This window comes from Serinus canaria, chromosome 13, assembly GCF_022539315.1.
Source record: "Serinus canaria isolate serCan28SL12 chromosome 13, serCan2020, whole genome shotgun sequence".
NCBI classification, from domain to species: domain Eukaryota; kingdom Metazoa; phylum Chordata; class Aves; order Passeriformes; family Fringillidae; genus Serinus; species Serinus canaria.
Genome location: NC_066327.1, coordinates 9,421,607 through 9,490,824, shown reverse-complemented (window position 1 = coordinate 9,490,824; position 69,218 = coordinate 9,421,607). Strand labels below are relative to the sequence as shown.

General features: G+C 43.5%; 3 protein-coding genes across 4 annotated transcripts in view; 1 reads left to right on the top strand and 2 right to left on the bottom strand.

The window, feature by feature from the left end:
* Positions 1–11,452: 11,452 nt before the first annotated feature.
* Positions 11,453–15,648, top strand: LECT2 (leukocyte cell derived chemotaxin 2). The gene is made up of 7 exons (XM_009091391.4): positions 11,453–11,567; positions 12,112–12,244; positions 13,086–13,237; positions 13,751–13,921; positions 14,253–14,367; positions 14,862–15,013; positions 15,418–15,648. Exons 1-7 carry the CDS (start codon positions 11,522–11,524, stop codon positions 15,606–15,608), a joined length of 960 nt encoding a protein of 319 aa, XP_009089639.2. The 5' UTR covers positions 11,453–11,521; the 3' UTR covers positions 15,609–15,648.
* A 793-nt stretch (positions 15,649–16,441) lies between these two features.
* FBXL21P (F-box and leucine rich repeat protein 21) lies at positions 16,442–29,800 on the bottom strand. Of its 2 annotated transcripts, none has more exons than XM_030229299.2 (7): positions 29,666–29,800; positions 26,317–26,412; positions 24,764–24,904; positions 21,875–22,324; positions 21,054–21,176; positions 20,401–20,572; positions 16,442–19,250 (listed from the first exon to the last, which is right to left on the bottom strand). In XM_030229299.2, the coding sequence occupies exons 4-7, from the start codon at positions 22,244–22,246 to the stop codon at positions 18,607–18,609; spliced, it is 1,311 nt and encodes a 436-aa protein (XP_030085159.1). In that variant the 5' UTR covers positions 22,247–22,324; positions 24,764–24,904; positions 26,317–26,412; positions 29,666–29,800; the 3' UTR covers positions 16,442–18,606. The 2 variants fall into 2 exon arrangements, with proteins under 2 accessions (XP_030085159.1, XP_030085160.1); XM_030229300.2 differs by having other exon boundaries at positions 26,317–26,438; positions 29,666–29,775.
* A 25,279-nt stretch (positions 29,801–55,079) lies between these two features.
* The window catches only part of SLC25A48 (solute carrier family 25 member 48), a 14,263-nt gene continuing 124 nt past the window's right edge, over positions 55,080–69,218 (bottom strand). Inside the window, exons 2-8 of the mRNA XM_030229094.2 lie at positions 67,317–67,360; positions 63,589–63,660; positions 62,679–62,931; positions 61,260–61,508; positions 59,929–60,062; positions 57,468–57,597; positions 55,080–56,889 (exon numbers count right to left, since the gene is read on the bottom strand). Coding sequence (XP_030084954.1) covers positions 57,475–57,597; positions 59,929–60,062; positions 61,260–61,508; positions 62,679–62,931; positions 63,589–63,660; positions 67,317–67,360 — 875 coding nt within the window. The 3' untranslated portion in view covers positions 55,080–56,889; positions 57,468–57,474. The remainder of the gene's footprint in view (positions 56,890–57,467; positions 57,598–59,928; positions 60,063–61,259; positions 61,509–62,678; positions 62,932–63,588; positions 63,661–67,316; positions 67,361–69,218) is intronic.

Genomic DNA, 69,218 nt, shown 5'->3' with positions numbered 1-69,218 from the left:
CTGCCTTTGCCTATCAGCAAAACCAGCCCCACTGCAGCACCACATTTCTGTCTGCAGCTTTTCTAAATCCATCAACAGCTCCTCTTAAAGGCTAAAAGAAATCTGCTGAACACAAAAGAGCAGCAGCCACCACAATAACTGCATGGCTTATTTTTATAGTCTGCTTTATGTGTTTTCATAATGAGATATCCAGTGTATTGCAGCTCTCCACCCTGTTAATGCCAAAGCACTGAGAAGTTGTTTGTGGACTGATCCCAGAAGCTGAGGCACCCAGAGAGGGAGATTTGGGATCCTGGGCAACACAAGACCTGTTTGAGGATTGTGATTTAAACTACTCCAGGTGAGATAAATATCTCTTCCTTCTTCCAGATGAAAGCAAAGGTGCCAGAGCACAACCTTGGATGCCAGGAGCAGGGATAAACAGATATTGAAATGAAGGGGGAAAAAAGGCAATTTTTCCATTTTGCCCACAAACATCTGCTATTAGCAGACACCAGGTCATCATTTCATGTCAGATAAAAAGCAGAAGAGGCAAAGGGACTTCTGCACTACACAGCCCTTCAGCACACACAAAACATCCTCATAAATTCCAACACTGGGGCTGAGCTCCCCTTAACCAGGGAAGGAGCAGCACAGGTGTCAAATATATCAAATATATACATAAATATATATATACATATACACACACACACACACACACCATTTTATCTCTGCCAATACACAGACATGAGGATCCAGGGAGGTCTGCAGGACAGGCTGCTCAGTGGAACTGCCTTTGCCTGCCTTCCATGCGAGGGCAGTGGCAGCCCTGCCACTTTCACTGTCCCCTGCCCAGTTCCATCTCACCATCCTCTTCCTGCCCTGGAGCACGAGTGCTGCCCATCCCTGGCTCTGCAGTGCCCAAAGCCAAGTCCTGGCTGGGACCAGGTTTCCACAGGCTTGTCCTGGGTGAGCCTTGTTTTTCCAAGGTGAGCTCTTGCTCAACAGGTACTTTGGGAGAAAAGGCATCCAAAAATACTCCCCAGCCCAGCAACAGGACAAGAGCAGAGACAAGACCACCGATGGGGACCACAGAGAGTGACCATCAACCTGGTGGGACACGAGGGACATCTTGGCACCACAGCAGGACCTCGGGCTGTGCAGCTCATCCCTGCCACGCTGAGGGGGACCCAGGAACCCAAAAAATTCCTTTCTGCAAGAAGCAACAGCCAGCTGTGCACAGAAAACTGCAGGGTTTAAAACTGATGGCAGGCTGAATAATCAATGTGGGGCAGAGAGGCACTAATGGCCCTTGGGTGGGCACCTCATGGGACAGGCAGAGGCAGCTGTCCCCCAGCCAGGGCAGCACTGGGGGGACAATGGCAATGCCAGGATTGCACACAGCAGTTCTGTTGCTCACATTAACTAATAAAAAACCACAATGTGTTTCTGCAGATTGAAGCAAGGCTTTTTGAAGAACCACAAACCCCTTCTTCTCCACAGGCAGAACGTTTCCAAACTATTTCCTGTGAAACTCTGCAGTAAAGTCTCTTTCTAAATTACACTCATTAGTTAAATTGGGTTTCATTACCATCCTTTCCCTCAGAGCCCATTACACAAGTTGATGCTGCATTTCAGGAATCCATTACATGCTAACAACAGTATTTCCTTTGAAAAAATAGTTTAACACCAAAAAGTCTTTTAAAAACTATGTCCCATTTTTTTGAAGGTCCTAAATGTTATCACAGAAGGGAAATCAAAAGCTGCCTTTGGACATCACAGTGCCCTCTAGTTCATCCAAATTATTATTTTAGAAGCATAATCCACAGAAACAATAAATTATTATCCCCATAAACAGCTCTTTTTTACACTAATTCAGCCCTCTTTTATGCAGTCTGCAGCATCTAGGAAATAGAAGTGACACAACTCAGAGGAAAAGTGTGCTGGCACATGGGATTGCAGCTTGTCATCTCATATGGTTCCTGTGGCATTTATCACCAGCAAGAAAAAAAAAAATTGAGGAAAAATAAGACATTGCTAATAGGCATCTGCAGTGCTGTGCCCCAGGGCTTATCTCCTGTAAGAAATTAAACTAGAATCTTGCAAAATCTGGATTTTTCCAAAACCTGACATTGAGGAAAGCAAATCACCCTCTCTGCCATCTACCCATGTCCATGGATTTCACTCTGTTTAAGCACATTGAGGTCTGTCAGGTTGGACTGGTGAATGGAAGACAACCAGAAGGATCTAGTCTGCTGGGTCAAAGGCCAGAACAGGCTGTGAGTTTTCAGACACCTGTCCCACCAAAAGAGCACTTTTAGCATAAGTTGGGGATTCACATCCCTTAGAGAATTGCCAACCACTTTAGTCATGCCTTGGTACTTGGTTAAACAGAAAGGAAACCATTAGAGCTATTTGCATCCCTTCCCTAACAGGGGAAAACAACTCTCCTATTGCTAAGTGACAGACTGAGTCAAGCACTTCCTCTTCAGTGAAAACTTTATTAGATCTCAGCATGGTTACAATTTTGGAAATTGCTTTTAGAGACTTTTATGAGCTTGAGAGCTAGAATTTAATGCCATTGTCTTTTAAATTTAATCTTACTTGAATTACATTTAATTTGATTGCTCTGTGGTGCTTATTTGCACATCAGCAGTTCACCAGTTTGCTACTCCTTCGCCCCGTTACAAGCAAGGCACCCACCCTGCCTGGTGCAGCCCCCAAGTACAGAGCAGTGGGCACTCCTGCCCCACAGGGTGACCTGCAGAGCCTACAGAGCTGCAGTATTTGGAGGTTTTGGGGGGTTTTTTTCCCCTTCAGACAGACACACTAGGTAGGCTCTGCAGCCACAGCTAAAGAGAAGTGCCTGCACCTCACACACACCTTCCCCTTTGCTCAGCATCTCCCAGCACTGTTTGAGATGAGAAAATCCCATCCTGCCTCACTTACCTCCCACACAAGTCCCCCATCTCCTTCACTTTCTCCACCACACAACCCCTGCCCTTGCTTTGCTCCCCTTGTCCTGCTTTATCCCTTCCACACTCCTGCCATCAATGCAAAATTCAGTAATTGCCAATCACTGCCACCTGTCTGCCAATCTTTTTTCTGCAAATTTAAAAAAACCCACCTTTGGATCCAGTTAGGAATAAGCAAAGTGGGAAGAAATTGCTTGGTTATCTGCATTGCTCCAAGCCTTGGGATGTTGTTCATACACACAATGAGGCCAAACCCCATGAGATGCAGCATGGTGGGGGCAGAGAAGGTGAGCAAAGCATCCACTGCTCTTGCACAGCTCACCCAAAACCTTCATTAGTCACTCTTTCCCTCCCTGCTCTTTATCTCAGGGTATGATGCAAAATGCCAGCAAGTAATTTGGTCTTTTCCATGCTTAATTCACTCAATGTAAAAACCTCCCATCCCAGTTAGCAAAATCAAACTGAAGCCAACCATTGTCCCAGAGGGGTGCCAGGAGCCAAGCCTTGCAGACCCTCACCATCTTCTCCTCTCCCACCCTGGTGGCAGCCAGGCAGAAATTTATTAAAAGACCCCAGAGAAGCCCATCTGCAGCCTGGAAATGCAGATTTCCACAGAGCTCTTTACTTAATTTCCCAGTGTGGCACAAGAGCTGGAGCACATTTTGCTGCAGCCCAGCGTGTTGGTGTCCCCTCTCTGGGGACAGGAGCAGAAGTCAGCTGTGGTGGCTGCTCTGCTGTGGGTCAGAGCAGGGTCAGAGATGTCACAGGCTGGTGGCCCTGCTGTTGTGATAAAGGATGCCCTTGAAGCTGATGGGTTTCCCTGTGGCCTCTCACCACTGTGCATTCACCTCCACTGCTTTGAACTGAGCGTGCAACAAGAAACTGAGAGTGATTAGCCCTCATGATGTTTATTAGAAGAATTAGGAAAAAACCTACTTATTTTCTGAGGAAACATAAAATTACTTCACTCATTGTTTTCTCCTCTTTGATCTCTCAAACAAAATTGGTAATAAGCAAAATGAATTTAGGATGGTGCAATGTTATCTGGCTTGGTTTAGCTGAGCCCTGAGCATGGGAAGCAATGCACAGAAGTAGCTACTAAATATTTTTTTGCCTATATAGTCTGTCTAAACATCTTGCTTCACAATTTTACTGTCAAATAGATTTTCCCCTCTCTGTGTGTGACATTTGACAAGCAAGAAAACAGTACAGCAAGAGAGGAGAAAATCACTCAGGGATCCAAGTGGGAGAGCAGGGTGTGGAGGGGCTTAAAGCTCCCCATGTGACAGGAGCAGCACGATGCCCCCTCTCATCTTGCTGGTCTCAGGGGGTTGTCTGGAGCTGAACCAACAGACTCTGAAGCCAACTCCAGCCCATCATCAGCTGGTCAAGGGCTGTGGAAAAATTTTCTTGAAGAAATAATATTGATTGAATAAGCAAGAATCAGCTGGGGCATATTGATTACTACCAGCATGCCTGACTTCTTAAAAGCCTTTTACTGGACAATCAGTACAGAGAGTGTCGGGAAATGTTTCTGTCTTTAATGCAAGCACCTTTGACTTCACAAAGAATACACAATTCATAAAATAAATGAAGACTGCCTAGGGCCTGGGCTCTTTTACTTAGGGAAGGCATTAGAGATTTCCTGCACTCTTTGAGGTCAGCCCTCCAGTGCCAGCATATAATTTTCCCTTCCTCTTCCCAGAGCCCAAAGGGGATGGTGCCTGCTGACTCTTCCCACACACAAATGTCAACTCTTTGCTGCTTCTTAAAGCATTGCTGCTAAATCTCTTATCATTTTATTGTCATTTGTATTTTGCTGCTGAATGTTACAACTTTGGCAGGCTTTGAAACCATTTCATAGGAGGAAGTTTCTCCCTGTCTCTCTCCTGTGTTGACAGGACTCTGTGTGAAGATGTTTTACATCAAACCCTTCGAGTACAGTGGCGCCACTGGGGGGGAGTGAAAATCAGTGTCCTGGTGCCCATGCCAAGGGTGACTGAGGGGTGATATCCCATGGATTTATGGATATTCCATATCCAGAGCTGTGCCTCAAGAGATCCTGTCCCAGCCTGTGAGCAGGAGGCTGCACATCAGGGCCAAACCTGCAGCCCCCCACTGCAGGGCACAGCTTGGGCACAGGGAGTCACTCCAGCAGAGTGGGCACCCCTGAGCCTCAGGCAGATGTTCCACACCAGAAGTGTCAATGAATGAAATCCTGAAATCTGAGCAAGACCAGACTCAGAGTAAGGTCCAAACCTGCTTCAAAGCTGGTACCATGTCCAGTCCATCACTGTTCTTTTGGGTGGGGGTTCTTGCAGCAGGGACAGAGGATGGTGGGATGAGGTGGATCCTCAGTGCTCAGCAGCCTGAGCCCTGCTGCAGCTCAATCCTCTTGGATTTCACTGCTTTCTTTCAGCCAAAAGTGAAGATTTCTTTAATAAGCAGAAATTTCCCTTGTGCTTAAACATGGAAAATCACAATATTAAAGGTCTGCCTCACTACAGATTGCTTTGAATTTCTTTGGTGCTGTCACAGAGTTTGGGCTAGGTTCTGCTTTTTTAAGGCAGCTGGGGAGAAAAAACCTGTATAAAGCTGAAACCCAAATCTTCCCTGGGGCCCATCTCCAAATCCATAAAACAGCAGTGATGAAGTAACTCATTCCTTTTCCCCAGACTCCTGCCTCAGGATTGCCTTGGCACTCTCAGGTTTCTTTTTGTCCAAGTGAGGCATTTCTTTCCATTTGTAAATCAGCTGAAGACTTTCCTGGGACAACAAGCTCTTGTGAACAGGACAGGGCTTCTCAGGCCAAGGCTGCCAACTCGCTACTGGGAGTGGAGAGGGCTAAAGTGCTCTGCAAGTGCTGCAGGCTCAGGTACTTCCTAGCACAGCAGGGAGGGTGCTTCTCTGGGGGCTGTGTATGTCCTGGCAGCATGTTTCTTTCTTCTAACTACAGAAGGGTGTTTGCTGCACCTGTGAGAGGTGCTCAGCCTGCTGTGTCTTATTCACCCTCCCCAGGAACCACTTTAATTTTGCTATGAATGAAAAATCAGCATGTCCACATAAATATTCACCTGCAGAGGCAGAGAGTGACCAGACATTGAAGGCAAGACATTACAATGAACTTGTGAAAATTTGTTGTGAAAAAAAACCCAACACTTTTTCTTCTTCTTTTTTTGCTTCTATTTCAGAAGTCTCCAGTGTTATCCAGGTTGACAAATATTTTAAAATTTATATCAGGAATTTGGTTGCCCTTATGAAAGAAAGACTCCCACCTACAATTCTCTTGTTTAAAATTCCACGTTCTAACACAGTTATCAGCTTATATTTGAAGAGAAGAACCCACTCAAACCCCCACCTCTCCATGCAAACCCTAATGTGAACTGAGATGACTTTTGGGACTGAGCAGGGCTCTGAGCCTGCATCAGCCCCAGCTTTGCTCCTCCAAGAGTAACATTTTCACCTGTCCATTAATGATCACAGCTCAGCACTTCTCCAGTGTGTCCCACAGACAGTTTCCCAAGCATTTTCAGGGATTCATTATTGAATTAGAGTTTTTCCAGCAGCACAGGGATGTTCTTACATAAAACCTTACCATTTTAGCAAGGGCTGCCACCCAGCAGCAGAGGAGAACAAATAAACATCCCTTTCTATTTCAGGTTACAGACCAGCTGGGGCAAACAGTATAAGGAAATTCAGTTTTATCTTCTCAGTCTGTTAAAAATTAACTGGGTCTAGAGGAAGGGAAAATACAATGTGTAGCTGACTCTGGGAGGGAAATAAAGAGCTGGTAAAATACAGAGTTCTAGAAATGTTGAAGGTGAGGAGAAGGAACAGGGAGAATTAGGCTTTTGAGTAGAGAGCCATGCAGATTTGCTTTGTTTCTGCACAGGTTCTGCACAGATTCATTCCCCTCTATCCCTTTTGTTTTATAAGTTTGTATCAGAAGGTCCCAGACTAACTGCCTAAAGTTGCAACCCGAATCTGTGCTGTGCCTTTCCATTTCCTCAAGGCTTAAAGGACTTTTGGAAGGTTCAGCTGAAGCTTTGTCCTCCCCAGGAGACAGAACATAGGTAGCAAAAAGATATTTTGTGTTCTTTAGCCCACCCTACTGGAACCAGCCTAGCTCAGGCTGAGGTGTGCTGGTTAATAAGGGCAAATAAATTTGAGATGGAGCCTTCAATCAGAATTATGCAGTAGCACAACTTCAGCTTTGTCTTCAGCTCATGCTTAGCAAAAAGGGCAGGACTGGCATCGGCCCCATCCTGAGCGAGCTCAGCACGGCACCCAGCCCTGCCCTTGGCTGGTCAGCGAGCACAGCCTGCTGATAGCCCACCAGAACTGCAGCCCCAGCCCGGGGCTCGGGGCTTAGCTCATTGCTGCGGGAAAATTCCTCCCATTTCAACCATCAGGAGCTGGAATTATTACCCAGTGCAATCTGTTTCACCTTGTGCCCACTGGGTTTTCACCACAAAAGCCTGTGCAGCAAGTGGCAGGAGTAAACTCCTCTACAGTCATTTTTGAAATATATTTCATTTTATAATGACAAGCACATAGGATATGATTCATTATTCAGAGAAACAGCTTGTAGGGATTTTTAATGACCCATTGTCCACAGCTCAGCTGGGAGGTGAGTGCTCAGCACTGACTTGTTACCACGTGGAACACTGGGCTAGCCAAGAAGGACCAAGGTAAGCTATGGGAAGAGGATTTACCTTTTCAATCCCCTGCCAACAAACCTGGCAAGCCTACAGTTGTGAGATTGTAAAAGGACTGAGAAATGAAATGCTCAGCACTCATTTACCCAGTTCACAGGGCAGCAGCCCTTCAGAGGCAGCAAAGAGGAAGGACTTCATCAATTTTTGGATGTTGGTTGAATGCAGCTGTGTAAAGGAAACAGTGGGGGAACCAGCCCTCCCTGGTGGGCAAGCAGAAGTGGGAGGCAGCGTGGCTGGAAGGAAACCACAGGTTTGGTGTGGGGGTGGATTTGCTCTGGCTCACAGTTTGGTCTTGGCTTTGCTGATGTTTCTACCCAAAGGCACCACTACCATTTCTCAGGCATATCTCAGTTTTCCGGGGTTTTTTCCTCCAAAAATCTTATTCCATTCTTCTACTGTGCAACTTTATTTATTAAGAGATAATGTTAAGATATTTAATAAGTTAAGGGGGACTAGTCTAAGGCTTGCAAGGTTTATGGACACAAGCATGGCTGGTACCACCCAAAAGCCCCTGGTAACTGGCAGTTTACACTCCTGAAATATGACATCATTTACACAGCAGAATCAGGGTATCTTGGAAAGGCTGGCCAGCAAAGGAGGGATTTCTTCAGGACAGCATCAGCTTAACTCCTTCTCTGCCTGTCGGGATCCCCAACATCAGAAGAACATGGACCTGCTGGAGCAACACCAGAGGAGACCCTGGAGATGCTCTGAGAGCTGGAGCCCCTCTGCTCTGGAGCCAGGCTGGGAGAGCTGGGGGTGCTCACCTGGAGAAGAGAAGGCTCCAGGGAGACCTGAGAGCTCCTTTCTAAAGGGACTCCAAGAGAGATGGAGAGGGACTTTGGACAAGGGCCTGGAGTGGCAGGACAAAGGAGAATGGCTTCCACTGCCAGAGGGCAGGGTTAGATGGGATATTGGGAAGCAATTCTTCCCTGTGAGGGTGGTGAGGCCCTGGCACAGGCTGCCCAGAGAAGCTGGGGCTGCCCCATCCCTGGAAGTGTTCAAGGCCACTCTGGAAAGGGCTTGGAGCAGCCTGGGACAGTGGAAGGGATGCCTGGACATGGCAGGGTGATAGGAAGGAGATGGTTTTTGAGTTGCCTTCCAACCTAAACCAGTCTATTATTCTGTGATTCAGTGATATCAGCCCAAACCCTCCCATTTGCCTGCTGAGACATTGCTTGGTCCATCAGAAGACCTTGAAGGGTTTTCTTACACAGCCACTTAAGCTCCTTCTGACACTAAAGGGGGAAAATGGGGACCTCACACCCCACACAAAAGAAGGGAATCAGCATTTCCCAGTTTAACCCACCTGGCTCCCCTCCATCTCCGTGCCCACTTGCCACCACAGGGAAGGAAATGGTGCAACTGCAGCTCCCAGGACTGTGCAATGCCAGGGGTTGTTCCATATCCTTCTGTTACTGGGTGCTGAGTGGCCAATTCATGTCTTTCACAACTGCACCTACCAACTGTTAAATTAACATCTGGAGCCCAACACAAGAATCCCTCCAGCTTTGGTTCTGAGCTGCCCCATGTCCCAGGTGAGAGGTCTGCACCTGCCAGCTCACCCAGGGAAGATGGGGAAGGCACTGAGACATCCCAAATGCCTCATCCTTCACTTGAAAGCTGCTTTATTAAGAGTACTTTACCACAAGTGCATTAGATACACTGCAATGGCATTTTGATGTGTTTTTGAAAGACCAGAGCAAGATACAATGCTGTTAGGATCTCTTACAGAGGAGAAATAAAAATAAATGTGCACAGTTATGAGCAATTTGGAGTCAGCCGTGCACTCAGGAGAGATGGGAAAAAAACTGCAAAGAGCAGGCAGCTTGGAGCCATTTTACAAAGCACCAGACTGCAGAACAGGGCTCAAGGAAAACCTTTTTCAGTGTCTGTGCACCCATAACACCTCCCTTCCTGTGCCTAGCAGCTTGGCTGCCTTTACAACAAGCTTTTCCTTCACAAGACTTTGTAGAGCAGATTGAATTGCTGCAATTCTTTCCTTGGTAAAATTTGGAGCACATGAGTTCACAGAAGTCTATAAAAATCAGTAGTTTGTCAAGGCAGGTCTGCCCCAGGCTAAAGTTATCTAATGAGGTATTTAAAACTCTCCCACTGCAAACTGAAATAAATCAGAAATAAAATCTAGTTGAGAGAGATCATTATTGCAGAAATCCCACTGGACACCCTTCAACTGGGATTGGGCCAGGCATCCCCTGAAAAAAATCTTTATTTTTAAATGGTTTTGATTGTAGTAGGGGAAAAAGCTTCCAGCAGCCAGTAGAGAGCCAGCCAAGCTCAGAAACACTTAACAACCTCTCTGCTATGAAATCCTCATTGAAAGTGCCACCCATACCACCTCCCCTGCTGACTCCTGCTGTTAAGGAGAGCTGAGAGGGTTTGCAGAGAGCTTGTGTCAAATGAAGGAGAATAAGCAATGAGTGCTGTTTCTGGCAAGGATCACACAAAGCCACACATCCCATCTTTCAGTTCAGGGATAAGCAGCATTCCCAAACCCTGAATACCCACTGAGAACCCTTCCCAGCACATTGTGTCATTTAGCAGCCAAGACTCCATTATATGAAGCAAATTACAACCAAAAGCCCCATCCAAACTGGACTGAAGGGACAGAACTTTTATATAAATATCTGCTTGGTGGTTATGAGTGTGGAAACCAGCAGCTCTTCCTGGCAGCATGGAGAAGAAAGCAGCAGGGATAAAACCAGCCAAACCACTTGTTGTACCCCCAGGGAGGGCTAAGAGATTGTTCGGGGATTAAATATTGGCTGTAAAGAAAAGCTTGGAAATGCAAATGAAAAATTTGTCTCCAACTGCCTGTTCCATGGAGGTTTTCAGAAAACACAATGTACAGATGCTTTTGCAAACTGGAAGCGGGGCAGAGACACATCTGTTTCTTCTCTGAATAAAGTCTGTGGAACTTCTAGAGGTTTCTGTAACTTGAAATATCAAATAATTTATGTGAAAGCACCATGACTCATTTAAATTTCATATTATCCAAGACATGTCTGTAAAGAAAATCTAATTCCAAAGGATTACCAGAGACACAAAGTACTATTAGGTTATCATTTATAGAACAGTAGGTGAAACCAAGAAGGTACTGAAGGCATCCCTTTAAAAGCTAGAATTGTTGAACTCCAGGTCAGTTTTGCCCATGCAACATGGGTTTGCAACTGTTGTTTCAGAACTTGAAGATGTTTTAATAAGTATTACACTGTTAAAACCCCAGGGTTTCAGTGAGCAGCCTTCATGGATTTAAGTGAAATAAATGACAATTTCAGCTGAACCAGAAAACAGAAATGTTTTGATGCAACAGCATCTGTTTTTCTTTGCACAAGTGAATACTCATTGACACCAAACACCTCCTGTGTTCTCAGTCACAAAGCTCTGGGAGAAATGAGCAGCAAAGGACAAACTGGTGACATCCACTCTGGAGCTTTGGCCACCTTTTCCCTCCAGTTCAATCCTCTGAACCAAATTTGTGGTTCCTACCATTTTTGGCCTAAATGTGACCTTACTCCAGGAAGGGGAAGAAAAGATGTTAAGAAACATCTCAACCAGAGTTTCCTGAAATGTGGGGTCATTTCCATCTCTTACTGTTAAGAGCCCAAATATTTTATCCATCTTTCCCAACCATCTTTAACTGTCAGAGCCTGCAGACCACCACAGTGCCCAATATGACAACACCACCAGCCTGGAGCTGTAATATTTAGCTCGAGACTGATTGGCCAAGACAACGGACTTGTGCTTTCAAAAGCACATAAATACCTCAGGCAGCAGCTGTTCAATGTCTTTGACAGGATCAAAGAACACAGGTGACACGGCCCCAAAATGCCAGCTCTCAGTCTGGTCACTCTGGTCAGCTTGGTGTCCACTGGTGAGTTGAGATTGCTGTAATGCAGCTGGGCTTCACTGGGGTTAGGCAGACAATAATGAATTACTGAAATTCCCTTGAACATAAATAATGCTGAGGTTTTTTTATGAGGAATGGTGGTAATGTGGGCAGTTATGACTATTATAAAATATGGAATCAGGTGTGCATTAAGAGACATATATTGAAGTAGTTGGAGCTTTCAGAAAGAATCATAAAATCATTATGGTTTGAAAAGACCTCTAAGATCATCAAGTCCAACCATCAACCCAGCACCATTAGAAAGTAAAAATAGTTTATCTATATCTTTATCTATAGCTTTGCTTTCTTTCTGGTGTATGTACCTAAAAGCAACACATCAGGAAAAAATGGATCAAGTCTATACAGCAGGTTGTAGAATGCCCTTTTACCTACAGTTTCTGAAATTACAGACTCCTTGGAGCTCAGGTCTTTCCCTTTAAACACCCTATTTTATACCTCAATGCTTTCTGTTGCACGGGACTAAGAACATGGTTGAATTTTCCCTGTTTTTCCTCTCTTCCATGTGAAGTTTTCAGCAAGCAGCTGGATGCACACCCGCCCCAGCAGCAGCACGGGCACTGGGCACAGATCTGCAGCGGGAATCCCACCAACCGCATCCGCGGCTGCGACAGATACGGCTGCGGCAATTTCGGCGCTGACAGGTAACACGGCTGCCCGGCCACCGCGGGTCACCTCCCTTTCCTGCACTAAAGGTGCAGGCACCAGAAAGACTACAGCTGCACAGAGCTGACACTCAGAAGGAGAGAATACTGCTGTCTGCAGGACCTCTTGCTGGTTTTGGGGATATTCCTTACAGAAGCACAGTGATACCACTGCTGACAGCAAATGCAGAGGTGAAGGAGCAGGACTGTTACATGAATCACAGACAGAGTAAAGGAAATGGAAGTATTTCAAGGATTTGTGTCATTTACCCTTGTTGCTTATACTCCAGAAATTTAACCAACACTCAGGAAGCTGAGTAGATTCAATTACACAAACTAAAACTCTGTCAGCATCACTGTCTTTAAGTAGGGACCTCAGACAACAGCAGGTTATATTTCTATGAAGAAATGCTTTTATATGTAGAATGACTCCCCATTGTCTTGTCATCTCCTCAGGCTCTAAAAGTGTCCATCTTCATCATATAGCTCCCAAATTTCTAAGTGAGAAAATGCCAGCCAAGATTCTATTTTTATATGGCACACATATTTTTTGGGATAAAATGGTACTTTTCCCTAACAGTTTGAAATACCTCATGAACTTGGGAAAATAAAAAATAAGCTTAAATTTGAAATTTCATCCCACTCTGAAGAAAGTCAGAGTAATGTGAACAATTTGCAACAACAACAAAAAGATGCTTCAAACCTGCTACTACTGTTCAATTTCATTGCAGGTAAAAAATTTTTGTTAGACAAGCTCCACCTCTCATCCTGCATTAAGTGACCAATTGAAACATAGCATTAACCTTGAGAGATGTCCCTAATTATGTATTTCTGCCCCCAGGCAGGGTGGCAAAGGAAAGCATGTGGGTGTGGATGTCATCTGCTCTGATGGAGCCACGGTGTATGCTCCCTTCAGTGGGCAGCTCTCGGGACCCATCCGTTTCTTCCACAACGGGAATGCCATTGATGATGGAGTCCAAATCAGGGGATCAGGCAAGTAATTAACAGCAGGTGTGCTGTGAGATGTGCACAAGTAATCACTTCATTTACTTGAGCAAGGTTTCTGTAGCTCTTCAATTCAAGCACAGTATTGATTAATCTTACATCCTCTCTTGTACGCTGAAATATTGGAAGACAGCACCAGCAGGATGTAGTCCTTTCCTATGCTTTTCTTGGAAAGGAGGGAAGAAAGGAGTTGAAAAACAGGTAGCAGGAAAATAACAACCCCAAATCAAAAAATAGGAAACAGTAAAAATAAAGCACCGGAAATATATCCTCAGTTTTGCTGAGAGGATGTTTTCCTGTCTCTATTTTCCAACACCCTTTTTTCCTTTTTGCCCTGGCAAATATAGTAATTTTGATTTCACCATTGTTGGTACCTCGACTATATTTCTGCTTCATCCTAACAGTCTCCAGTAAGAGGCTGGCAGGGAATGCTTCTTGCTCACCCCGGCAGAAGATGCAGCTGATGTTTCCTGACCCTGCTTTCTCTCCTGTCTCTCCCAGGTTACTGTGTGAAGCTTGTCTGCATCCATCCCATCCGGTACCACGGCCAAATCCGCAGAGGGCAACAGCTGGGGAAAATGCTGCCCATGCAAAAAGTATATCCTGGCATTATTTCTCATATCCATGTCGAGAACTGCGACCACTCTGATCCCACTCATCTGCTTACACCTGGTAAAAAAACCCGCAACAAAAAACACAACTCAGAACAAGAGTAGATTTGTACTCCAGGACATGTCATACTCCTTTTGAATTTTTGTATTTAAAGCATTTTCTTCTATGAAATAACCCTAATCTAGAAATATTACCATCCAGCTTAGGTCTGCATTCCCTTTACATTTCCTAAAGGATTGCAAATTTTATGGAGAAAAATCCAACTAGAATCATGGGATGTAATGTCAGCATGTTCTTACCTAACTGTAAATCAAAAATACTAGTTGCAAACATGCAAGTGATGAAACAATCTGGAAGTTAACTTTGATGTGCTGTGTTCTGTGTTTCAAAGATGTTCCACCACTGCCACAACAGGATGGGCGCTGGGCTGCATTGTGTGCTGGGAACCCTACCAATGAGATAAGAGGCTGTGATAAGTATGGCTGTGGATACTATGGAGCTCCAAGGTAATACAATAATTAGAACACTTGGGGTTTTGTTGTACTTCCACTTTGTTTAGGTTACATAAAAATTACAGCTTTGAAGGCTTGGATTGGACTTAGAAACTTTTAGGCTGCCCACATTGTTGGTAACACCTCTCTGCTTGGAGCTTTTTATCAGACTAAGCCATGCCTGACCTGACCTAGTGTTGGGAACACTCCTGACTGAAGTGGAGGGTTAGACTTGATGTCCTTCACACAACCAAAGTGGCTCTATGGTTTTATTGGACTCTATGGTCTTTATTTAAAGTCCTGCAAGAAAGGCATTTTTCTCCAGCTCCAACAGGTCATCCACCCTTACACGACACTACCTCACCTACACCTTGGCAGATCTTCAGCCAGTTTGCTGACACTGTTTCTGCCCTCACAGCCCATTTCCAGATCTCCCCATGTGCTGCCTAACCTCCCTCTGCAGCACTGGGCCTGAGCAGAGGTTTCTGTAAAGATGTGTGTGTTTTCAGACGCAGTGGCAAAGGGAAGCACCGGGCAGTGGATGTCATCTGTGCTGACGGGGCCACCGTGTATGCTCCCTTCTCTGGCCAGCTCTCTGGGCCTGTTAAATTCTTCCACAATGGAAATGCCATTGATGATGGAGTCCAGATCAGGGGACCAGGTAAATAGCTGTCATTTAACATTTCTTTGTCCTGAGCTCATAAAGGATGCATTACCTTGCGGTTAGCCACGTAGTTTAGCCATGTTTACTTCTATCCACTTACATTCAGAATGTTTTGCTCCTGCTACAATGCAAATAACTGAGTTCTGCAAAATGTCTTCAAGCTTTTCCCTTTTCCACCTCACAAATTCCCACCTTCTCCCTGCCTTCCCTCTTCTACCAAGCCAATGACTCCAACCACTACCTAATTTTTATGACCACAGTGTTTCTGCTATTTCAACATTTCCACTATTGTTATCTCAGTGGAAAGGGCAAGACAGACATTGTTAATATTTCTGAAATATAGTACAGAAGAACAAATGCTTCACCAGTCATCTGAGGTTTTCCCTCTTGTTTTTCACCAGAGTTCTGCGTAAAACTACTCTGTATCCATCCCATAAGATACAATGGTAAAATTTCCAAGGGACAAGTCCTTGGGAGAATGTTGCCAATGCAAAGAGTATTTCCTGGGATCACATCTCATATTCATGTTGAGAACTGCGACCACTCGGATCCTACAAGCAATCTTGAAAGGGGGAAAGAGCAAAGAGATTGAAATGGGAACACAGTAAATTCCAAATAAATCCATCTCAGCATCCAAAAGTTGTTTTTCTTCTCATGCACAACAGTTTATATCATCACCTGTTCAATACTTTGAGCCTTATACAAACAGTGTCTGTTGGATGGCAACAGGGACTCACAAAACAAAAAAAGATTTGAGTTTTTGTTGGAATTTGCATTTACCAGAGAATCAGGAAATTAGCAATGACTAGCTATAAGCTTTCTCAAAGTATAAAAAATCAGCTAAAATGCAGAGTGCTAACTCCCTCCTGTGGCAGAGAAGGCGCATTCCTGACAGCTTCTCCCCTGAGCACCAGCTGGCCTCACTTGTACAGATCAGGGAGAACAAATGCTCCAAAAAATCCCAACATTCATCAACACAGGCCTATTTAACGGGAAGCTTGGAGCTGGAACTGAGCTGACATTAGACAGCCACATTTGATTACCTTAAAGGTCTTGTCCAACCTCACTGATTCTGTGATTCGTGGCTTCACAGAAACACTGCCTTTGTGACCAGGACTGAGAGAGAGACAATATTCAAAGCAGCCTTTTAAGAGTTTCCCCCTGAACTGTAACCCTGCCACCAGTGTTTATAAATACACCAACACTGTTCTGCTGGCTAGAAGGAGAACTCTAGGACTTTCCAATGACTCACAAGCTTTGTCTATGCTCCATTTTATGGTCTGCATGTCAGAAATCAGGTTTCAGGCACAAAGGTGAAATGACAATGACCAATCTGCCACTCTCCAGTCTCTCCCAAGGCTTGTCACATACATTGCTTCTAGCAGGAAAGAACCCCAAGAGGACACAGTGCAAGAGATGGATGAGTCTAGTGCATGGATTAAACCACTTTATTACATTTCCATTTGAAGCAAACCACACATCTTGAACCAAATACTGTTTGGAAATATTTCAGTTTTGTGTTTAAATTATAATCCCCTGGATTATGGAAGTGCTCAGCTCAGAGCCTCTACTAACCAGAGTCAGATAGATGCTTCTTACTGTGCAGGAGGCAACAAAGCATTACTGACTCAGGTGTGTAACCCTGAATCCTCGGGCTTCCAGCTGGGAACAAGTGTGGCCAAGAAGAGCGTGGTTTCACCCTTTAGCTGCTGTTTTGTAGAAGTGGGGAAGAAACTCACTTATTCTCTGCTGTGAATGCACTGGTTCTAGCTGGGGTAGTTGATTTGCTTCACAGGAGTAGAAAGGAGCTGGGGATTTGTACTGGAAACAGCACTGGTAACACAGGGATGTTTTCACAGCTGAGCAGTGCCTACAGAGCCCAGCCCAGCCCAGCTGTGCTTTGTACTGCCCCAGCAGGCAGGAGGCTGAGGGTGCACAGCCTGGGAGGTGACAGCCGAGGCCAGCTGACCCAAGGGACATTCCATACTGTATGACATCAGGCTCAGTATATAAAGCTGGGGGGAGGTGGAGGAAGGGGGGTGTTTATGGGAGATAGAACCCTGCTTTCCTGTACATGGCTGATGGAAGTGGTGAATGGATTCCCTTTCTGGGGGTTCCCTGCCTGTGTGGCTCTTGCTTTACTATTACACTCTTTATGTCCAGCCATGAGTTTTCTCACTTCTACCTTCTGATTCTCTCCCTCATCCCTCTGGCTGAGAGGGGCTCAGCTGACAGCCAGGGTTAAGCCATGACAGTGACAACCACCACCAGCAAATTCTTGTAGACTTCTCATTATCAATAGGAAGATGCAACAAGTGTGGCACCAAAATCATTACAGCAAAAATTTATATACAATGCATTTAAGTTTACAATGTGTGCAAAATGTTAACACAAAAATACATACTCTAATTTACATCAACTCACCATGCCTTTCCCCTTTTAAGAAAATAAATATAATACAATCTGTCTCAAAAAACACTTAATAGCAACAAGTATTAAACAGTCCTGAAATAAATGTTTCAGGATTACTTTCAGCAAGCCATTCTCTAGAAATCAGGGCTTACATAAAGCTCTGGAAGAAACAGGTGAGATTACTACAGTCCATACAGTCCTCTAAGTGACAATTTTAAGTGCTATAAATTCTTGATTCCAAATAGAAATGGATCAAAGACAACTGTATTGCCCTTGATCTTTCCTTCTTACCAGCTACATTTATGAAATCTTATTTCCTAGCAATGAAAGCATGGAACAGCACTCAGACATCAGTCTTTGATTACAAAGACTAGAGCCCAAATCCAAAGGTATTCCTTATTGTCCTGACAGTTTCCAAAGTGCTTTATTACTCACTCAAGCAATCAATCTAGAACCAAACTTATAATCAGTAATTTTAACAAAATCTCTTTCTCATCCTTTTAATGCATAAGACAAAAAACAACATACTGTACAATGCATTCCCTAGTTTCTGTAATCTGACAAAATTACTTAAAGTGCAATTTAAAGCTGGAAAAAATTTTGTAAGCATAAGCTTATTAACATTTTATTATACTGCCATGAATTTAAGCTAGATTACATCTGATTAACCTGGGATAGTGTATTTTAATATACAAGCTTTTACAATTAACACATGAATTATTTAAAAAAATAGCTATAGAAAACATCATGGCAAATAATACTGTACTCAAAGTTCTATCCAGCTTTCCACAGAGAGATTTCCTATAGGAAAATAGCTTCTCTTCTGACTAGATCAGAAAGAGTAAACAAAGACATAAAAAAAAAAAAAACCCAAAACCCCAAACCCACCTAAAAGTAAATGGAATGTTTAAACTGAAGCTCAGAGAAGCCCAAATTCACTGAAGTTTGAAGCACCTGTAAACCACAGACATATTTTCAGAACCGTTAAGTACACTTAAATCTATTTTCTACTCCAATATATAATCAATATTTTAGAGTGTTTTGCTATTAGTCTAATAGAGGATTTCTCAAGGAAGAAAAACTCGAATCTGGAAGAAAATTTTCACATTTGATTTTTAAATTTTTTATTTGCATAGAAAGCAGCACCCCGATCCCACCATTTTATCCACACAGAGAATTTACCACGTTGGCATCATATCAGGAAACCACATTCTTCCAAGGTGTTTGGAGACTTCCAGATGAAGCCGATCTAAGCTGTAATCACTATCTGGAATCAGCACCTCCTCCATTATGGAAAGCTGAGTAAGCCTGCCCCCACACATCTTCACAAATTCAATAAAACCTCTGCAGGTGACTTCACACTCGCCCAGCCCCATGGCCGTGAGGTTCTTACAGCGCTCAGCGATCTGGATCAGTTCATCATCCAAAGGCTGAAGTCCATTGGCGCACACGACCAGCTCGATCAGCCTGGGGCAGTTCATGCCAATGCGGCCCAGCATGGCCTTGCTGACTGCACGACCGAAGTACAGGTGTGTGACAGGTGTTTCCTCTCTGAAGAAAGCATCAAATTCATCTTCATACAAGAAGAAATACATGACAATGTTGACTTTGGGGGAGTGTTTAACAAGAGCATCCCAGCTCTGCTTTTTAATGGTGTGAAATTGAACTTGTCCAGGATTTTCACTCACGACGTCAATGCGAAGGTGTTCGAGATCAACGTGTTTTTCACTGGAAAGAGCCAGCAGCAGTTCATCACTTAATATGTAGTAGTTCAAAGCCAGCTCCTTAAGTCCATGGCACTGATCAGCCACACAAAGAATGCCTGAGGAACAAAAAAAAATTACTCTCTGAAATGAAAAGTGAGTATAAGTACAATTGTTCTCTGTAAAGTTGGCTTGAGTTTTCATGCTTATATCCAAACGCCATGAAATACCCAAGTTCCAGGTATCCACAACCTTTTACAGAGTTTTGGCCATTAACACTTCACAGTGAAAACACAAGTCACATTCATCTTGGATCTGCATATCTCCTCTTTGCCCCTTCCTATGCAGAATTTCCTCAGCTCTGAAGAAGCAACTGAAATCAAGACAGATTCAGCTCAAGTTGCTGCCATTCCCTTCCCCAATACTCATTCCTTCAACTTTTGACTATTTAAATCACCACCACCCAGTTTAACAGCTACAACCTTCTGTGAATTAAGACCTAAATAATGTTAACTCCTTCCAATCTGCTGGAATATGAAGAACAGTTCATATTAAGTCATCTTTCGTGGACTCCAGAAAAGACTACAGGAATAGACCAGACCCAGACTCCCTTTTCCCAGCACTAAGGTTTCAGGAGAAAAGAAAGTGAGAAGGGACCCTGAAGCCCTCTGAACTTTCAGCAAGGCTGTATTTTGAAGGGAGTGAGTCTTTCACCAACCAATGAGGAAGTCACCAGTCCCAGATCTGGACACATGAGGGCACTCTGGAAGCTGGAAGCACTCACAGTCTAACACCACAGGTTTCTGAAATTTGTACACACTCTCAGCACCTTGCACAACAATTACTGACAACTGTTATAATCTCCTTTATCCCACCAAGCAGTGGCTGATTCATGGAGATCAGGGATTCTGTGGTGTTCCCACAGAACACCAGTTAAGTTTACAAATCTGCACACACATTAAAAAGCCATTTGATTACCCTCACACAGTAAAGCAATGAACAGCACATCCTTTGAGTATGTGTGAAAGGCTTGCACTAATTTTGAAGGCCTCAAGGCCTATCATCAGAGGTAGCAAAGCAGCTGGAGAAAATGAAAAAATATCCCCAGGATTCCAGAGGATGCAGTCAAGTGAGTAGAAATCCCACCTTCATCAACCCAACTCATTCACTAACAACCACCTTCTTCTTCACCTTCCAACTGTCCAAACTCAAGATTAAGTCAATTATGATACTTTACAACTCCATTTTTCACATACGTTCAGTACTCACCAGCAGGTGAAACATGAGGACAGCTGCTCATTTTCAGTAGTTTTAGAGTATCACTGTTGTTAGCCACAAGAACCTTCAAGGAAGGATCATCAAGGGGTGTGTCATCAATCTTGATTGATGATAATGACTTGGAGTTCACAAAAACTACTGTCAGTGCTGATGCAAAATGAGCCTATTCAGAGAAATTGAAAGAGGGAAAAAATTCTCATGAAAAGATGAGCAAAACTTCAGTGCTTTGACCTCACAGTCTACACAGAAAGTACAAAAATAAACACTTCCCATGGATACCCTTTTTCTTGTAACAAAGAATTATTTCAAGATAAACAAGGGGATCTTTATTTAAAAACATGCTGCTGCATATGACAAAATTAACCTTACACTCATTATTTATCTACTCTGATTTATCATTTCAGTGTAATACATTGATAACTACAGGGATAACTGGATACAATGATGAGCCTGAAGTATCTGGAGTTTTTCTGCAGAAAAAAAAGAAATGGCCTTCATTTTCCAGAAAGTAATTCTTCTGTTATTACAAAGTAACTAGAGACTTTTTCATAAAATTGCCATCAACTTAAGAACAAAACATTAAGAAAGCTAAAGTGGTTTAAGAGTGAATTAAAATATGCTAGTTATAGTTTGTAGAACTTTACCTTAGAGACATTCATGAAGCTTGGTTTTGCTGTAGAGATCAAACCTAGTGTCTTGATAGAACAGTTCACCAGCTGAGAAAGGATGTCACAGGCTGCTTCTGCTGACTCAGTACTACTATCAACCTATAAAAGCAATTTAAAAATAGTGAAGTCATTCTGCAGTGTTATTTAGAAAACAGCACCATGGATACCCAAGACTGCAGGTTCCACATCTACTCAGCTCCCGACTGCGATCATCACAGGCACAAAGTGCAACATTGACTGAAAATTTCAAGACCAGAAAGAGTTCAGGGTAGTTACTATTAGAAAATTTTCCTGAGTGTGACTGCTGGGTAATTATAGTATGAATACATACCTTAAATCTAAGTCTTGTCTTCAAATAACCTCATGTTACTGCAATATTCTAACAGTACTGGTGCTACAACACAGTGATAAATATGCATTTTTTTAAAATGCTGATTTTTAGAGCCCAAAAAAGACTTGACAAAGTCCTTGCTCCAGCAAACTAATCCATTTTATCTATATGGACAACAACTTTGCATCATAAATTATGAACTGATTCGAAATTTGTAAGCCTGGAGAGTAACTCTAAACAAATCTCTTATTTTGCCTCACCTTCCACCTCTGTTTCTTAACCCTGCAGAGGTTAGAGTGTACAAAATTGAATGAAACTGTCTGAACATGTGGAAATAAAATATTGCAGTAGTTGTATTTTTAAACATAAGACTTGCCAGGTACAAGCCTTAAGGCAGCTGACACAGAACAGCTGCATCCCTCGTGCTCAGTGACGTGCCACTGACCCAAGCTCAGCCACAGCTTACCTTGAAGCTGACGTACTGCAGATGGTCAGCGTGCCTCTTGATAATCTGCTGAATGAGATCTGGATGTGTAGACTTTAAATAAGAAGTGGCTGGCTGGCTAAGTTCAAATTCAAACCTCCTCCAGAGATCTGGGATGTGAAAAACTTCATTCCACCTTCGACAAACAGAAGATGCCCTGGCTCTATCCACTAAAGTCAGGAACTGAAAAACACGCAGGATCACGTGGTGTGGAAGGCTGCCCCAGTCCATCGAGGTGCACGGGTCAGATTCCCCAAACCCTGAGCCATATAAACTAGTTTTCTGTTTTTTGCTTGTCTGTGATGTTCCAGGAGCTTCAGTTCCAGCCACCACCTTCTGCCCAGCTCTCTTCATGGTGGAAGTTTCAGAATGTAACAATCCAAGGTATTCAAACTACACAGGTTTCTGAAAGGTCTCACATACAACAGGTCTCTAGAAAAACAGAGAAGATTATGGGAGAAAGAGAGAAAGGCCAGTGGAAACACAGTAAGCAATAACAAGTTAATAATATTTAAATACAGCACATTATTTTGAAAAGAAGCACATCCATATGTCAATATCCAGGGCACAGATGTTAGCAAGGACCTTCTCCTTCAATACCTTTTATTTTGTACAGCTTGGATGGAATCTGGACTTGTTAATTTACCAAGTGTAGTTTCATGTAGTAGTATTTCATAAAGTACATAAAGTGTTTTGTAGGGATCAAGAAGTATTTAAAAGCAATTTAATTCAGAAGTAGAAAATGGATTGCTTAAGTTTAAGCTCAGTTGACAAACTATGGAATTTACTCATGATCTCTAAAAAAGGTTTATCAACTAAAAAACCTAATCCATAAACTCCTTTTTTAAACACAGATAAACCTAGAACAGACATGGTCAGAACAGTCAGACTGAAAAGTTTTACCTACCTTCCTCAGTTTGCTTTTTTCCCAAGCAGACGAAAGTGTCTGCATAAATAACAGTAAAAAACTTCAGAGGCCACTTATCAAAGCAGGGCAAAGTAACTGAGGTTCACATGCTGTTTTTCAGCAGGAAAAGGACAGTGACCTTGGAAATCAGCAAACTGCACAGATCTGCTTCAGCAAGGGACATCTGCCCCATGAGCCAGAGCTCAGAAGAGCAGCATAATAAAAAAGCTCTGCTTTCATAGGTTGAAGCAGTGCAACCTAACCTAGTCCATTCGAGACTGAATTCTGTTGTTCAATTTTCAACAACTGGCTTTGCCACTTCATTTTAATAGAGGCTGAAACCCCTTCTCAAATATCCCACTAAGGTCATCCAGACCTCTCTTCCCAACCTGTGTGAAATGAGTATTCTCAAACCATGCATTTTGCAATCAAGAACAGAGCATAGTATCTATTTTTACTGAACAAACTTCCATGACAACCCCCACAACTTGCTTTTTCTGGACTGAAAATTTTTATTATGGGGGGGGAAGGGGAAAGGAAGGGAAAAAACCCCCCACAAATCTGTGTATTACAAAAATGGCTGCCAAAATACATACTGTCCTATCAAAAATTTACCTGGCATTTTCCCCAACCCATAAAACCTGACCTGTCTGGCTCATGAGTGTCTGATAAATTCCATTTTTATGAAAAAAAAAAAAGCATGTGCATTCTTTGAGAAACTGGAAAGAAAAATGCAGCCAATTTATTAAGGGCTATTCATATGACCAGCTTCACTACTGCTTGACTTCCTGACAAATTATCTCAATCACCAAGGAATTTATTTTAGCAGTTGCTCTACATATTCACCCAGTCTATTTAAATTTCCACTAGTGACTGGAATCAGCATATGCAGACAGATAACCCAGCAACACTCTTTGAATCATATTAAATAATAGTTTTTCTTCCCTGAGTAGACACATGGCTTACACTAACAGTGTTACTGATGTAATGAAGATGCAGGCTCAGCATGAATAAACATTCTGCTATTAGACCATCAAGTCATCATCTACACAACCACGTTTTATGACTTTAGACTACTTTAAGTCACTCAACAAATGGGCATTCCAAACCATTAAGTGTGGATGTAGTAATTAACCATTACAAAACTCTCTCTTTACAGTTGATCATAGCCTTGCTAAATTTAGCAAAGGCTAAATACCTTTTGAGTCAAATACACCTGTTGCTTGTTTTTCTTCCTCCCTACTTGAGAGGAATTACAGACTGTTGGCTGTTTACTACAACAAAAGTCCAGAACAAAAAAATGAAATTGAATACATGCTATTGTTTGAGAAGCTTCTCCTTGCTATTGCTATTCTCATACAGGTCTGTCTTGGTTAAAGACAGATTTCTCCTATCTTACCTGAAACTTACTTGAACTTCATGGGTGCTGATTTGGGTCCCACAAGGAAGCTCTGACATCTGAGAACAACCAGAAAGGGCATTTCCCTAAACCACAGGTCAAGCTACAGACCAGAAGCAGCACTCCAGATGTAGGAAGAGATGCAGCATGGCATTGCTGGTATACACAGCATCTATGCTCTGCCTGCTGGAATTTGGACAGAATTCCAAGGCTGTAGCAACAAGAACAGAACTTGTTCTTGTTGCTACAGCCTTTAGAAACTGCTGTCTCCAGAATTTCTATGTTTAGAATTCTGCACTACAGTCCTTTATATCTAGCAAAATGAATTCCTATTATTCAGCGTGGGATGCAAAGCCAGGAAAAGGTTCCACTGGTTATGCATTGTAACATTTTTAACAAACATGAAGCCCCAATATTTACTGCAAAAATAAGAATCTTTATTTCATTCTGAATCCTTATGAACAGCATGTATTTTAAAACACAATTGAAGTTGGCTACATGACAGTCCCATGTGATATAACCCAGGCAGCATTCAAATGAGAGGTTTACACACACACAACCCTACCTCCAAAGAATGTGGAGGTTCCTGTCAAGTTACCAGCACCTTTCTGGTATCTGAACATCCATCCCACTGTTGAGTCATCCTGTATGTGTGCATGGATTCCTTAACCAGAAGGCAGGGACGGGTCCCAGAAGATGAACCGACCTGTGAAGCCACCAACCAAAGAAAAATTGTTCTGCAGTGTCTGGGAAAGCCATAGAGAAGACTGACATCAATTCTGGAACAGAGACTGAGACAAACAGAACCCACTGCTCTGAGGGCAGATGTGGAAGCAGAGCAACAAAATGTAACAAGCACATTAGTTTTACCAAACATTATCTGAAAAATACCATTTAACTAAGGGGAAGGGTAATTGTTGGCAAAAAAATAGCTTTTCATTATCTGCAGTTTTAGTCACATAAGCACTCTGTTGCAACACAGATACACCTCGGAATTCTCGAGTATTACCCAAAGAAAACTACAAACCTTGATAACAAATGTTTAATTTTTTCAGCCTATAAATAGGCTATATTTTTTCAGTCTATACCAAAATGATGTGAACCAAAAGTTATGCTTAAAGACAGGACCTCTGATACTTTGACATTTAAAGACTCTTGATATTAAACTTTACTCACTTTTACTCCAAAAGTATGCTTACTGCACCATGATAATCTTGACAGTAAACAAACAATTTTGGCTAATTAAACTGTATCTGGAAAAAAATATACCAATAATGTACAAATATCCTCCCACATACTAATGAAAAAACAATCCTGTGTCTAAGTATGACAGAGTATCTTGGTGCACTGTGAGAAAATAGACCCAAACCCCCCATATCCAGTTACCAATTTTACATTATCTGAAGATGCTTTAATGGAAAGCTACAAGAACAGCAACACCCACCTCACTAAATCATGACAGATTGTAGAAACAGAAGATGTTTACCAGGTATTGTGTTCAACCAGTAAAAACATCTACAGAAATCTTCCAATGCTGAACTTCTCTATTTTTCTTTAAAAATTGGACAAGACTTTAGATTCTCCCAGATCATATCATCATCTTTACAAAAACTACCCAGTTAATATCAGCTTTATAAATGCCAAGCTTAACAAAGGTGTAGTATACGTTATTTATGAATACATGAGAAGTAGCCCCCATCTTCCACACAAAATCAAACTCAAGTACTGCAATCTGTGCAAGTAATGCTGCTGCTCAGCTCACACACCAGAAAATTTAGAGCTGAGTAGTCATGCTTGTCTATAAAGAGAAAGCTGATACTCATTAGTAACTCTGTTTGTGGGTGGCACCTGAAGAAATCTGTCATTTATGGTGGCCTTGTATTGCACAGTCTCACATGTTCTCTCTCCTGTGAAGTGAGCAGAGTCTGTACAGCACACAGAATTCATTTTCATAAGTACTGTCAGTGTCTAACAAATAAAAGGTTTATAATGCCACATATAAACAGCATGCTTAAATAACATTATAACTGAGAGCACAAAATACTGAGATGCAATTTAAAGATAAAAAGAGAAGTGTAATAAGTTTATAAACCACATATTTTGAAGCAACTTTCTTACCTAAAGAATTCTTCCAAGTTACAATAGGTAATAAATGAGTGAACTGAGGCAGCTGCAGCCATGGGGCACTCACATGCATCTGTCTGCTTTCCCCTCCTGTCCGGATAAAATGCCACAAAAACCTGTGTTAGTTTTGAAAAAAAAAAATCATATTACAGCCAATGCAAAAGTGATGGGGAAATACACTGACATAAATTTATAAATTTGCTTGCTTTTGTAAAGGAGTTTGAGGGGGATCATCTTAACACAAGGTAGCTTATCCCACAATGCAAATATTATCAGTGAAAGAAACATGAGGTCAGATTAAGTACAAAAGTGATGGGAAACAAATGTTGCAACTGCATTTGCATTTACTGATCAACAGTACAATGTAAACAGCAAGTTATTCAGTATTTGCATTATCATTATCACTACTAGTGAATCTTGGTAAACAACACTGTAGCTACTAAAATAATCTAAGAGTCATGAAAAACAGAGAAAAAAATCCACCCAAGTGTTTTTTCCTGCCTTCTTCCTTTCTGTGGCAAGGCTGCCTAATGGCCTGTGATGAACACACAGAGGCCACATGGCTCAGCTCCCCACCACAAACATGCACAGCCCTTGCCAGCACCTGCCCAGGCCTGGCTGCAGTCACACGGCAGGAGCTGCTGCCGACAACAACAGAGCACCCAGCCCGCAGCCACCTCCCTGTTTATGAGCTCCCGGCACCCAGGTGACAGCCCGGGCCACCTGGCAAGGTGCATCACAAGGCACTGCAGCAAGGGGTTCAGATCAGAAGTCTCTTGCCTCCCTCCTCCATATTTCCTTTTAATATGACATTACAGGTACGTTTATGTTTCAGTCTTTCATCACATGTAATCATGCTGTTTTTTCATGATGTTCCTTTTACCCCAGGAACATCATGAAAAAAAAAGATTTTATAAAAACACAACAAAACCCTGAAATCTTTGTTGTGGTAAGCTTTACATTGCTTTTACATACCCCATCATGGGGGTGGGGGATGAGTACCCTTCCACCTGTTCTAAACTCAGGATTTCAGTATTCTTCCCAACACCCCTCATGTGGCCACAGCCAAAAGTAATTACTAACAGTAAACTGACATCTTAAAATCAAGGAAAGGACAGTAGTATCCTTTTATAGTAATAATTGTATCAAATATAGGTAGTCAATAAAGACTACCTACAATGCTCAACAGGCTTCTGAATTTCACAGAGGAGGGACTCATAACAGCCAAATAACCTAGAGTACCCCTGAGGAAAAGACCTTCTCTTGAACAGACCTGTCCCAAGACCCCTCAGGAGAGAAGGAAGTTCATACTTTTAAACTGCAGATAAGAACTAGCAGAATTTCAGATAATACATTAAAAAAAAAAGTTACTGGAAGTGACTTTTAGCAATAAAAACATAATCAGGTGTACATCCAATGTACATCTGAGTATCTAAGGCTAAAAGAACCATCCAAAGCAATAAAAATGTTAGCTTATGTAAGCAGAAATGTATATAATATTACAGTTATCAGAGATGGAATCAAATACAAGCTTGTTATGCAAACAACAGTGAATTGTTATCTAAGGCAGTTATCCAAATGATTATCAAAGATAAACAGCAGCAACAGAGTCACTGAAATGAAACACTCTGATAACTGAAGTGCACCAAATCTATTAATATCCTCATTTGTATAAGCAAAGTATCAAAAATTGCTGCATGTCCCCCATACAGCTCTACCTGTGATCCAGTATTTTGACAGCTGCACATTATCCTACTCAAACTACCTCAAATGCACTAAAGCCATAAGGATTCAGAAAAAAATCAAGTTAATTAACTGTTTCTGCAACTTATCCTGCCAACAGAGCTGTAAACTTCAGCTAAAACTAGGACATTAAAACCTCTCCTGTAACATGGGGGCTTGGTGGGGGATTTGAAAAGTGGTCAGCAGTGGCTCTGTTAAACAAGCCCTCAGTAGCTGTTCACTACGACCCAGGCTACAACATAAGTTCAAAAAAAGGTTTCATTACTGTAAACAAACTTATCACAGATTTGAGCCACAAAGAAGTAACTGCTTCATCTGATTTCTATATTCCCCTTCCAGTTCTTAACACCGGGACTCAAGAGGAATGAATAAAACACCATAAAATTCTAGTAGAAACAGTAGCAACCAAACATAAATGCAGCAAAAACTGAGTTCCGGACAAACAAAAACCCTTCCAAATAGCCAAGCTTGGAAACATTCTGGGATAAAGCTGGCATCTTTATAATTAAGCTTTAACTTTCGAACACCTGGAAATTAATGTTTACAGACCTGCCTTACACGGCTGAAATACCGGTCCCATTAATCACAGTGTCTTTAAAGAAATCGCAGTTCAGTGACAGCACCCGAGGCCACCCCCTCTCCACGTTAAGGAACTCGGAATTCAGAGTCTGTCTGAGGAACAAGAGCTGCACAGGGCAGGCAGCCCTGGAAAACCGCTGCCACCACAAATTCAACCACTGTGTATGGTGCAAAACATATGTAAAAAATACGTTTTAAGCCTAATTCTCAGATGATGTAGTCCTTCAGGGTGATGAGCTAAGAGATTAGGCTTTTTCTTCATCTAGGATATATCAGACTTTTAATGGGTGGCATTTTTGCTTCTGAAGAGGATTATTTAGTCTTTTTAATCAGTCCTTATTTTTCTCAAAACTGAGCCTCTGACTCAAGGGATTTGCCACATTTTTAGTACGTTTATGACAACCCTAAGAGTTCTAAAAATAACCATATTCATCTGAACATCTTAATGCGTGCATTAATCTTAACTGACAAAAATACAAACGCATTGCCACGTTTAGTACTACTTTGGTGGTGAAATTTCGATATTGGAATTTACTGATGCATTATTTTTGGAAGGAAGCCACCCCCCTGTGCCCAACACCCAGGACCCCTCGTTTTACTCAACGACACATCCGAAGCTGCACAGCTCTTTAGAAAACCCTCTCTTGAGGGTTCTACCTACACGCCCACTGCAAGAATGAAAAACAATCGTTACTTGCATAGGTTTTCTTGAAACCTTCCCACCCGACTTTAACAGGCACTGAAGCTGTTTACAAGAGAAAATCAGTTCCCAGGCACCGCGCTCCCGCAGCCCGGTGAGCTCCCGAGATGGCACAAACCCAAGGCACCGCACACCGAGCCCCTGACGCGGTTGGGCGCTCAGGGAGAATTTAAGTCTCCAGGGGCGGAGCGCGCCTGCCTGTCCGTCCGTCCGTCAGTCCGCCCGTCTGTCTCCGCAACCCGGGGTGCCCCCGCGGCCTGTCCCCCACCCCCCCCCGGCCGCCGCGCAAGGGCCGGTCCCCGCGGCCGCCCCGCCGCTCACCGCCGCCGGTGCGCGGCTCCCTCGCAGCGTGAGGCCGGGCCGAGGCGCCGAGCAGGGGCAGAGCAGGGCCAGAACCGCGCTCAGCCCGCAGCGCCCGGGACACGCCGAGGGCGGAGCCGCGGCCCCGTCGCCCCAGCGCAGGCGCCGGGCGAGGCCGCGGGCAGCGGGCACGTGACGGCGGCGCCATTTCGCGCCCGCCGCCCTCGGCCCTCGCTAAAATGGGGGGGCCGAGGTGCGGGCTTGGGGCCAGTAGTGACTGCTGACAGCCCCTCAGGGATGGGGTCTGCTCCAGGCCCTCAGAGCAGGAGGTGGTTGGTTCCCCCTCACTAGGCCTCCATCTCAGAGTCACACAGTCATTTAGCTCGGAAAAGGTCTCTGTGATCATCGTGTCCAACCTGTGACCGAACACGAATTTGTCAAACACACTGTGGCACTGATAGGAAGGATATGTGCTGATGTTTTTCCAAGCAGTTCCATGGGTGAGGGTATGGGTGTCAACATCTTTGAAATAAGTCTTAATGTTTCTACCCACTTCAAGCTGTGTTTGGGTTACAGAACCCAGAGGGTTTGACTCCTGAAACAGGCAAATGGGTGCTCACAAGCCTGAGTTTCTGAACTCTGGGGTAAAATTACAGCTTCAAGGGAGGATATGTGGTAGGCAGTTGGGGAAGGCTGTACCTTCCTAGTGCCTCAGCTGATGGGGAAAAGAAGAAGGCAACGTGCATTCGGAGTTTAGGATAAAAGGAGGCTGTGCCCTTCAAAAGCTTGAGAGAAGGAAGATCCTGCAGGCCTGTGCCACAGTGGCCTCTCTCCCTTTATTGGAATAAAGTTTCAGGGCTCTTTTGTCTCCTTCCTGGACACTGGCTTTTCCTAGTGTGATTTTTGGTAGAGCATTGAGTGTCATGTCTAGCTTTTCCTTTTACACCTCCAGGAATGGTGACTCCACTGGGCTGCCTGTTCCAATGTCTAATGACATTTTCTGTGAAGAAATTCTTCCTAATGCCCTAAACATCCGCTGGTGCAGCTTCAGACCATTGTCCTTCCTCTTGTCCTGTTGCTCGTTGTCTGGTCACTGATTCCCACCCGTCAGGCACTGCACCCTCCTGTCAGGGCCTTGTAGAGAGCAGGAAGGTGCCCCTGGAGTCCCCTTGTCCCCAAGCTGAGCCCCACAGCTCCCTCAGCTGCTCCTGCCCAGATTTGTGCTCCAGACCCTGCCCCAGCTCCGTTGCAGTTCCCCGGACCTGCTCCAGCCCTGCAGTGTTTGTGCAGTGAGGGCACCAGAACTGGACACAGCCCTGGAGGTGTGGCCCACCAGTGCCCAGTACAGGGGTCAGTCCCTTCTCTGGTCCCAATGGCCACACTGTTGCTTACACAGACCAGGTCCCATTGTCCTTCTTGGTCACCTGGGCACACACTGGCTCACGTTCATTTCCTGCCATGTGTATTTTCCATAATTTCCTGACATGAAGTGCCTGTAAGCCCTCATCGTCCTTGAGCTAGGGCAGCCCTGGCCTTGGAAACTGCCCCATGAGCCTCTTCCAGGGGCTGCTCCCTCCAGACAGAGCCATCCCCTGCCCTTCCCATGGGAGCTAGACATAGAATCAGAGACTCAAAGAAGGATGGTGTACAAGCAGATATTACTGATTTCCTAGCAATCTTTTGGCCAAAAAGGGCCCTATCCTGAACAGCAAGCCTTTCCCTGCTTGGTGTGTGTATCCTCTCTGGGGTCTCTCCAAAGCACCCCGCTGAGAAAGGGCTGAGCACTGCATCATGTCCAAACTGCAGATGGCCAAAGTATGCCTTTTAATTTGTTATCTAAAGCATAATTTTAAAAAACCTTGCAGATTTAATCTATGCAGACACACTGCATAACAGCGCATCACTAATCAGTGCTGCTTGATTTTTTGTCTTTTATCTTACTGTGTCTGAACAATGGAGCTTTTATTACCAACTGCAAAACACTTGCAGCCACGGATTTCCTGGCTCTTGCATATAGCAATTATTTACCAATAATAAGCCTTCAAATAATTTTTTTATGAAGAGGTAATGCTAAACATATGCAGCATTTCCATGTAGGGTAGATTATATCTGCCCTACATAAAACCAAAGCTGGCAAAAGTTAACTGACTGTTCGTGTGACCTCAAAATACATTTTATTCCCACACATCTAAAAGCCTAGAAAATTAGCATGTTGAAAGGCTCATGAAACAACCTGAAAGGAATATTTGTCATATAGTCACTGTGACATCTTCAAATTCCTCAGTTCCTCAAGTCGTTTTCAGTTTCCTCAAACAGAGAGACAAAATGCACAGCACTCTTAAAATCAATAGAGTTTAGAAAATCTACCAAAATTACTCTTAGCTACATGGTTCTTGACTGCTTTATTCAGAGTTTACAGGAAGAAGGAGATTAGGTTCCAGGTAAATTTTTCAAGTATTTTGTCCTTAGTAGATGATTTAAAACTGATTTTTTCAGTATATACTGCTATGAAAGCCATCTTCAGCTTAGTAGTTACTCTCTGTAGACAGTAGTAGAGGATAGATTGTAAACAGAGATTAGTGCAGATTTGCAGCTACTATCTAAATCCACCAGTCATGGGTTTCTCTGGTGCATTGCCAGTAACCCTTGGGCTGCTGTGCAGGAACAGGTTCAAATGCATCTTAGATTCATATAGGTTAATCTCTGAGGCTTTCTGTATAGAAGAGTTTCCTGTTTTGATCTGGTCTGGCAGAAACACATTTTATACCTAACTTAAAATGGACAAGTATAAAATAGTATAGAAGAATTCTATGTATTCTATAGCTGTAGTCATTACTGCGCAAATGCTTACAGGTGTATTTGAATAAAAAAAAAAATCAGCTATGGATTTGACAGTACTGGAAGGAAATAGGCACAAACATGGGCCCACCCAGGAGATTCTGTCTTCTACTCATACCCCAGGGGCCTGACACAGAGCTTAGCATCTCCAAATCCTTCATGTCATACACAAGATGCAAAGATGAAGGGAAGCTGCATCACTGGATCACAGAAGCTCAGAATGACCTTAAAAGGTCAGGCTGCTCCAACCCCTTGCAGGGGACACCTTTCCCTAGAGCAGGCTGCTCAGAGCCCATCCAGGCTGACCCTGACACAGGTACACTGCACACAGGCCCTCCTTTCGTAAGCCCTACTGCCCATGTCAAAGCCACTCACAGTCAGGCTTAGCCTTCCTCCTGTGGTTGCCTCTCCTCAAACCAGATTTACAGAAAGATACATTTCTCGTGTTTATAGTGTTTACAGGAATGCTTTGCATAGTAATTCACACAGGTTTCATAATACATACTCTTTCTGCACTTTGATCAAGAATGATATTCAAATTTTTTATCACTGGGCTTTGAAGTAGTAATCAAGAAAAATGGTTTGAATAAAGCCATAAGTTAATTAGTGTAAGAAAGGATTCTGGAAATCCAAATTTCCCTGAGACCAAAGATTGAATATGTGTCAATTCAGAATCAGTATGCCATGAACTTGAAAGCTTTGCAAAGACTGTGTGAAAAGTCTAGAAATTATTGGCCATTTCTTAACTAGTTTTTAACAGACAGACTGCAAAAGTGAGAGGAGAGAGTTCAGAAAAAAAAAAAAAAGGAAATTAGGATATTTATTGTAAAATCAGGCAGGAAGCCATACAGTACATTGTGCTGTACAAATCCAGTTCATACAGAGAGGTCTTGAAAAGAACTCACCACCAGCTTTTTTGACACCCATACTTTGGCATAGCTGAACTTCACTGCAGGACTTACACATTTTAATGCAAGCTCTGCTTCATTTTCATTGTGATCATGATTCTGATAAATCCACATAACCAAAGGACACAACTCTTAGTTGAGTGCTGTCTTCAACTCTTGGAAGATCACAGAGGAGGCCATGGTGCTGGCTTTGGCTGGAATTCACACAAGCCCCATCGTTTCCATGCTGAAGGGTATTCAGGGTCAGTCTTAGCTTGGCTCTGAAAGCAGTTGCATTTGTATCAGTGTACTGAGCCAAATAAGTCCTATATTCTACACATTCCTTTTAAAAGTTTAATTATCATTCTTAATTTAAAACCCAAATACTTAAGCTTTGTGATCAAACTCGGCAGTTTTATCAATTTAAACCTAACACTGCAGACTGGTGCAGTGAATGAGACTCATGCCCAGAAAGTGGGTTAGTATGTCGTGTTTGCTGGAGGCTCATGAGCTGCTCTGCTAGACACCAGCTGCTGCACAGGCAGGCAGCAAGAAACAGCTTGTCTTGGGAATAGAAATCACCCAAGTTCTTTTGTGAAAGTTTCTAGTGTACACACTGAGCCTGACTACAATTAGGAAAATGATGGCTTATCTCTATGCCTCTTTGCAAAAGCCTTCCTTTATAATTATGAGGTAAAACATGGGTTTAGATGAGCAAATCTTCGTGAGATGCACTTTTAGAAATGCAACAACAGTTTAATATTGTCTCTCCAGAAATAAGAATGACTCACTGAAGGGAGTTAACTCTAGGTGTGTTGCAATCCAGTCCAATCCCATTGTTTAATTATGTGATTCTATAAGGTGTTATATTACGGTTCCTATATATACATGTTTATTTATGCTAGACAGACATTTTAGACAAAATTGTTAATAGGTACAGTTAACAGTGCCCATCAAACTGCACAGCAAAATAGGAAAATTCTTGATAGATGTGCTGTTTGTCCTTTCTGTGGAAAGAGCCAGCACAAAGGTATTAATAGTTTATAATTTGTCTGAAAATAAACTGTGTGGGGAAACTGCTGTATTCTTGTGGTGTACTATAGGCATGCTGTTCAAAGCCCATTGGGCCAATGTGTTTTATTCTTTATTTTAAATATATATATCTACATATTTATAATCTCTATCTAGCAAAAACTCCAGTTTTTCAATCATTAACCTTTTGAAGAAGGTTCCAGTAAGACGAGGGCTGGCTGAGAGCCAGGGTTCTGGCATCCAGCTGGGCAGGGGTCACCACCCAGCTCAGCAAGGCAGGTCCACAGGTGACAGCCAGATTCAGCCACATCATGGAGCAGGTCCCTGCAGGTGTGGCAGGTCCATGGTCAAGCCAGGTCAGGATACGTGGCCAGGCTCAGGGGTGGCAGTACCTCCTGCTTTGCTCAGGGAGGGATTGATGGCCAGGGCTGAGCTTAAATGGGCACTTGAGGCCCTGGGGCAAGGTTGGGGGTGAGGCTTGGGCTGCTCAGAGCTGTTGGTGCCTATGAGGTTATTAATGTATTAGTGCTGTGACACTTTCAATGAGTAACTGCCCACTAATCTGTAAAGCACAGGTTATTTGATCCTCTGACTCAATATTATCTAAGCAGAGTTTAAAAATAACCTGCCAGCTAATTCAGCTTCTTTTTTTTGGTGTTGGTGTAGAGATCACAGTGTCTGGCCTGAGTAATGAAATCCTCTGAAATGGTCATATCCACTGAGGATCTGATAAATGTTTTTGAGTTGAGCACACAAAACATTGTCTTTAAGATGCCATCTTTAATACTTTTGGTTCTGATTACCCTCTATATTGGTAGATGCCCTTCATACTGAGTAAATACTGGCCTTAGAGAACTAAGATTGTCCGTAGCAGGTAGCTGAAGATTTGAGTTGATCAGAAAAATAGCTGATAAAATACTTAATAAGTCAGCACCTGATGTAGCAGCAAACATTTTGAGCTTTAATACCAGAAAAAGCTTTGTAGTTTTATAGCTGAGTTACAGCTTGGCAAAGCTGCTTATGAAGCCTCCAGAGCCCTCTTTGGAAAACCTCAGAACAGGTAAGAAAATTTTGGCCAAGGATGGTACAGACATACAAGACCATGCTTCAGATCAGAGGAAGGGATTCAACAACTGTGCAAGTACCCTTCAATCCTATATTGTAATCATTCATGCTCTCTTTATGGCCTTATCTTCTTTTTCTGCCATTGCCAAGTGCTGGGGTTTTTTTTTCACAGATTTGAGAAAATCTGTTCACCCAGTTGACAGGAGGAGGAAGTGGGTTTGTTGCAGTTCCTGTGCCAGGAAGGGAAATTCTAACAATAATAAAGGTTATAGAAGGGGTATCAACCATTTACCTCCACCTTATTTGGATTTTATCTTTGGGGCCTAGGATTCATGCATAGATAAAATAATATTTTGACTTCAGCATCCTCATCTTGCTTTTTAATTCATTTTACTGTCAGCCTTCTTCACAGACATATTCCTTTTCATTCTTTTCTGTACTATACATAGATGGTGGGGTTTTTTTATTTCTTTTTACTGTTTGAGCAATGGCTGGTGAACAAAAAAATGCAAAACTGATGGATTCTCTGCAGTTTGCATTGTTTCTTTTCTCTCTTAATGTGTTTTTTTAAACACATTCTGTGTTCTTTCAGGTGTTGCTATAACATCACTTGGTCACAAGAGGGAACTCGCATATCTGTCTCTGGGTTTTATTTTTACATTAGATCTTGGAGGACTCTGCAGCCTGATAAAGAGATACTAGGATATGCATGTATTTATATATTCCTGCCTTTTAGTTACCAAAGAAGGGAAACTCATAGAAATAAAGGACAATAACCCTGGCAGGTATGGCAGTAGAAAAGAGCCTTAGAATAGCCCAGAAAGAGCTTTTTAATGCTAATGGGTATATATTTACATTCCTAGATATATGGTCATGGGTTGTGGCTTATCTCTGTTCCCACTGTGCAGTTCTGTAAATCTCAGAACCAGTAATAATGGTATGAGGATTGAGCAGAACATGCTCCATCCATCAGAGCCTGACCAGCAGGGATTTTTTCTCACCAAAAAAGTTTGAGCAGCCCTTTATTTGAACTATCTGCTCTTCACCTCTTCTGAGAGTCATTTGCTAGACAAAACTTGACAGTTCTTGGGATCTTTTCCAGAATTTGTGGTATTTATTGTATATGAATATAATTTGGTTGTTAAATGCATTTGCTAGAGGAGAAGACTCAAATACTAATTAATTTCCAATTTCTGCTAGGTGCCAGTGGCAACATGATGGATTGTTATCCAATATCCTCAAGGTTCATATTTCTAAAATAGATTAAGTTACAAATCCAGAGCTTTCTAACCTGACAACAAACGTTGTCCTCAGAACTTGGTGTCCACATCTTCCTACACTGATGTTCCCAGTCAAGCAATTGCCCAATAATACTGCTATTGTATTTGCAGGTTCCTCAAAAAAAAAGCACATTTTAAATCTCCCTACAAAACTGAGTGCTGTATGGGAGCTTTTCTTTGAACCTTGCTGCTGCTTCTGTCCAGCTCCTGGAGAACACAGCCCATGCACAGCTTGCACTTGAGGATCTGGGTTTGCTGCTGTTTGAGCTGTAGATGCTCAGGGTGGCTGGTTTCCTGGGAATAGGAGTCAGCTTCCTCTGTGACCATGGACCACCTTGTCTCACCCCTGGAGTGTGTCTGGTCCCTCACACATGTTTGTTAAGCACTGCTGTCATTGTAGTGGCCCTTTGGCTTATCACATGGCAGTGAAGCACTGCGGTCCCACTGGAGCAGGGGATAGACCATCATGTGACACTTGCAGCACTCAGGCAAACTGCTTGGTTTGTCTGTCAGGTTCATCATGTCCTTTTTGCACATTTCCATTTTGTCCTGTGACTGTGTGGGTTCCTTAGCACCCTTCAAGTCTTATTTCTGTTCAAGTGCTACCCTTCAACTGCAGCCTTGTGGAGAGCATCCCCACCATGGCTGGAAACACTGCTGCAGATGCAGGGGGTGTTGGCCTGCACGTCACTGATGTGTTGCAGGGGGTTTGGGGTCCTTTGAGAAAAGAGGTGTCCTGCACCAAAGGGGCATTACTAGAAGAACTATTACATGTTTTGGGATCTGGGAGAAGATGTTTTGATTCAAGAAGCCCAGAGTTGATTCTATTAAACTGGTTCTTGTTTATTCAGTGAAAGCCACTAAGGATAAAAGTCAGCTTTCCTAACCTGAACTTGCTTACAGATCTGTGAATCACAGTTGATATCTGTCAGTTTTGATAGATAATACAGCTCCTGGTCCTGAAACTTCTAAGAGAAGATGATACATAAGTAATCATTATCCATAATCTCTACATCTGATTTATTAAACAGTCTAATTACCTATATAACTGCACCACACCTGCATGCCATTATCCTATTAGTTTGATTTTGTGGGATAACAGTTTGCACAATCTAATTTTCAAAGTCTTGAAAGACTGGGATTAGTCCAGAAAAACTACAAATAATGTTAGACCTCAAGCCAGGTGTAGCAGCCAAGAACATGTCTCATGCTGTTAGAACTTACCACATCCTTTGAGAGGAGGAGGCTCTGGGGGGACCTTATCACTCTCTACAACTGCTGAAAGGAGGCTGTAGCCAGGTGGAGGTCAGCCTCTTTTCCCAGGCAACCAGCTGAGAGGACATTGTCTTAAGTTGCTTCAGGGGAGGCTTAGGTTGGACATCAGAAAGAATTTCTTCCCAGAAAATGTGATTAGACATTGGAATGGGCTGCCCAGGGAGGAGGGGGAGTCACCATCCCTGAGGTGTTAAAGGAAAGGCTGAACATGGCACTCAGTGCCATGGTCTGGTGACATGGTGGTGGTCAGTCACAGGTTGGACTCAGTGATTTCAGAGATCTTTTCTAACTTAAATGATTCTGGGATTCCATGTGCGGTACCAAAACCTGGATGTGGGCACAAACACTGCTAGAAAGGGGAAGAAAGACCCTCTCAAGCCTGTATCTTTTAATTGCTATATTTTTGTGTGCTGCTGATTCTGCAGTTGGTTTGTGTCTTGATATACTTTTAGATGCCCTTTACTGGTGTGTCTTTTTCTAATATATACAGCCAAATTACAAGCCTGGATGGTCCTCCTTGGAAAAGAGTGTGTGTTATTTTTGTGTCTGGGCTGTGGCTAATCTAATCCTTGTGGATTAATCTGCAATAACTGGTTTTCCAGCTTGATCAGGAGTTTCAGTAGGGATGACTGCAAATTTGTAGCATGAAGTATAATCAAAGCACAGCAATAACTGAGCTCCATTTCAAAATGGAGCCAGAGAAGTGCCAGCTGTAGAACCACGTGACAGGTTTGCTTGATTCTAAGAAATTTTGAGGAAAAATTGAATGGGAACAAAAAGCATGTACTCTTCATTAATTCTCCTAAGGTTTTCTCAGAACACCTCATTGAAAAATAGGAGTTTTTTCCTTGGTTTTCAGTTGCTGAAAATTAGCAAAATTTCTGGAAGTTTTCAGTAAGAATATAGTTTTCCAGTAAGAACAGATAGGTGTGGCTTGAAAATAGCTTTGTTTTGAGACACAGGCATTTAAGATGAAAGGATTAATCATAGATCGATTATGTTTACTGTGTCAGATAAGACTTGTAAGGAGTGATAACTCTGCCAGATTTCCTTTCGTTACTGATAAATCTGAATGGATATAACTTGCTGCCACAAGTACTTACCTGGGTGTTGATTGAAAAGAGACCTTTAGTGAATGTACTTGGACTTGGCCTTTGTGATCAGAAAAACTGACAACTTGTCCAAGTATCATTTAATGATATGTCTAATATCTAATTTCAAAATACACTTACATAACTGAGGGCACCCAGTGAGGGTGCAGTCTCATTCTTCTTTACCCTCTCCCTCCTGTGTGAAGAGTCGGATGGAAAATAAACAATTATTTTTGGGTGGGACAGGTTTCCATCCCACATAGCCACCTTTCCTGCATACAAAACTGTTTAGGTACAGCCACCTTGTTTCAAAGTCCAAGGCATTTTGTAGTCACCTCATCACCTCCTGGGGTCAGTAGTAGCAAAGATGTCACCTGCTGGTCAGTATTTTCTAATCACTGCTTCCTTGGAGAATTTTTGGAGCTTCTGTTTTGATATTATAGTCAGCCTACTTGCCAATAACCTCAGACACTTTGTTTATAGCAGGAATTCTGTCTGCATTTTGACTGAGTACATTCTAAATTACTTCATAGCCTATTGGTATTCAAGAGCATGACCATTCCTAGGACTTGTCATTTGATAAATATCTCTAGTATCAAACCAGTACCAGACTAGGCTTCTGTGTGCCTCCATGGCTAGTGCCTGATGCATCTCCCATCTGCATACCCAGACAGAGGTTTTGCTCATGAACTTGGTAATAGTCCTTCTTCTTTATGTTAAATAAGGATAAAATTAGAGTAATATAACATTCTCTGTTCATTTCTGTAGCTGGTATTGCCTTGCTGTCAGCAGTCATGGGGTTGGCAGCAGAGCATTCCTGCACCTCTTGCTTCTGCTTCATCCTCACTGCTCTACTGCCCTTCTGGGTTTCCCTTCATGCAAGGGGAATTCTCAGAGCCTGGGGATCTGGATCCCTGTAATCAGTTTGTTCCAGTGCCCAGGCTTTTTCTACCTACTGGACCTCTGCAGGAGGTAATTAGCAAGGAAGAAAGTTTTCAGCAGTCATGGGAATGGTCTGCCTACCAGTCTGACCCAGGGCTTGGCACAGCTAAGCAGGGGCAGAGTGGCAAAACCAGCAATATTCCAACAGCAGCATGGAACCCAAGAAGTCTGTTTGAATCATCAAAATCAAACAGGTTTGATGAATCTGAGTTGTTCAGGGCCAGGTTGGACAGGGACCTGAGCAACTTGGACTCATGGAAGGTGTCCCTGCCCGTGGCAGGGGGTTGGAACAATATGAGCTCTAGGTCCCTACCAACCCAAACAGTTCTGTGATTCCCTGATTCTTGCCACTCCTTTTTTTCCTCATCTTTATACTCTGTGTTAATGAGGGCATTATATTGAAATATGCAGAATATGTGCTGTGCTCAGAACTCTTCTTAATTCCACAAATATCAGTAAGAAGATTATTGGAAGGGTGAAGCTGAATTAAATTTTCCTTCACTTGCACATCTTGACCTCAGTATCAGAGTGTGTGATACTGTACTTTAAAACTGATAAATTTCTCTTCCCTGTTCCTCAAAACTGTTGTACAACTTTTGCTGCCTGTCAGCCATCAGTGAAGGCTTTATTGGACCATAAAATGCCTGTTCTCTTAAACCCTTGTGGGATGTGCTAAAGCAAATGGTCTGTAGGGTTCTTGCTTCTGAGTAGATGACAACAATTAAATGAATCTTTGCACTTTTCCTTCTCTTTAAATGCCACAGCCTCTCTTTCTATGTGCTCTGTATTGCTGAAAATCCCTTGTGGTCAGTAGGGATCTTCAGTTTCATGCTTTCCTTTCTATTACGTCTTACTTAATTGCATGATGTAAGGCATATGGAAGTATGGCAAAATGAGAGTGAGAAACTTTGTGCCACTGTGGAACAATCTTATCAGTGACTGATTTATATCCTGCCTGAAGTCAATGTTAGACAAAATATGTCTCTTCTCTCCCACAGGCTGCTTGCAAAGTCAGAACTATGCAGATCACTATCTTCATCTCTTAAGTCATGATTTCCCTCTTCTTTTGCTCTTTTACAATTCCAGTTTGTGGGGAGTCAGGGGAAACTCCCCTCACTCCTGGGCTTTTTGTTGACTTATTGGGAAATACTTATTTAGTCTGAAATTTATCAAATTAAAAATAAGCAATATGAACACAATGAAAAAATCAAGGGCATCTGTTTTTTTTATGAAGTATCTTGATGATGCCGTTTCTAACATGAGTAGAAAGAAATATCACTGGTATTATACACAGAAAATTATCTTTAAGGTAGTTTTGTACTTACTGATTTTTTTTAATATTATAACCTGATATAAGCTTAGGATTGTATCATGTGTAACTTCTCTGCAAGATTTAAGATAGCAGAAGCAACTTAGACACATTGCTCATTCATAATAAGCATCATCGATTTTTTTTGTGTGATTCACAAAAAAAAGAAAACATTGCAATCATGACATTGTGTTACTGAAGCTTTTTGCCTTCTCTTTTCAGCTCTTCCATGCCTTTATTACCTGAACTATATCTGTATCCCCATAGGAAAAAGACTGCCTTTATCTTGTATCTCATAACAGTGGTGTAAAAATTCAGGATTTTTACAGATGTTCATGGAAGATGACAAAAAATTTTGCTTTGAACATGTGCAATTTGTGCTATGGAGTGTGTCCATGAAGATGCTGCAATTTATAGACCACTGTGGTTGCTTCCATGGCAGATGCCCCTAGAGGTCCTGAAGAAACTTTAGTGCTCACTATTGGAGATTTTTCAATTGATTGAATAAAAAGTAGGAAGCCAATAGAGGAGATAGGAAGGGAGCTGCAAGTACCTATGAGCAGGTAGGGGTTTATCTGGGACTGGGAACTGCAATTCCTTTGGCTTTAGTCTTCCTAGTACCACCTGACATTGTTAGTATGATATAACTTTATGTGATATTATTGAGTCTTGACAATGTTAAACCCTGACATGTGTTGCACTTTACAAGCAAACACTGCCTGTCTTCAGAATATTGCGAAATGCAGAGATGAGTTCTCCATCTTAACAAACTAATTTCCTTACTTTTCTGTGAAACTAGAAGAGTGAGGCTTGTCCACATGCCTCAAGAGGGTGTTGTGAGGATAGCTCAGATAAGATCAGCTTTCTTTTATAAGTATGCAAAGCTGCTTTTATATACCAAGTGTGATTTATGGCTGGGAGCATTTCAACAGCAGCCTGTGCCTCTCCTTCCCATAGCATGGCATATGCCAGACTTGTTCTTATAGGGGTGCAGGAGATTAAGGGAAGAACAACAACAAGCCAGATGCATTGGTGCGGTTCTAGTGCCTCCAGAAATATCTTCAAAACCAGGTTTCATTTGTTTATCGTTGGAGACAGATTCATATTAGACCATTGGCACTGCTCAGGGCTTGGGCTTGTCCTGCAGCAGGTCATGGAGTTAGGTAAAATCAGGGATAACAGCTTTGGCTCTGCTGCTGTACTTCTGCCCTGATAAGTGTCCTGGCGGAGACTCCAATACATAAAGCTGTCCTAGCTGGGTTTCTGAAGACAACACTACAAGTTTTGCAATATCCATGCTGCTGTGTGGATGCCTGGACTAAGAAAATTCTACTGTGGAACTGCAGATTTTGTGAATGGGTTTCTGGCTGACTGTTGACAGAAACAAAACCCTACAAAGAAAGAGTTGTGTGCTGGGTGCTGCAGCAGCATAGGGAGAATTCCTCTTGGCTGAAGAGCAAAATAGCTTCTCAAATGCCTTTGGGTCACTCTTAGCATACAATTTTGCATTACTTCATGCTAAGGAGGAAAATACTATAGTTGTGGTGGTACATGGTATGGAACTGGTCTGTGCATGCTGAACACTGAACTCTCCTGAGCAGGCATTCCTGAAGAAAGAGGTGCTTGGTACATAGATAATGGTGTTACTTCCCAGTTTGCAGAAAATAGCCACTCCTGTCCTGCATCCTCAGTTACCAAGTGCTTCTGTCTCTGAAATCATAAAGCAAATTGTCCAGCTTGTCTCCGAGTTTCCTGTATCTGATGTGAGGTGTAGAAACAAGGCAAGTGTGGAGCTGTGCACACTTGAAAACAAGCATGCACCCTGCCTTGGGCTCCTGGCAGGCTTGAAGTGCTGGAACAGGGGCTCTTTCCCAAAGTCACTGTTGATTATCCATTAATAATTGTCAATCTTTTCCACAATATAATTGACTTGTGCAGACAAGTTACCTTGCATATGGAATGTCTGACCTTCTTCACCTCCCCTGTCCCCCCTGCCCTAGGCCACATCCTCTCTATCAGAGCATGATATGACACATCCCGCTAGAGAGCTGCAACAGACAGATAATTGAGATAACAGAAGAAGGTGCTTGTTACGGTAATTAAGTAGCTCAATGGATTAGTTGCCTTTTGTTTTCATCTGTCAGTTTCCAGTCCTGTTGAGAGTCAAACAGGAGAGTGAGAGGAGGACCGTGGGCATCCACTGGGTCCCAAATCCCCCAGGAGCCAGCCCAGGGTCAGCTGAAGGAATGTTCTGGCCTGCTGAGAGACATCCAGCCCTGCCCACAGCCTGCCCTGGGGCTTGCAAAGTCTTGCAGGGTGTAAGAGTCCTGGGGAGAAGAGCTGAACATGCCTGTGGGGGGGCAGACAGTGAAAATATTTGAGGATGAAGGACTGCCCCATTCCTGGACTCACAGAAGCTTGGAGAGGTCACCAGTGCAAGCAAACACTTTGCAGCAGCTCAGGGGGTTCAGTGGCAGCCAGCAGTAGAGCTCTTATTTCAGGTTGCACAATCCTGCACTCGATGGTTTATGCACACAGTGATCACTCCTCTCATGCGAGAGCAAACTGAGACATCAGATAATAGATATTTTGCAGATGCACCTTCTGCAGGTTAAAAGTTGGTTGGTTTTTTTTCAAATTCTTGGCAAGAGTTTCCTATGATTGTCTCTTGACTGGAAGTTGACTGACTGTATTCCACTCTTGCCAGCTTATGCTGGACAAAGCTGAATTTATTATATATCTTTTGCTTGTGTCATGATTTCACCATTCCTGTATTTCATAAATTTAATGAAGTAAATTTGGGAATAAAAAGTATTAGTATTAGAGTTGTGTTTTTCCTTGCAGTCCTATGACTTGGGAAGTCTTTTGCTCACCTATAAAAATGAATTAACTTATTTCAGATTTTCCTTTTGCTACATAATATGTCTAGACAGTGCAGGTGAGCTGCACACACAAAGCAAAACATCAGCAAAACAGGAAGACTGGAATAGCTTGGATTTGTACTTGGAAAATTTTTACAAGACTGAATATCAGTTTGGTGCAGATGATACTTAGAATTTTGGGATCTAGCATCATAGATTCAATGTGGATGTTAATGCACTTTTTTCTTCTGCTTAGGGCCAGGAGCAGACATAAGCATTGTGCTGATCTGTCAGATGGATATTTTGGGATTGAATCATTGTGCTGATTCAATCATGGGTGATCTTTCTTTGCACTAGAACGCAAAATAAAAAAACCAATTGGTTATTTAGGGGAGAGCTGCCTGAGCTGAATTGTATAGAAAATGTAGGAAGATCTGAAAATGTGAGAAAGATGAAATAGTTGTTTTATTTCTTGGTTTCATCTTTGTAGGTGTTAACAGAGAACAGTATTTTCTATTTTAGCATTTGTTATTTCTGTATCATATTTGAAACAGGCAGCAGAAACACATGAGAAAATGCTTCTGATCTGTTCCATAAGTTTAACTCCTTTCACACAGGTGTATCAGATGCATTTTCTCTAACCCAGTTCTGTCTTTTCCTGAAGCCCATACAAATGGGAGGCTTAAGAACAGCAGTGTAGATGGGCATTTCCATCATGCTTTTGATCCCAGAAACATGTCCATCCCATCAGTGAATAAAGAAAGAAAATTATGTGTTTTTTTGTCTCTTTCTGGAGGTTTTGAAAAATCCACCTCACTGCACTGGAGGTGGTGAAGACATGAGTCCTTGGACATATTTAAGATATTTCATCTCAAAGGCCCTGTTACAATGCTTTTGCTTCTCTCTGAGCCATAGCAGAGATGAAATTTGGGATTTTCCCTACTGTGAAGAGATCTAAGTAGGATGGTGTTAAGGCTGGAATAGGTGGCTCAGATAAGCATCTTCTCTTACACATTTGTTGGTTTCTTTTTTCAACAAAGCTCCATTTTTGACTCTTCTGTTGAGCTGAGTAGAGAAGTGGTAGAGAAGCATTGCTGAGCTCATGGCTCTTTCTCAGCATTAAATACTGAGAAAGAAACAGTTGTCCACAACACATTCCAAATGCACAACCCATTAAGAGCTTGTAATTAACCCTGGGTTTGGTCTTGTTTTTGTAAGTTATGTTCATGAGTTGTCTACTACTGAATATTTAGAAGAAAAAAAAGTGTCTATAGGCAGGAAAACCTGCAGCCTTGCAAGGAAGAAGTTAAGTGACTTGTTCATGGTGTGTAGATATTATCAAAAAATAAGTGATGCAGAAAGAAAACACAGATGTTTTGTTTCCATTTCAAGTCCTGAAATATTTCATGTGCTATACATTGGGCAGAGGGTGAATTTTGCTGGAGCATCTCCTGTTGGTGAAATTGTTGGACTGTAGCTTTGCAGAAGCATTTTGACACCTACAGGTATGATAACAGGATGTTCCAACCTTTCACCAAGTACAGAACATAAAATGAAGACTCAAATACATTTTGTGGTCAGGTAAATTATAATTTTATTGGTTTATTAATGATTTTTTCTACCTTCTATATTCCAGGTGGACAATAAATACAATAAATAACTCTTCTATTCCCTGTTCTTTTCAAAGACTTTGGATTTTAAAAAATCTTTTAAAAAAAACCATTAAGCATTGAATTTATCAATTTCTTGATAGGTTGTCAGGATTTTTTTCAGAAATTCCTTCACATTTCCCTTGGTCTCATACTGACATTGATCACTATGTGCCAGTCTCTGTGAAAGAAAGAACAAAGATTGGGTTAGCAAATATTTAAAGCTAAGTAAAGAATGTAGATGAACCAGTGAAAATATCCATTATTTGGAGCTACACAAGGATTTCAAAATAATTTCCCAGAGAATTGTTCCTTGAGCAGTGAGTGTAACAGTGGCTTTTCATGGTGACTAAGAAGGTAGAGGGTGGATTGTCATATAATTCTATATATTCACTTCATATTTTCAGTTATAGCTGAAGTCATTTAAACTAGGCTGTTTCAACCCAGAAAACAGTGTGGATACCATAAGGAGCTGGGTAAGACTGGGACAAGGGGTCAGTGTCTCAAGGCAACCCAAAATATTCCTCCTTGCAAGTTTGAAGGCAGCTTTAAGGAGCTGGGGACACTGCAGTGTCAGCATCCTCTGTGTCTCTCTGAATCACACAGGAGCTTTGCTCAGTCTGTAAATACAGGATGTTTCACTGCCTCAGCAAAGGCACTTGAGGGAGGACCCAAGAGCCTTCCTGAGCATCATCATAAGCTGCAAGATGCTGTGGGTCACAGCTGTATTTCACAGCTGAGAATCAGGGAAGACACTGCTGCTTAGGTGGAATTAAAGCTGCAGAGAAGAAGGATGTCCTGCCCACCTGCCTTCAACCATGCAGCTCCTGCACATCCAGTCCCCAGTGTTAGTTCATCATTATTTAATGCCAAAACACATTTTGAGAAAGGAGAGTAGAAAAGCAATCTAAATAAAGCTCCTCTCCCAGAGATCTATGTTCAAAGGGTTTGGAGAAGAGAAAGGGCACAGTGGGGCAGAGCCCATCCCCCTTCTTCCTCTGCCAACTTAAAAAGCTTTTCACTGCCTCACTCATGTTGCAGCTTTATCTGGCTCATATTCCACAATATGAATATTTAAAACACATCTCAATTAATGAAACACTTATCTGTAAATATTTAAATTATTTTAAAAATACTTTCTTTTGTAAAAGATAAAAGAAATCTGTAGAAAAGTAAGAAAGTCTTACTTTACAGAGGCTTCTATCCAGTAGAGCCTGGAAGGTCCAGTAAAGCCTTGTAATTACTGGATTGGAAGATGTGTTTTCCATCAGGTGTTTGGTTCCATCTGCAAAGCATGCCAGTTCATGGCCATGCTGTTCAACAAAGAAAGCGTTAGAAAAACCCAGAATGCATTCTGTGTTTGTCCACAGAAGGACGAAAATTGTATTCCTAAATGTGCAGCATGTCACTGTCAAATGCAACAGGTTTTGCAACGTATTGAAAACTGATGGAAGACCTTTGAGGGGACTGTAAAACACTGAATTCCCATGTATGCCATAAGAAACGACTGTCCCATCTCTCAGAAAACCTCAAACTGTAAAAGTTACCTCTTTGAGGCATAGTTTCAGCTAGTGCTGGGGCTTCACCACATCTGAGGAGTTTTAAAACAATGAAATCGTGCTGGATACACCTAGAGCTAAGTCAGAGGCCTGACTCCAGGTTCACTAGGTATTTAGGCACCCAGCCATAAAACAAAGCCTTGCAGAGATTTTCAAAGCAAGAGCTTGTATCTCTTGATATGCAAGTCAAGCCTAGAGAGGACTTTTGCCTGAATCTGGTCTTGATTCTGATTGCTCTGTAGTGGGAAGGCTTCTGTTTCCCTCCCCACAACTATTCATCAAGTTCAACTTTGCTGCTATTGGTGTATTAATATCATCTTTATAACTGAAAGTAGAAGTTACATAAGGAGCAAAGTGGACAAACTTAAACCCAGTTAATACCAAACTTCTTTAACATCTACAAGAGCTTTAACAGAAATATACTTACTTCAGGAATGGGGAGACAGGAACATGACTGAAAACAAAAAAGAATGAGTTTTAACATCCAGCATCCAATGTACAAGAACAGATTTTTTCAGTCTCATTATATTCTCAAAAGCCATGTACTCACACTGGTAGCTGTCTGCCTACATGGGCAACTCATGGAACTTTCATCCTGGAAGAAGAGCAAGTGAGAAGTCAGTATTTACTATCATCTCCTGCACAGGCATGCATTTTTCAGAATTAAGGTGCTGAACAGCCACTTACAAGTAGGCGCTGTGTATAGCGGATAATTGCCCGGACACCACAATACTCTGCTTGCACAGAGAGCAGCAGACAAGAGAAGAGTATGTATGACAGCATGCTGGCATTCGTGTCAGCTCAGTCTGATGGGTGACAGAAGAACAGGAGGACGCTCCTTTTAATTGAGTCTTCACAAAATTCCCATTCTAATATGGAAAAACCCAATTATAAAACCGATACCAGGTGCCCACTGTTTTTTCCCATAGCTTGGACAGCATTTTAAAGAAATCAAACATGGAATTGAGTCACCTACTTCAGTGACTTTAGTACTACTGTGGAAATTTACAAATGCTCCTCAGAAGTGATTAATTTGAACATTATGATATCACACCCCAGCAGGAAACAATGGTTTAAAAAATCTATGAAAGCTTTTTTTTTTTTCAAATGTGAGGTTTGCCTCCTGCACTTATGTAAATTATTGTTACATGAAAGCAAAGAGATTATAATATTTCAGCATTGCCAAAGTTCCTGAGATGTGCTGCAGGGTGGCTTCCCCCAGATTCAGAGCAGGATCTTGCTCAAAGAAAGCTGGTGACACTGCAGGGGTCCATGGAGCAGACAGACAGATGGATGAAGTCGTGGAGCACTGCCTGGAGAAGTTTTCACACTGAGTTACAGCTGTTGCATCCAGAGAGCCATCCCATGGTCTTGCCCATGATCTCACCTCTGCTGAGTGCAGGTGCAGCAGTGTGTGGCTGAGCATGGGGCCCTCAGTGTGCAAACAGGCTTGCATCCCACCATTGCTTTTGAGCTGGAACAACTGGATGCAAAAGTAGTTCTAGGGAACCCAAATGGTATTGGAAATTCTCTTGGAAATTTGATGGCCTCTCCAAATATAGCTGACTGTTGGTGAGAGCCCTCCCTGGTCACAGAAGTTTCCTTTTTGCAAGTTGCACACCTTGGCAGAGCAAGTGGTAGCCCTTCAGATTTCTTTTAAATCCCCAGGGTTGACTTCTAAGCATCCCTTCTGTTTGCCGTAAGTCTCATTATGTCTTAAAGGTCTCTTCCAAAAGCTTGAGAGTTCTTCAGGTCAGTCTGGCTGAAGGATATGTGTGATCCCTCTGGAAACTGTCCTGGAAAGAGAAAACACTGAGCTACAATTACCTGGTTTTCTCTGGCATTTTGCCAACCAGCAGTGGGTTCACCTGGCTGAGTGTGGCTCCACTACCAGCAAGGGGAGGACCTGCCTGCTGCTCCTGCCCCTGCCTTCCTGCCTGCACACAGCACCTCCTCTGGGCTGGGCTGGGCTGGATGCTTCCTGCCTTAGGTGATTCGGTGTGGAAGGTGTACAGAGCCCATAATTAACACCTTTCCATACACAGGGTGTAATTATGGACTTTGGGCAGCGAGCAGAACTTCTTCCCAGGCCTACAGCCCAAAAGGCAAGGTCTGTGTTTTTGTTCCTAAGTGCAAATGAGAATGACAGAGCTTCCAGAGCTGCTTCTGAGCTGCTCCATGCACGTGGTTCCTCCTTGCCCACAGTCACTCTCTGCCAGCAGTGCCAGCACTATCTCTACATCTTAGCTTTTCTATTTGATTGCTTAGTGAGACCTGTCTCACACTGTTGTTGCTCCAGGCTAAATGAGTAGTCAGAGAAGCTGCATTCAATTTACAGTAAAAGAGAAATCACCAGAAGTCAAACTGGCACTGAAAGATCTTTCCATGTATTGGTTAGAGCCCAGGTGAATGGGGTGCAGGAGCGAGTGGCACCAGTTGCAGCTTCTCTTAAGAGAGTTTAGATTCTTTTCTGGCATTTAGAGGCTGATCCAAGGCTGTAGAAATTAATATCTGATGCCATCCCAGCAAAAAGACGAACTTTTTAATAGAATCATCAAACATTTAGCTTTGATATTTTAAAAATATTCATTATGATGACAAGCTGCAGCAACATATTTTCACAAATAGGTTGCCATTTGCCAGTTAATTATCTGTCCTCATGTCTAGGTAGCTGATCATCCACTCTTCTCCCTCAATCTCTCTTTCAGAAACACAGACCAAAATGTGGAGGATAGGAAATAAAAGTTTTTCATCCATTGCTCAAGAAAATGAAATGAAGATCACCAGCCTTAAAGGTACTGAGAGCATTAGCCCATAGAAACATCCCCTCTGTTACCATGGGGACACCTGAGTAGGGAAACTCTCTGTGGTCAGTCTGGGGCAGAGCCACACAGCAGCAGATGGAGTGTCCCCATGTCCTGCCACTTCCCTACACACTGAGGGATGCAGTGGGCAGGGAGCAGTGGAGGAGCAGAGTAAGGAGGGGGTAGAGAGCTCCATCACCACAAGTACTGCCAGCACCAGGGCAGCCCATCCACTTTCAAGTGATAGGATATGAAGATTCCAACCCTGAACAGATTTTTTGGAAAAGGTGAATATATAAAACTCTCCAATTTATTTTTGTGGTATCTTACAGGCAGTTTGTTCTGGTTCCTTTGGAGACTCTAATTTCCTGGACATTTTTGGTTTATGTGTAAATACTTTGGGATATATATTTTCTTATAATGCCTTTGTTTTGGTGCTAGGTTGAATGGCCAGAAATGCTGCACAAAACATTCAGTTTCCAGATTGGTATTTTAATCTGATTTGCATAAACCTCCAGAGTTTATGAGTTCTCACGAGAGAATTTGCATCCCATTGTAGAGTTTCTAAGAATCTTTACACATTTTGGGTTTTCTAACATAGAAAAAACCAATTCCCTGCAGAGGAAAAACACCCAGGTAACAAAGCAGTTTGGTTTACGTTTGCTGTGTGCACTGATCAAGATAGAAGAGATGCAAAGACTGCAAATGAAGAGATCATTCATAGTTTCATTTTCCAGAGATAAGGTGGCTTGGAGTATTTTTTTCCCTTTCTGTTAGATAAAGATGACATATGCTAATGTAGAAATCAAGGAAAATAGGGGCATTCTAATCCCTTTGTGAAAGGGTAAACCATAGCATGGTAATAGCAAGATTAGTTATAACAGAAAGGCATCAAATCCTGAGGAACATTTCAGAGTCAATCCAATCCAAGAGGGTAGAGCACCCCCTGGAAGCCATATGCTGTGCTCTGCCCTAGCAGGTGGACCACAGGATGTCCTCAGGACTCACATTATCTTCTGTAGGTAATGGAGCTCTCATTACTTTCAGAAGAGTTTTAATTAATTTGAAACCATTTAAGCTTATTAACAAACACTAGTGGCACTGAGGAGCTGTGAGCACATGAGAGGGACCTTCAGGACCTGCGAGTCCTCCTTGCTTCATGCAATAGTACAGTCACCAGAGCTGGCCTGGGTTAAGCTAAGATTTCCATGTTGCAATGATATTTAGCAAGAGACAAGACATCTAAAAGAAAAAAGCCCTGACAGCAACAGGCCAGGCATGATGTGTGTCATGCATATTGAACATGCTTCCCACAACCAACCATCTCTAAAAGCAGGCAGAAGGCAGCAGGAATTGATCAGAGAGGTCACCAGTATTTTAAGACTTTTCCTAGTGTTCTCTTCCAGTGTCTTCTTTTGTGGCCTTTCATACCAGGAAAGGGAAACATTGAGGGCTCTCCCATCAGAAGTCCACTCACCCTTCCTTGCTTGTCCCACTGTGCGATGACCCTGTGTGCTGGATTCCCCACTCAGCACAGCATGCAGAGGGAGGCTGAGCATGCAGGACACACAGACAGCACAAGGCATTCACTCCATGGCTGTGTCAGAGCTCTTCACCAGCCAGCCCCACACCGCAGCTCACTTTTCATGCTGTCAGCATTGAAAATGCACCTTCAGGCTGTCTGATGGAAACACAGCAACAGTAATTTGACAGCGAAGCAGGGAAGGATATTGGTTCCCACCTGATTGCATAAGTAAGAAGAAGCTGGCCCTTCTCCATGAGAATTGGCAGGATTTCTATACCATGTGTCTCTATACTATGTGTGAAGTAGGCTTCATTAATGATAAAATGTTTTGAAATATGGGAGAGTGGAGCAGTCCATGAAGGTGAGCAAAGTCCTGGTGCTTTCACAGAGGTGAGGCCGTGCAGGTGCCAGTTTGATGCAACTGGTGTTGGTGGCAGGGCACCTTAATGTGTTTTTTCCCACTTGCAATGTTCTGGTTTCTCCAAATTTTTCTCCTTGTGATTCAAGGTTATCCATTGCTTTATCCATCACTCAAAGAGGATCTTTGTATTCTCTTCAGAGACTGGGTGTTGTGCAGCCCAGTAGCCTTGGAATTTCACCCTTACTAAGCAAGGATTTCTTGATGTGTCCAGCACTTTATATCTTACAGTGAAACTGCACATGGGACCTCTAAAACCCCATAAAAATACACTTCTGCCTCACAAGTGGCTTCTAATAGGTTGGTTGTTCCATTTGTGTCTGATTCTGGAGCTGTCACAGGATCTACAGTTTAGGAAAAATGCCTTGAAAATTATTATGACTACTTAAATTTCCCCTCACTTCATGGCTTCATTCCTTTTGGAGCCTGTCTCTGGAAGGATACTCTACATAGTGCTTATCTAAGCTGGCAGTGATCAGTCTGTGCAATACTGAAGGAGCATATACAGGACGAAAATGGCTTTAGAGGGAGGGAGCTTTTCTTGTGCAGTTTACATTCAATTTAGCACTTGAACTTCTCCCCACTTGTCTCCTTGAATCTCATAATTTTTCTGGCTCTGCACTTTAATATTTTTCTTAGCAAGTACAAGACAGGCATTGGCCTTCTTGGCTGACATGAATGCCACGCCTTGGAGAAGAATCTCTACTATAACAACTTCTGTGACGAAACAAAGAACTTCAGATAAACCAAAGAGATATATCTTAATGCCTGCAAAGACGTCACCTACTCCTCTGTCTCAGAAAAAGAGAAACTGAGATGTGGACTGTGATCTTGCCTTCCCCTGTGGTGGGGAAGCACCAGGCAGGGACTCTGAGGCATGAGAAAATCTCAGCCTGGCCGGAAGCCATCATGAAATCATTTAGGCTGGAAAAGACCTTTACAGGCAGGGTTTCAGTAGATGCTGAAGCTGCTGGGAATCCTCTTCCCACTCTAGGCACTGTAGACATCACGAAGCTTCTCCCAGCCCCAAAGGCCTTCATCCAGGTCAGGGCTGTTTTCTAGAAACAGCTGGATTTTCACTGGGAAATTGGTTCCTGCTTGATTGGGTTTTTTTTTCAATGAAGGAAATAAGCTGCTGTTACCACTTTTCCCCTTCATATCACTAAATAGTTTATAAAGTGTGAAAAACAGCCTGCATCTCATTAAGTAATACAGGCTTTTGTAAGAGCTGGAATGCCACCAGAGACATGAAAGTTGGGCAATTACAGATTTATTTGAGGGATGACAGGTCTGAATATGCTTTCATAATCCCAGCAACAAACACATAGAAGTATGTATCCCTGGTTCTTCTGGTCTCCCTTCTCATTTTTTGGCCATTTCAGGTTTTACTGCATTTATTTCAGAAATGAGGGGCTCTGTAAGCACCTTGAACAACCTACCAAGCAGATGGCTCCTACCACTCCAGGATGTGTGAAGAACAGGGCACTGATGGCAGGTCAGTACAGACACAGCACTGACAAAGGAGTTGGGTCCATATTCTAAATGCTGTTGACTCAAGGGTTTTCTTTCTTGTAACTCAGAGACAAAATTGCCAATATATGTAATCAGTGCCCCACTGAATCAGCTGTGTGTCTGTCTGTCTGCCTCCCAGGAAAGGCTGTTTTAAATTCTCATCACCAGGTCCCTGAAAAATTCTTTGGAGATCCTAATTTCCATCCATGGATAATAATAGTGATTTTATTTCCAAAAGGAAATACAATTAATATATCAAACAGAAGATTATTCACAAGACACAGACTTGTCAGGTCTCTGTGTGTATAAATTTTAATTGCCACCCTCATCTTTGGGACATAGGGCTGGCCCCCTGTGGTGTCACACAACCCCAGCAGCACTGGACCTCTTTCACTGGTGACACAGCCACACTCACTACTGCAAAAGCAAGACTAAACAGTTTATTAGTCTCCATTGTGCAGGGATCATAGACCCATAGAAGGGTTTGAGTTGGAAAGAACCTAAAAGCTCATCTCCGTCCAGCCCACTAACCATGGGCAGGGACACCTTCCCCTAAACCAGGGCCTTGAGCACTTCCCAGGGGTGTGATCGGTCACAGCGAGGGGTATCACACAGTGCTGTGCCTCAAAAGCTGCTTGTCCCAACCCTAAGGTGTCCTTGGTCACCAGCAGTGGCCCAGAGGCAGCTGAATCTCCTTCACAGTGGCCTGTGCTGCTGTCACCTTTGAAACACTCGTGCTGTAGCCTGGAGCTGCTTTGCCTCTTTTGTGGTTTGTGAATGCTAATGGCATGATGCGCTGATTAACCAGTGTGTCCAGGGCTTGCCTCCACTGCTGCCAGACCAGGGCAGCCTTTGGCAGGGCAGGGTCACCCCAAAATCTTGCAGAGGCTGTGCAGTGTGGGGCTGCCCATGGGGAAGGGAATGTGTGCTGGTTGGGCAGCAGAATGGACAAGACACAGAGGGGTTGCTTGGCAGTTCCAGTGAGCAACACATGCCCTGCCAGGGATGAGGATGCCATCAAGTGGCCAAAGCTTTGTATTCACTTCCCACTTGATCTTCATAATTTTATATTTATGTTATATTTATATCATATGTATTTATATTATTTAGAGTAACTTTCTGCCCTCTGCTCCCTTTCCACACAAAGTTTCCCATGGCTCTCCCTGACAGCTCTTTCTGGCAGGTGTGTGCTACTCAAGAGTTTTGTCCAGGCAGATCCTGAGCTCCAATCTCAAAATTGGTTTAACTGGATGAATAATATAATGAAATATCACTGTGCAACTCCAACGTGGATCTCAGGGCTTTACACCCAGAGAGCACTGAACAGATCAAACGGGCACCATGAGGGCAGGATCATGCAGATGCACAGCTGCTTGTGAACTCATCAGTTTAATTCATTCATGATCCATTTTACATTATGCAGGCAGTTGAACACACCATTTGTTTGCATTAAAAAATAGTCTGCCCAAGTATTATCCTTGGAGACACATGTTATTATCCATTTTAAAAACATCTTTTACATACATGCAGTAAAATAGGCAACATGAAAAGGATGAATCTTTAAATGCAGCCAGCAACAAATACTTGTGTGAAGGATCATCAATTTTTTCCATATTGTTTATTAAAAACTGTTCCATGTATCCTAAAAAAGATCAAAGGCACTGTGAGCCTTTTGAGATGAAGCAACACCAGCTGTTTCTTCCCCATTTTAAGGCCAGTTCTGGAAGCACCCACACTTTTGTTTTTAAGCTGGGCCCCAGTGATGAGGAGCCCAAAGAAGGTGACCCCATTTCCAAGTACTGCTCCAGACCCAAAGTTTTAGGCACTTTCTGCTGCAATCTTCAAGTGTTGTGACCAATTCCCCCATTCATCCAGGGAAGAGGACGTAGGAGTTTCTCTCTCCTTCTCCTCATTTTATGGAGGAAAGCTGGACAGCTGCTCCACATTGTCTTCAGAAACCTTGTTTTAAAGGCATCTGCTGAAACTGCAATCACTGGGCTTTTCCCCCAGAGCTCTTCTCCAGAGGAAGAGCTGGTCCTCTAGAACATTTCCCAGATGAAGTGTTGTCCTAGATTAATCCCCCATGTCTTGTGTCCCTCTGCATGTGAGCCCCCTTAGCCTCTCCTACCAGTGCCACCAGAGTCCTCTTGTCACAGCAAAGCTGGTTCTTCTTGGGCTTTGGCATCAAAAGATCTATGTTTAGAAAATAAATCATAAGGATATTTAACATCATAAAGAGAAAAAATCATTATGTAAATGATCATGGAATAATTTAAATGCTGAGGTAGACCAAAGAGAGACTGGGCCTGCCCCAGTGGTCTGAGTGGGATTCCAGCAAAGAGCTGGAGGTCTCAAGCATGCTGTGTCCTAAAGAGACTTCCTTTGGTGATGTTCTGCTCATGGCTACAAAGAGATGTCTGCAGGGAAGTCATGTCAGGGAGCTCAGAGGGTCTGATGAGATACCTCAAGCCAGTCCCTGGAGGGCTGCACCAGGCAAGCTGTGTAAATTAATAGGCAGCCTCAGATATGAAATGCAAACTTGTTTTATTGTTTTCTGTATAAAAAAAGAAGCACCTTAGTCTCTGAATTTAACATCCTCCTGTTTCCCAAATTAATTTATACCTTGGATAACAGACTGAAGTTGTTAAAGCCTTTACATTTTTCATGATAATGTGTTAAATTGTGCCAAACTGTGTTGTAGAACACACATGTTTGTATGGGAGGAGTCACCCACTTCTTTGAACCTGAAAGCAAGCTAGGATTTGGTGGGAACAAGAAAAAGCACATGTGTACCCACCATTTCCTCCTTCCCTTGTTCACCAAAGAAGATGAGTGTTATAACACCGTGTTGTACAAAAGACGCTCCCTTGGTGATTTGAGGTGGGCTGGGTTTGGGCACATCCCTTGGGAAAGGGAAGTTCTCTTCCTGGTTCAATACAAAAAATGCCATTGGTGAAGAAGCCCACCACCACCACCAGAATTGCTAGGGTGCTCTTAGTCAGCAGTGAAAGATTTGATAATGAAATAGTCTCTGTTTGATTGAGCTGGTGCGATTTTCGGCGTGCTCCATGGACCACGTGTCCACAGCAGGTGCTGTAGGTGCAGGAGGGGAGTCTTCAGAGCAGCTGAGTCCTCACCAGCACCACACTGCTGATCTGGCTCAGGAAGGCAGGAGACTTTGTGGTCTTCTTGGCAACACTTTTGAAATAAGAAAGAAGGAGATTTATGTAGCATTGCAGAAAACAGCAAAGATGGCCTAGAAAAATCTTGAGTATCTAGCTGCTAAAAAAGTTTCTTTAATCAGATATTTTTAATGCTGCTCCTTTATGCAACTCCAAGTTACTGAGGGAAAGAGTGAAACAGTGACTTGATAGTCAAGGCACTTTGAAAGAGCTTAATTTCATATCTTTGGGGCTGGAACGAGTGAGGAAAGAATACTGTGCAGGGACTATCGTAAAAATGGTATTTCAAAACTTATAAAATATTAGAGAATAATCTCCTTTCAAATTTTTACTTCTGATTGATTTGAATTAAAATAATCACAACAATCAGAACAGATTACAGTGAAGCTCCAGGAGATGTGGACTGAAACTGAAATCCATTGGAACATTTGCAGTCTGGTCTGAATCTCACAGACCCAAATTGTGTTTGGCTGTTCAGGTGTGGGTACCCATGTAATTGGTGCGACTTGCAGAGGATCTATACAGTTGCAACTCTATTTGATTCAAAGATTAATTCTGTAATTTTAATAAAGCTAGAGTGTCTTATGTGCTGACCTGGAAGTTAGGGATTGGTCTCACTTTGGCATCTTTTCATTGCTTTGAGAGAAAGTTCATAGCCAAGAAACATGGCTGCACTTGATGGGAATCCTCTTACTGTATTGACCAGGAGGCCCCTAAAAAAGACCTGTTGGGAATGGAGCAAGGTTAGAGCATGGGAATATATGGACTATTTTAAGAAGAGAAAGAAAAAATTGAATGAAATCATAGGGGGATTCTGAAGGACCAAATCTTTAGGGTTTGCTTGGAAGATATGCTCCCACTTCTGGTCTTGGCTGAGGTCTGCACTGGGTAAGGGAGCACAGTGGCAGAATCACTGGTTTGGCTTCATTGTGCTCCTCACTGCAAACACCACACCCTGGTGTGTGTGAGAGTGTGCACAAACTGTTTGCTTTGGGGTGACTCTGCTCACAATATGATGGTTCCAGGAGGGATCTCTGCTGGCTTATTTCTCACAAAATCACTCCAATTAACCACCAAGGCTCTTCACCAGAGGTCCCTAATCTAAACATAACAAGTTCAGAATAGATGTGAAAAAGAACATCAGCCATCAAACCCCTTTCTAGGCTTTAAACCAGCAAAGTTCCCGCAGCTACTGTAAAAAAGCATGAAAAATCTTGGCCCCAAGGTCAGAAGCCCTTAGATTTAAGCATATAATCAATTTTTGCCCTGAAATTACTGAACTCTACTAAACACCATCATATCTTGTGTCCAACAAATCCTAAGCATAGTGCTGACTTGAGACAGAATCAAAATATGTTCATGTAGTTTAGATAAAGCTTGCAATGTGAAATTGCAGTATTGGGACATTTAGGATATTATTTGATTTATTGGGATGTTTTATTTTGTTAGGAAAGAGACGTTTCTGGAAGGAAATTCAGTGTTTTTATATTCTCCATAAAGTAACAAGAGAGACCCAAGTTAAATAATAATGAAGGTTTAGGATGAAAAGCCCAGAGGCATAAATTTTTCTTATCTGAGTTAACACACCTGGCTGTGGAGAAAGACAAGGGTATAGTTGTGTTTCTTTGTGTACACCAGGCAGTTATTGCCAGCACTGAGAATATTCTTCCTTTGTCTCAGAATTAAAACATCCAGCCCTGGGTTTGCCATTTGTCAGCTGTGAGCCTCCCAATATTTAAAAAGATTTTCCTTATGAGAGCAGGATCCAGTCTTGCTATCAACTAATTACTCAGTCCTACTGATGGCTGTGGGGCAGGTGCCAGATGGGGCAGCAGAAAAACTACAAGAAATACAGAACTCTACCAGAAAACTCTTTTAGTTGTTAGTTCAGGCAGGACAAGGAGGGCAGAGGATGAGGATGAGGATGGAGAGAGAAAGGAAAACCCATGGAAATTCCCATTTCTGCCACCCTGCTGTAAAAGTGCACACCAAGTGGAATGCACGAGGCAGGTACCACAGAGCCTGGGCACACTGTCCCCCATCTGACTGTCCAAGCACTGTCCTCAGCATCTCTCCAGGTGCTTGTTTTTCACATGAATGTGACTTTCTTCACTCAGTGGCAAAAGCTGAACCAGACCACAGGCTCCTCAGACAGCTGGCATAACATAGTGTCATGTTGGCAAATATTGAAATCACACTGACTTGTGATTTTGCAGTATATTTTCTGGTTTGTAACTTGCTACATTTCTCTCAGAATGTGAAAATTAACACTTTGGAGCTAAGAGACCACGCACTGTTCCAATGATAAATACAGATTTATTTCAATATCAGAAGACATTACTTCCACAACCATGCCTTGGCAACACAATAAAGCTGCAAACCCTTATTCTCTGCCATTCACATTTAACTGAGGCAAAGTTTGCAGGTAGAACTAATATCTTTTATTACACTAACAGACAAAGTCAGAAAAGGCAGATAAGTTGTTTGGCACGCAGCCCTTCTTCATGTTTGAAACGAAAGCAATTCTGATATAAATACGCTGACATTCAGCTCTACCTTGGTGCAAAAGGAGGGCAAGCAGTGCAAAAGCAACATTAATTCCACCAAAGCATTGCCCAGGGTGACCAGACACACCCAGAATGCCAGGACAGTCCCACTGGAATCAGTTTATTGACACCAAAGTCAATGGGAAACGTTTGACCTCTGCATTTTGCAGAAGAATCGCAGAGGTAAGACTTTCTACCTCTGATTTATGATAAGTCAAATTATATCTATGATTAAGTGTACTAACATGAAATGTTGTTTGAAGTTAATTACACCAGCAGTGTGTGACTCCCCAAGTCATTCATTTTTTCATTATGTAACATGTATTTTAACTCTCACTATTTTGATTTAGAAGAAATCTACACGATAATTACCTACTGCCATAATAATAATGCAGCACTAACTGGCTTTAGCTGTCTCTCAACACTGCAGATAGGTTTTAACAGTCACTGTATTTTCCAATTGACAATTAAATACCTAATAACCAGATTTAACTTCAAATGTCACTTACTTTTAAGCCCTCATTCTGGTAGCTCTGCAACATGCAGTCAATGGTCCCTTTGTACTGGTTTGAATAAACCCCATCTGCCTGAAGTCGACTTTTCACAACATCCATTGGAGTACATACTGCCCAGGAAACAGCTCCTGGAAAAATGCAGAAGTGTTTGAATAATTCCTTCTCTATACTTCATTGCCTGCAGGTCAGTGAACTCAGAAATTCACGTCTATCACATCATATTCATGCAGTTTTCATTCAGGGCATTCACCCTGCTCAGGCACAGAAACAGCATTTCTGGGAGAAAGTTCCCTGTTTCTGGAAGGTGTTCAGACTTTGGAGGTGATGTTGCTGATCAGATGCAGACAACCCAAGAGGGGCTTCTCCAGGAAGCAAATATATTTTTTGCTGTGCTCCTGGTGGAACATGGACATGCCATGGTAAGAGCCTGAGCTGCTGCTTGGGGCAATTTCAGAAAAAACTGAGTCTTCTGATAATTCCATTGTAAAGCAAAGTGTGAGCTGAGGATACAAATAATGGGTTGGTGCATTTCAGGCTGCCACACAGTGAGATACCCTGTCATTCCTTTAAAGAAATGCCTGTTTCCATTGATCAGCTTGCAGCTGAGTGAGATGGTTTGCCTCTGGAAAGATCAGTACATGACTGCAATCCATGGCCCAGCTGGACAGACAAGAGTTTGTCTGGACCTACGTGAGTGTTGGGGCACACTAGAAAAACCATCCAGAGGCACCAGGGGCCACTTTATTTGAGAAGGCATTTTGTTATCATTACCTGAGCTAAGGATTGACTTGCCTTTATGGATCTGCAATTTAGAAATGGCCAAGAAGTGGGGAGTGGGAGTGGGGGTGACCTTTCACATGAAGGGGGACACACATGCCAGTTTTACTGGCAAGGGTACATATGGAAAAAAGAAGATCAGTAACAGTCAACTGAGCTTCTGCTGGGTGTGGGTAGGTGCACACCCTCCTGGTGGGCTGCCAACAGGTTGAAGTCCTCTTCTGGAGGCATCTTGGCTTCTGCATATCCCTGGCAATGGGATTGGCAGGCTGCCCTGAGGCATCCAGGGAGACGAAGGCACTGTCTGTTCTCCTCTTCACTGACAATGAGCCCAAGCAAGTTCTGATAACATGACTTCCATAAAGTTTGTCAAGTCATAAAGTGCAGCTGTGGTGCCAGGGAACCCAGCCCTGGGAAGGAAGGCTCAGTCCCATGCCCTCTGCTGGTGCTCAGGAGGATGCAGTGGCCCTTGAGTCACCCTCGTAATCTGCCCCGAGAACCTTCCTGTTCTTGTTTTGCCAATGCTGTGAGGAAGTAAAGGTGCTTACCTGCGACACCCCCTGCCACCCAGATAGAGAAGGGATTAGGAGCAATGCTTCCATGAGGAGTTATCCAGTCACAGAACATTGCGTACGGGATGAAATAGGCGCAGTACCCGGGAACATCCCGCAGGAGCATTGCTACATTGCCTCGGTATATTCCTGGAATCCCCTCTTTCTGGAGGATTGTCCTCAAGCAGTGAATTGGGCCTCGGTACACAGGAGATCCAGGATCTGTGGAATTTAGTTTAACGTTCCCTACAAAAAAGAAAAAAAAAGATACAACTGTTGGAATAGATATATTGCCACAGAACTCCTCTCCAAAACCCACTGCCATTGATTAGAAGTCACTGACATCCAGTTTCTTCTGCCGGGGTCGGCAGATAACGTGGGGAAAATGTTTTAGGTCCATTTTCAGAAACATCTAGACACTTCAGATTTTTCTTAGATGCGTGGCATACCTCCCAGTAGTATGTGCCCAGGGAGACTTCCAAATAAGTTTAAGGCAATGTGCCAAATTTTCATGGATTTCAACTTCAACTTATGCCAGGTCACATCTCTGAAAGCCTTAACATCTTTAGAGTCTGCCCCTTCCCATGCAGAGCAAATTGTTTTTGTAAAAGGCATTAGGTTTCTTAACTGCATGGAGACTTTAAAAATGGACATAATATTGTTTTATCAAAGCAACAGAAGAATGCCAGCATTTCACAGTTAAGTGCCATTACTGTAATTGTGAGAAAATTGAAATGCTCAAATCCCAGCTGTTCAGCTCTGAAGCTGCTCCATGTCTTCATTTGGCTGTGCAAGTGCTCTGGTGGGGTTTGCTCCATGCTGGCAGTCTGCAATGGAATTCAGCTGCTGTCTAAAACTGAAGCAGCTCCTTCTGCCTTGTGGAGAGGGAACAGCCACCCACTGCCATCCTGCTGGTGTCCCCTCCTGACCCATTCTGCTCACACCTGGGCTATCTGGCACCCTGTGTGAAATAAGTCAGTTTTTAAATGTAAATGGGAAACTTCTGCTTTTGAACAGAGAAGGGTGGAATAACAGAGGTTTATGGGTAAATATATGTGGGACTGAGAGTGTGCAGAGAGAGATGGGGAGCTGGCATTGCCACTGGCAGCCATGGTGCTGCTGCTGGGATCTCCAGGGGACCTCACAGTCCAGGGACTCACAATTTCTGCAGCTTCTGGTCTTGAGCAGACCTGCCTCATGTTCCTTAGAGATCCCAGCTGTCTGGAAATGCCACTGACAAAAACCCCTTCCCTTGAGCTGAGCAGGATGGGGTCCATCCTTGGGCAAGAGGGAGAATTTTTAGCCCAACTGCAGCAGCACAAGTCAGCAGAAAGCCCAACCTTGACCAAAGCCGTAAAGCTCTGCGTACATACCAAAGACTGCCAGAGACAGGAAGACGAAACTCTTGCTTCCTACCTTTGGTGTAGGGCTGTGTTTGCATCTGTAGCCTTATCTTGACCAGTTCCACGGGAGTGCCAATGCCCACAGAGATGACCCCAGCCACGAGGCTGGCCAGGGTCATGTCGCCGAGCGAGGGCGCGGCCGCCGGGTCCCCGTGGTGGAGCTGGCTCAGGAACCGCTGCGTGTTGCTGAAGACCCCGAACACCACCGAGCTGTAGATGCCAATGCTGGCCAGTGGGAAGGACATGCCCTTGAAGAAGCCTGTCAGCTACCCAGGAAAGGGAGCAGGGCTTAGGAGGCTGAGCAGGACTGAGCAGTGTAAACCCCAACTTGTCTATCGGGTTAGAAATCACAGGGGCACACAATGGTTTGGGTCGGAAAGGACTTGGAAAGTTGTCTTGTTCCAATCCCCCTGCCATAGTCAGGGGTGAAATGCAAATCCAAGTAGCAGATGTCTCCTGGAACCAACTGTTTGCACATGCTGAGCAAAGGAAATTGGTTCATGCTGCTAAAGGCTTATAAAGATTGTGCAGAATATGGGATATGGCTGAAAGCACAGGAACCCATGTAGAAGTGCCTCATGTAGACAGTGTTTGTTCTGTCTTCACCAAAAGCCAGCAAAATCCTTCTGGGAGACCTCTGCCAGTGGGATCAGGCAAAAGAGTCATTGTGGATGCAACCCATGTGGAGACACTGATCATTCCATGCCAGGGATCTCCCTTTTCCCTATAGGAGTCACCAAGTGGTGACTTAACCTTAGAGTTAAGCAAGAGAAGGCTGTAGGGATTTGCAAGCTCAATTGCATAAACTTTATTGGTCTTTATATAACTGCTGGTATCAACAGCATTTTGTACAATTGCTTTATTTATCTATTTATTGACTTGCACTTTCTACCAGCACATTTAATGTATGATGAAGTACTTACAGACTCATTTCTGTACACAGTGAGAACGCACTTGAGTGTATTTCCATATCCTTGTCCAGCTTGCAAACGAGTCTGCAAAAGACATTTGTTAAATGTGATTAAAATCCTGTTTCCAGCCCAATGGAGGCTCATGCTATGTAAACAATGTGTACTTTGCTTTGAGAGCAAGTCCTTCCTTAGTAGTAAGAAGAACTGAGCAATAAAATAAGGTATATGTGCATTCACCCTCTTGAACTTTGCCAGAAGCAAGGCTAAGCAGGATCTCACAGCCTGAAGCTCTCTGCAACATCTGGAATCAATGACTGTCAAATTGCTCTCCAGCCTGGACCAGCCACCCTGACCCAGCACAGCAGGCTGCTGGTGTGCAGTGCTGTCATTGGCAAGGGCCTGATTTATGTGGAAATTGGAGAGTGGTGTGGTCTTCTCCATTTGGACACTCTCAGGGAAGGCTGGGATGTGTTGCAAAGAGAGGAGAGGTGAGCTGCCCTGGGAAACTTCTGGGTCTCTTCTGCTCCAAGGTGGATTTTAAGACACAGAGATACTAATTGGAGCTAAAACAATTCAGCACCATCTCAGAAATTCTCCATGCTTCACTCAAAAACAGTTTCATATCATTTCAGATAAAGACATTTTATTTCTGGAAAACAAATTGTTTGTACATCTTCCAAGAGATGTAAGAAATGGCTCATAGGTCACAACAAAGCCTACAGGATTAGGCATTTCCCCTTCTCATATGTATATATTTAGATCATCTTTCATTCAAGCTGCTCACAAGGTTGCACTAGAAACATCCTAACAAGGGATGCCTTTTTTGGGCTTAGGGGTGTGCAAGGACATGGAAACACTGCTCATTTCACAGCACCTCAGGCTTCATCTTGGCTGAGGCCAAAGCTCATTTGTTATAGAAGGACACACATGCTCCAACAGGAATGTTTTTAGGAAATGGGGACATTTCTGACTGCATTTATCAGCACTGCTGCAGGCAATGAAGGCTGAAGGTATACTGCCAACCTGTGCTGGAGGGATGGTGTCCAATCCCATCCACTGGCTCAGCTCTGAGCTCAACCAGAGTGAAGCAGGAAATTATTTGGGAATTTAACACCCAAAGGAATGTGTGTCTGCCAGAGTTCATGGCTGGTGGGAGCTTTTGGATGGCAAACAGCAGGTTGGATGGTACAATCACTTGGCCCAGAGCCCTGCAAGAGGCTGCCAGTGCTGCTGTGGGACCCTGGTAGGGGCAGGAGGGACCAAAGTCTGTGCTCACCCCTCAGCCCAGGTTCACCCCGGGGTGGCTCAATGCAGCTCTTTGCACACATGGAGCATCCCTGCTCCACTCCAGGCCTGGCCAGAGGCCACAGAGAAGCAGCAGCCAAAGCAAAATATTTCCTGAGCACTCAGAACAAGCTGGTACATGAAGCTGCTGCCATGGCTCAGCAGCACACGTTGTGCAGTGTGGGCAGGCTCAGGCCACGGGTGCAGACTGGGCACACTGTGACTCACACTGGGGATAACAGGGCTGGGGGACCAGGGGAAGGTCACTCACACCCAGAGTGACCCAGGACAAGGTGACCCAAGTGCTCAGTCCTGGGTTCATCTTAACCCAGACATTTCCAAATTGCCTCCATGGGCTTGTTTTCTTGGTTTTTTGGTTTTTTTTTTCTTTTACTCAGTAACCAGGTATTTAGAGGTTCAAGTTAATATATTTTTTGAGTAACTGGGGGCAACTGAGTGTTCTCACAATCTGGTTCTCACACACGTCCCTTAGCTAATCTGTTAACACCCAGCACTGAAATCCCTGCTGGCATCTGTGACAAAGTCAGCTACCACTAGTGTGGACATACCTCTGCAAAGTTCTCCTTTTTGTTATGTTTTGATTAGATAGGGCTCCTGGGTGACACCCAGAAGCTGAAGAAAGTTCTGGGAAAATGAATGCAGTGGATAGGATGAAAAGTGAGTAAAGGCACAAGTTTTAGAGTTTTGCAAAGACGTAGGAAAAAACAGCTGCTGAGGTTTGATGGGACACCTGATCCCCTGGAGGCTGCAGATTCTGCTGAGCAGACCCTTTGCTGTGTAAAAACTCTTTTCCTCTTTCCTGCTATGTAAAAACTCTCTTTCCCCCTTTCCTGCTCCTGAATTTGGAACATAACAAGTCTGCCTACTTGGTATTCCCAAGGCAGAGCCTTGCCCAAAGCCAAGAGCAAGAGGGGGCAGCCTGACAGTTGTCTTTATAACCACTGAAGGATGGACTTGCTCTTTCTTGGCATCCAAACTCGATGTTTCTGAGCAGGATTCTTATGGGCAAACTCTCCCAGGCCAGGCAGTGATGCCATGGCCACCAGCCTGAGATGGAGATTGCCTTGGCCAGGCTGGGCAGAGCCTGCCCTTGCTGCCTGTGCCCTGCCCATGGCTGGGTGGTGTGGGCAGCCTTGTGGCTCCTCCTGCATGGGGTCTGCACCCACCTTTGCACAGGGATGCCCTTGGGGTATCACTTTAGCAGCTCAGAAAGAATGGGGCTGGCTGAAAGAATGGGGGTCCTGATCCCAGGAGAGCCTGGTGTGTACAAAGAGATGGCTGGGGAAGGGATGTGGTGTGGGCCGTGCTGGGCCCTGCCTCCTTGGCATCATCCTCCAAAGGGTAGAGGGTGCAAACATGACCAGTGGCTTTTGGGTTTGCCACAGCTGGCAGCCCTGCCTGGTGCCAGAGCCAGGCTACAACCAGAGCAGGGAGCACAGAGTCACAGAATTGTTGGTAATTTTGAGTTGAAAGGGATCTTTTAAGGCCATCTCGTTCAACTTCCCTGCAGTAAGCAGGGACATCTCCAACTAGACCAGGTTGCTCAGAGCCCCATCCATCCTGCCCTTGAATGTTTCCAGGGATGGGCATCTCCCCACCTCTCTACCACCTTTTTTGTATAAGACTTCCTAATATCTAATCTAAACCTCTCTTTCTGTTTAAAACCAGCATCCCTTGTCATATTGCAATGGGCCCTGCTAAAAATTCTGGTTTTATTTCAGGCACCCTTCAAGTACAAGAAGGCCACAATAAAATATCTTTGTAGCCTTCTATTCTTCAGGCTGAACAACCCCAACAAGTGCAGAGAAGCTAAAGTGATGAAAGCTGCCCAGAAATGCCTGGGCAACAAAAGGAAGGAACAGGATCCTCCTCCCTGCCTCTGCAGCAGTAGGGATGGTCAGCTTGGTTGAGTCAGGATGCACTGCTATGTGCATGGGCTTGTCTGCATCATGCTGACAAATACCTTCTTACTTCTCTAAATCCTTCTGTTGGAGGAATAATTATCGTGAGGGAATCATAAATACTGTGTGTCACAGCCCTGGGATAACAGTTTCAGAACTCTGCCCTTCCAGCATTAGCAGCACTAGGAAAACATAAAAATGTGCCTGCAGCAAAACAAATAGAGTGCCCTCACTGCCCTTTGAATACTAGTCCGTGGCAAAGTTCAATAAAACATTGCCAGAACTGTTCAGTGAACCACACATTCCGTAAGGCCAGGTTAATTTTCAGCATTCATTCTTCACACAGGAACTTGCACATATCAGTCAGTTCTTTTAGTTTCTCATTCAAAATGGGCATTGGAGAGCAAGAAAGAGAAAGCATTCCAAATTCCCTTTTGGGATAAGTGAAGGTCCTTTGAGGCATCAGCTAGAGAGAAGGTCTGAATTGGTAGGGGTTTGGGTGGTGACATGTGAACACAGTTCAAAGTGTTTTACCTTGACCGTGTCCAGGGGATGGCCCGCAACCACACTGGCAATTCCTGGGGATGAAAGCAAAGTATTATGCACAACACTGAAGCTTTTGTGGCAGGAGAGAATGCAGTGGGTTTAGAGAAGAGATTTCCATAGGAGCAGTTGTAAGGGGCCTAGCCAGAGCAATGACCAACAGGATGCCCCTTCTCTGACAACAGCTAGGAGCTGAGCTTAAACACTTTTCTGTGTACACTCTCCTGGACTCCTTCAGCTTTACATCTCAAAGGCACCAGAGAAGGAGATTTCATGTTTGTATATCTTGTCCAGGACCAACCCCTTTTGCACCCCTGAAAGCTCACACAAATGTTTAGCCTCAGAATGGTGAGATTCCTGTTTAACACAAGGCAGTGCTTTCTCCTGGCTCAGAGTGATGTCCTGGTCCCATTAGCTGACTGCTAACGAGTCCTGCAAATTCCTCATCCTTTGCAGCTTTAAGAGCAGTTTATAGAGATACCTACCAGAGAGGATTCAGATACAGAGGATCCTGCTCTGCACAGAACTGTCCAGTGCCATCCTGCCTTCCTCCCCATGGTTCTCTGGGGAGAAACTGGCCCATAATCTCTTACCTTTCACCCACCTACTCACACCACTCACTACCAGGAGCTCTTGTGGCAGCACAGAGCACAGTTTGGTTTCCCTCTTCTCCAGGAGAATGGAACACCTGTGTGCCATGTCCAGGATATGGCTTTGTGTCTTTGTTGCAAACAATATTGGCAGGTTTTAGTGTTTGTGAAGAGTGGGTAAATTGTGGTGCTTCCTCACCAGCAAATCTCTGTGCAAACCAGTGCCCAGAGGTGCTTTGGGCACTACATGTAATTTCTCACTCATAGTGGGTTAGTACTGAAAAGAGCATCGTGTCTGTAGCCAAGACATTATGCCTTTTCTAAAAACATGTTAAAAAAAATGTCCCCTCTCCTCCCAAACCTGGGACCACCCATGGTCTAGTGCTATGACTGAAAACTCCCAGCTGTCACTGCTGCTGTGTGCTAGTGGCTGTTCACCTCCCAGGACATCCTGTCCCATTGCCAGAGGCGTGCAGCTACAGCACAGGGCAGTGGGGCAGAGAGAGCAACCACAGCCTGCAGAGATCCAAAATCACCTGCTCACACAAACTTTTGGCAGAGGTTTTGGGTTTTTTAGTCTGCAAATTTTTAAACCTCATTTGGCAGGACCTGTGATCCACCTCACACTCTGCTCCTGTGTCAGGTCTGTAGGGTCACCAGAGCAGAGGTTTGCTCTGCGGTGGCTGGTGACTGTGTCCTGCTGCAGCCCCGGGGGCAGCAGAGCTGGTCGCCCTCTCAGCTGGCATCTCAGTTCCGCCAACCTTGTCCCATTACTGACGCCTCTACGCGTCGTTTGCCTTCCTTTTCTTTCTGTTTTCTGTTTCCCGCTGTTTGCCATCGGGATTCCCGGCAGACAGGATCAATCCCTGCCGTGCCCATTAGCCCTGTGGCGGGGTGAGGACCCGACAGTGCCTCCCCCGGGATGGGGACACGGGGAGCTGAGAGCTGCCAGCCCCTTCCAGCCACGGGGGCAAGGACGGCAGAGCCGGCGGGAGCTGGGGGCGTGCGGGGGCCTCTGGAAACCGGCCCCGCACAGCAGCATCGCAAGTTCTAAACTTGAATTTTAACTATCCCGCCCATGGAAGTGGGATTAAACCACACTTGTGTACCGAAGCAAAGCAAACCGTGGGAGAGGCCGGGCGGAGGCATAGACCGTGGGTGACCAGGAGGGGTTTATCCCCGGAGGGTTTTATTCCCGGAGCGGAGGGGTTTATTCCCGGAGGGCTTTATCACAGGAGGGCTTTATCTCCGGAGGGTTTTCTCGCCCGGTACCACCGCCGTGCGCCCTTCGCCTCCTCCCCAG

Bases quoted from the DNA above. Each gene is read 5' to 3' on its own strand.
- LECT2 (XM_009091391.4), top strand. From the start codon at position 11,522: ATGCCAGCTCTCAGTCTGGTCACTCTGGTCAGCTTGGTGTCCACTG. The intron at 13,922-14,252 runs GTAAAAAAACCC...TGTGTTTCAAAG, and splicing joins CACTCATCTGCTTACACCTG to ATGTTCCACCACTGCCACAA. The intron at 14,368-14,861 runs GTAATACAATAA...GTGTGTTTTCAG, and splicing joins GGATACTATGGAGCTCCAAG to ACGCAGTGGCAAAGGGAAGC.
- FBXL21P (XM_030229299.2), bottom strand. From the start codon at position 22,246: ATGAAGAGAGCTGGGCAGAAGGTGGTGGCTGGAACTGAAGCTCCTGGA. The intron at 21,177-21,874 runs GTAAGCTGTGGC...TTGCTTTTATAG, and splicing joins TGCAGTACGTCAGCTTCAAG to GTTGATAGTAGTACTGAGTC. The intron at 19,251-20,400 runs GTGAGTACTGAA...TTTGTTCCTCAG, and splicing joins TCCTCATGTTTCACCTGCTG to GCATTCTTTGTGTGGCTGAT.